This window comes from Megascapheus bottae, chromosome 25 (assembly GCF_031878675.1).
Source record: "Megascapheus bottae isolate mThoBot1 chromosome 25, mThoBot2.hap1, whole genome shotgun sequence".
NCBI lineage: Eukaryota > Metazoa > Chordata > Mammalia > Rodentia > Geomyidae > Megascapheus > Megascapheus bottae.
The window spans coordinates 5,949,663-6,020,931 of NC_143533.1; the positions used below are offsets into that span (position 1 = coordinate 5,949,663).

At 48.0% G+C, this 71,269-nt stretch overlaps 1 protein-coding gene across 1 annotated transcript; it reads left to right on the forward strand.

Moving 5' to 3' along the window:
• Nucleotides 1-17,537: 17,537 nt before the first annotated feature.
• On the forward strand, nucleotides 17,538-57,634 carry Syt17 (synaptotagmin 17). The gene is made up of 8 exons (XM_090358108.1): nucleotides 17,538-17,691; nucleotides 22,087-22,104; nucleotides 22,702-22,850; nucleotides 29,111-29,259; nucleotides 29,725-30,353; nucleotides 38,226-38,346; nucleotides 38,754-38,909; nucleotides 56,171-57,634. The coding sequence occupies exons 1-8, from the start codon at nucleotides 17,677-17,679 to the stop codon at nucleotides 56,365-56,367; spliced, it is 1,434 nt and encodes a 477-aa protein (XP_090214234.1). The 5' UTR covers nucleotides 17,538-17,676; the 3' UTR covers nucleotides 56,368-57,634.
• Nucleotides 57,635-71,269: the final 13,635 nt, after the last annotated feature.

Below are 71,269 nucleotides of genomic sequence, written 5' to 3' on the forward strand. Positions count from 1 at the left end.
GCTTTTTGGTGGTTAGTTGGGACTCAGAGTCTCACAGGCTGACTTCAAACCTTGATCCTCAGCTCTTAGCCTGAGTAGATGGGATATAACTTGGCATAAATTTTGGTATAGACCCTTTTTCCTGTCACACCATGTGGCTTTGACCTGGATGAAGATATTTTCTGCTCTTTATCCAGGCACAGGAAGCTTTCTTCCCATGGGGAAAGCAAGTTCACCTACAGGGTCCCCAAAAAGGACAACAGATTTAGTGTTATCCTTGTGGTGGTATGTTAGTTTTTGGTTTTTCTTTTTAAACAATCGCATGTCCGTAACCGAAACGCATCAGTGTATTTTTCATGCCTGTAAAGTATGTGATGGGGTTGGGAAAGACTAGAAGCATAGGTTGGAAGATGATGATTTACATGGGGGGGGGAACAAAAAACTAAAGATATATAACCTGGGTTGTGGAGTATCAGATAGTCAGGAATATTTTCAGCACCTTTAGCTTAAAAACAAAACAAAGTGCCTTGACTTAATCACCTGACTTAAAACATTCCTCCTATTTTATTGAGATTTTTAAAAAAGTGACTCCTGTGATCCCACAATAAGTGTGATGATGCAGTGTGATGGGACTGTCTTAACGTGAATTTTCTTCAAAAAAAATTAAAATAAATAAATGAAAGACCAAAGAGTGAATCCATAGGATTCAGCTGCTATGTAACTGTAAGATTAAAGGCAATTTGTGTGTGTGCCGGTACTGGAACTTGAACCCAGGGCCTTGTGCTGTCCCTTGGCTTTTTTGCTCAAGGATTGGTGCTCTACCACTTGACCAAACAGCTCTACTTCCAGCTTTTTGATGACTGATTGGAGATTTTTTTAAAGTCTCTCGATGTATTTATCTGCCTGGACTGGCTTTGAACCTTGATTCTCAGATCTCAGTCTCCTGAGTAGCTGGGATTACAGGTATGAGCCACTTTGCCCAAATGATTGTAGGCATTTTTTAATCACACCAAATTTCCATGGTCCTGGCGGTCTAGGCCAGCCACCTCTCTTCTATTTGGAGTTGGAATAAATGTGCACTTTGAATCCTCTGGTTGCTTGGGAACCTTGTTCTTATTCATTTTGCTGTTTCAATAAAGGAACTTGTACACACCATTGCCTCAAGTGAAGCCTAATCTGTGGGGAGAGCTCGCTCACCTTGGTTCGGTGGCAATCTTTCCCAGTCAGGCTGGAGGAATCCCTGGTAACACAGACCTGGCACCGGGTGAGAGGCATGCCAAGTGTATGTCAGCATGACACGGCCAAGCCTTCTGGAACCAGAAGCTTTCTACCTTTCCTCTCTCTTTCCTCCTCCCCCTCTTCCTAAACACACTGCAAGCCTTGGCCTGTGGCTAATTTATAGCTCAAGAACTTTGCCCACAAATCTTCCCCAGATGCCTTGGGGCCCATTTTGAATTGTAAACAGTCAGGCTTAGTCTGAGATGCAATCTTGGAGACAGACTAGGAGGAGTGATAGCTCTGCCAGGTGAATTGGAAAACCTGTAGCCACAGGTTGATTAACCACGGGTTAATCCATCTATCTTCCGTCCCCCCCACCCCCCACTCCCTGGAGGTATGGGAAAGTTGTTGGGTGTGTTTTATTTAGTTTTCAAGAAGTAGGACTGTTCTAAAGCATAAAGCACAAGGAATCCACTCTCTCATGAGTTCACAAAGAGAGAAACAAAGGGGGTTACAGAAGCTGTTAACATGCACTCTGTGTGTGTGTGTGTGTGTGTGCGCGCGCACGCGTGCATGCACGTGGGGCCGTATGTGTGCATGCCAAACCTGGGACTTGAACTCAGGTCCTGGGTTCTGTCCTTGAGCTTTTTTTTTTATTTTTTATTCTTTGCTCCACCACTTGAGCCAATTTGTGTTTGGTAGCTAGTTGAAGATAAGAGTCTCACAGAGCCGGGGCATGGTGACTCATGACTGTAATCCTAACTATTCAGGAGGCTGAGATCTGAGGGTCAAGGTTCAAAGCCAGCCCAGGCACAAAAGGACCTGAGACTCTTTATCTCCAATTAACCTCTAGAAAATGGGAAGTGGGGCTTGGCTCAAGGGTAGGGCAGTAGCCTTGAGCTGAAGAGCCCAGGGACATCGACCAGACTGAGGTCAAGCCCCATGACCCAAACAAAAACAAAACCAAGAGTCTAACAGGCTTTCCTGTCCAAACTGGCTTTGGACTGGGATCCTCAGATCTCAGCCTCCCGAGTAGCTAGGATTACAGCACAGGCATGAGTCACAGGCACCTGGTTTCTCCAAGTGTTGTTTTTGTTGTTGTTGTTGTTTTTTATCTTCCTGGTTTATTTAATCTTTGGTCTTCTTGAGTTAGAAGCTATTCCTCTGCTGAGCTTCTGTCCATCAAAAATGGAACCTTCAAAGCACGTATCAGCCATGATGTATTTGGAGTTGAGAAGCCTTAAGGATAGTGCATGGTAAGAAATTGCGGTTTTTCTTTTTGTTTTAGTTAACTTAGGGTGTTATACTTGCCAGGCAGGTGCTCTACTGCTTTAGCAGCACCCCCCCACACACCCAGCCCTTTTTGCTTTAGTTATTTTTCAGGTTGGTTCTCTAAGTTTTTCCTCAGGGATTAGCCTTGAACTAAATTCCTGGCATTGCAGGTGTGGTCTGCCACGACTGATTTGTCTGTTGAGATGGAGTTTTACTACTTTTTCCTTTTTCCTGTCTAGCCTCAACCTGCAATCCTCCCAGTCTCTCCCATTCCATTCAGACTAGCTGGGATTACAAGCATGAGCCACTGCACCCAACCCATTGTTCCATATTCTAAGCAGAAGACGTGTGCTGATTAGTCTTATTGTTTTCCTCTGATAAATACTGCCAACTCTCCGTTATCTGTGGATTCTTCATCTGTGCATTCAACCAACTGCAGATGGAAAATAATCTTTAAAAACTGCATTTGTGCTGAACATGTGCAGATTTCTTGCTCGTCATTAGCCTCTAAAACAGTATAACAATCATTCCAATAGCTTTGCACCACAGTAGTTATTGTAAGTCATGTTTATTGTAAGTCATGTTGAGATGACAAAGTATAGGAGAGGCTACCCATAACCCACACCAACACTGTCATGCTATGTAAGGGACTTGAGCATGCACAGTTTTACATTCCTGAGGGTTCAAGCTAATCCCCTCAGAATCTCTGAGGTATGGTTATTAGGCCTAATTTTCTTTTTTTTTTTTTTTTTTTTGCCAGTCTTGGGCTTGAGCTCAGGGCCTGAGCACTGTCCTTGGACTTTCTCAAGGCTAGAGCTCTACCACTTGAGCCACAGTGCCACTTCTAGCTTTTTGCTATGTGTGTGGTACTGAGGAATCGAACCCGGGTCTTTGTGCATGCTAGGCAAGCACTCTACCACTAGGCCACACTCCCAGCCCTAGGCCTAATTTTCAAAAGCATATTTTTTTTTTGCCAGTCCTGGGGCTTGAACTCAGGGCTTAGGCACAGTCCCTGAGCTTCTTTTGCTCAAAGCCAGCACCCTACCACTGGAGCCCCAGGGATACTTCCCGCTTTTTCTATGCTTGTGGGACTGAGGAATGGAACCCAGGGCTTCATGCATGCAAGGTCCCCTGGTTTATACTAGAGTTTGCATGAGAAGTCCACCTTCTCCACTTTAGGCCTCAGAAGCTGCATGGAAGGTGGAGTTCTTTGTTTTTGAGGCAGAACTTAACCTAACCAGTGCACCAGCCCCTGACCAGGGCTCCTGATTTATCCAGAACTAGTACGCAACCACTAGGTGCCATCAACTACGAGCTGGAAGTGGGGCTGGCTAACTGGACAGTGTGCTTGGGGAACTGGAACTGTCTGGTTTCTTTGAAGTACACATGTGAATGAGAGCCCAATAACTAACAGAGGGAGCTTGCTCTGAGGCAAAGAACCCAGTTTGTATGAGGCTGCAGAACCTAGGGGGCAGGGGCAGGGGTGGTAAGGGTGGGATGGGGAGGGTGAGCCTAAAACCTTAAATCCCAGCATTATCCACACTAAGTTTCATACTGCCACAAAACTCTCCCAAACCCTGAACTCATCTTCCCCCCTCCCCCCATACACACACCATTCTCACTGCCACAGGCCCAGAAGGGGACTGTTTTGATCAGCCCCCTTTTACTTTATGAGGAAGTAGAGGGGGCGCGGAATGAGCTCATCCCTGCCGAAGGATGTGAAAACAGAAATGAGAAAGTACATCTGCTGCTTCTGCAGAACCCACAGCAGCCTTGGTGGTGCTCTGGCCCTTTAAGTCCAGGCCAGGAGTCCAGGCAGGCCGGAAACAGCCCCTCAGAAGTCCCAGAGGGAGGGTCAAAATGTTTACCAGTTGCCTGGAAATGCCAACCACAATGGGGAGGGGGCAAAGCTCCCCCCCCATTCTCATCCTTCCATTAGAAGCTAATTCTCCCTCCCCACACCCCCACACCCTGCCCCAGAGGGTGACTTCATGCCATCCCAGCAGAGGAGAAGGCCCAGCCACCCACCCTGGCTTCTTGCCAAACTTAAACCAGCTGCGAATGACAAGGACTCACCAGCTCCTTCTTCTCTTGATTTGTTCCCAGACTTCCCTTTTCTTCCCAGAATAGAGAACAGGAAGTCCCAGGATGGCTGTGTTGAAATTGTCTGGAATAAACTTGTAGCTAACTGAGGGCCCATGACGGAGGATGCATTTGAGACAGGCATCACATGGAGACGTGTGTGTGTGTTCACATGTGTGTGCTTGCATGTGCACCCACTCATGAACTCTGCACATCCCCTGGTAGCTAGCACAGTACCCTAGGTCAGAATCTATGGGCCGGATCCAGCCTGTCATGTGTTTGCATACATGAAGTTGTACTGGAAACACAGGGCCACTCATTCCTTCATGTATTATCTGTGGCTGTTACTGAGATCCTGCGATCAGAGTGAGTTGTGTGAGTCCAAGAAAAAAAGATCACGCCTATAATCCTAGCTCCTCTTTTTTTTTTTTTTTTTGCCAGTCGTGGGCTTAAGCTCAGGGCCTGAGCACTGTCATTGGACTTTCTCAAGGCTAGAGCTCTACCACTTGAGCCTCAGCACCATTTCTGGCTTTTTTCTATGTATGTGGTACCGAGGAATTGAACCCGGGTTTTCATGCATGCTAGGCAAGCACTTTAACCACTAGGCCAAACTCCCAGCCCAATCCTAGCTCCTCTTATCTCCAGTTAGCCACTCTATGGTTTAAAGTGGTTACAGGGCTAATCTTGAACCAAAACACTCAGTGAAACTGAAGGAGAAGTGATGCATCCTCTTAAAATTAGGCAGAAAAAGTGTAGTCAGGCAGGGTCGGAAGGAAGGGGTGGCTGGTGAGATGGAAAGGAGGGGAAAAGGAGGGAAGGGGAGGAGGGAAGGGATGGAGAGATGGAAGCTGGGGCATTTTCTTTTAGCAGCAAGATGACGACACTTAGGGAGATACCTTGCTTCCTGAGCCCAGGCTTTGGTCAAGGGACTGATTGAGGTTGTTTTAAAGGAGCACTTAACTTGAACCTTGCTGGGTCTCTGCAGACTCTACCTAGGAAGATGACTGGGTGGGGGGTGGGGGGAGTTGCAGAGCAAGAGGTGAAGGTTGTCTGTTGCCAAGTTCAAAAGGGGTAGGTCGGGCTGTGCAGCACTGACCTGCTTGCTCATGGATTGCAGTGGAGCTGGAGGCCCAAGCCTGCGTTGGATTTTGCTTGCAGTGCAGACTGGCTTTGGCCAAGATGTCCTCCACGTCTCAGTCCATCATCCAGAACATTCTACCTTATAGCACTGAGCTCCTTATGGCCCCGAGAGGCCCTGAGTTCCAGGCAAGCTGGGCATCTGGTCACCATGATTGGGCCTTCCTGTAAGAAAGTGATGTCAGGCTCACAGCGGCAAAGAGTTCTGGCAAGGTGAAGTGGCAGGTGTGTGTGGGGGTGGGTGGGCAAAGTTGGGTGGCAGCAGACAATTCTGGAGAGGACACAGGCCAGGGGGAAGAGGACTTCAGAACGTTAGGGAAGTCCTTTGACTTTCTCAGCCTCTGTTTCCTCATCTGTGGAATGAAACCTTTCCTTCAAGCCATTCTGTGGTTAAATAACATACAGCCTGCAGGGCATCTGGCAAAGCAGAACATAATTAGCACTCATTAATAATACTATTAAGCTATTTGTGGAGGCTCTTTCTGTAGGAGGCTCTGCTGCAGAGTAATGGGCCTCTGAGGTTGTCTGGATCTCCGAGGGGCTGGCATTGTGATTTTCAGAGTATTTGGGGGAGGGGGAGTTTTTCAGGGTTCCTTAGAAGTTTTGCAGAGGGTTGGGCAAGGCAAAGGTAATTTAGATAGGTCAGGAGCTGAGCTCATCAGCAGGAATCTAGAAGTCTCTGAACCTGCCCTGAATGGGTTTTTGTTTTTCTCTTATAATGGAAATAGCTTGTGTATTATGTGAAATGTAAACTCACTAAAATCAGCGTAAAAAGGAAAAAAAAAAAGAGAGGAAATAAAGATCTTTATACACCCCCTTAAAAGTTCAGTCAAAACTTTCTCCATTTGGTATCCCCAAGTGACTAGAAGGGATGCCCTGAGAACCCACCCCCACACTCCCTCACCATCCCCTCAAAATAAGCTCTTCAGTCTCCACCACATGACATCATTGCTGGCTTAGGGATGGTGTGTGTGTGTGTGACAATGGCAGGATGTGGACTTCCGGCCTAGCCCTCTGACACCAGCCTCCTTGGATAGGATTTGGCCTGGAGCCAAGAGGTCTTGGTTAGACTCTCAGGAAGGAGCCACGAGGCCTGGGCCTGCCCAGTACTAGTCCTGTGGGCCAAGTTTCCAGCCATACACCCATCATTCAGCATCTCTCCAAGGGTGAACTCCTCAGAATGCCCCTGATGCTGTAGGCACTTATCTGGATCTGGCGCGCCCCCCAAAGGCTCAGACTGGAACTACTGGAAGTGAAAGCGCTTTCAGGAGGCAGGGCCTAGTGGAAGGTCTTCAGGTCATTGTGGGTGTGCGCCTTTCTGCTTCCTCTCTTTTCAAGTTCCGGCTATGAAAGTAGTTTGGCCCCACTCACATATCCACCATGATAGGCTGCCTCACCACAGGTCCAAAGACAAAGGCCCACTCACCTTGGACTGTGACATCCAAAACAAAGAGAAAAACATTTCTTGTTAATAAGTTGGTGTTAACAGCCCTAGAAGGCTGATGGGCCATCCTGATCCCCTTACAGAAGAGGAAGCAGGCGTGGAGAGGGAAAGTAACTTGCCTGAGGTCACACAGCTGGTGAGCAGCAGAGCTGGGGCAAGAGCCTGAGAGAATGGGATACCAGAGCCATGTGGCTGGCAGGATGCTCAGAACAGCCTATGAGCTGTTATATTTAAGGCCCGTGGAGGGGTTGGCAAAACAAAGGGCTGGTGGGAAAAGTAAAATGGAGGAGGGACCCGGCTGTGCTGAACTATCCCTGGATTTGGCATTGCTGAAGTCTAGCTGGAGGGGTCTTTGAGATGTCACCTGCAGCTCCTGGCTACATTATTTCTGCCTGTGTCACTCCTCCTCCCTATCCACATAGCCATTTGTGCCAGAGGTATTGGCAGTACAGAGCTGAGGCTCTGGATTTCAGTGGACTTGGGGTTATTTGTCATCTCAGGATGACAGACCTATGTCCCTTTGCCCATCTTCTGGTCTCATGAGATGAGGGTCTCATGAATTTTTATACCCCAGCTGGCTTCTACCTGCAGTCCTCTTGATCTTTTCCTGGGACTACAGGTGTGAGCCTTCCTCTGGCTACCATATCAATGACAAATGAGAATGCTTGGGAGAAGATGCTATCGAAACAGAATGTTGTGATCTGGCTATGAGCACACAAACAGTTAAAGTGCCTGGAGACACCAGACAATGGGAATGTGATGGAAATTGAATTTAAATGTCAGTTTGCTCCACTCCCTGCACCACTTAGCATGGGATTGTTTCACAGAAATAATTCTTGTCTGCTGGCAATCTCATCCTGTACATGTGGATATGAAGCTGGATGAACAAACAGGAAGTCCCTCCCAGCTTGGGAAGATGGACAGATCTCTGGCCCTTGCAAAGCTGGGATTCAAAAGCCCATTGTTGGCCTTAGAGGGATCCAAAGACCTGGGGCTGGACACCCTTGCTGGAAGACCTGACTGGCCAGCTTAAGGGAGGCATTATAGGGTAGTACTCCCCACCCCCCCCACACACACATGTGGACTAATTCTACTTGGAAATTAACCCAGTAATCTCTATGCCTTTGGTCTTTGTGTAAAGTTCAAGTTCAGCTAATGCTTGACTCTCTACATACAGCTTTAAATAGTCACTACAGGTTATGGAATCGTCATTTTTATGACGAATACTCTGGAATGAGCATTCCTACAGCAGTACTCACTCAACATCAGGCTTGATCTGGATTTCCCACCATCCTCCACCAATGAACGTCGTGGTTTGGTTCCAGAATCCAATCCAGGGTGCCACATTACATGGGGTAATTTGATTATCTTTTTCTTTTTAAATGCTAGTCCTGAGTTGGTGCCAGTAGGTCATACCTCTAATCCTAGCTACCCAGTAGGCTGAGATCTGAGGATCATGGTTTAAACCAGCCTGGGAAAGAAAGAAAATCCATGAGACTCTTATCTCCAATGAACCAATAGTAAACCAGAAGTGGCACTGTGGCTCAAAGTGGTAGAACACTAGCCTTGAGCAAAAAAAAAGCTCAGAGACAGTGCCCTCTGAGTTCAATCCTCACAACTGAAAAATGATGAAGGAAAGAAAGAAAGAGAAAGGAAGGAAGGAAGGAAAGAAGGAAGGAAGGAAAAAAGAAAGAAAGGAAGGAAGGGAGGCCAGTACGGGGGTTTGAACTCAGGGTGCTGTCCCCTTAGCCTTTTCATTCAAGAGTCTGTCCACTTGAATCACACTTCCATGGGTTTTATTATTTTTTCCAATCCTGGGCTTGAACTCAGGGCCTGAGCACTGTCCTTGGGATTTCCTCAAGACTAGAGCTCTACCACTTGAGCCACAGCACCACTTCTGGCTTTTTCTGTGTATGTGGTACATAGGAATCTAACCCGGGTCTTCATGTATGCTAGACAAGCATTCTATCACTAGGCCAAATTCCCTGCCCCATGTGTGGCTTTTTTTTTAACTGATTACATGGAAATAAGAGTCTCACAGAATTTCTTTCCTGGGGTTGGCTTTGAACCTGGATCCTCAGATCTCAGCCTACTTAGTAGTTAGGATTACAAGTGTGAACCATTGGCACCTGGCGGAATTCTGATGCTTAAATACAGTGCTCCTTGACACTATATCCCCTCAGTTAGAACCAGTCATATGGCCCCAGTACCTGCCAGGAAGCTGTGAAATCGTTTTCCTTTGACCCTTCTAAAAAAAGAGGAAAATGAAAGACAGCGTATGGATGTGGCTGTGGCGCTTCTTACAGGGGAACCCGGTCTGGGAATGTGGGGTATGTGATCTAACCTTGGAGACAGATCTTCCATTGTTTTGCATGACATCACCTTCCAGCGGAGGCTGTCACCAGAAGGACACATTGCTGGGACTTGTGGATGAGATGAGTAAATGCATAAATCAACAGATGATCACCTCGCATTTGCCTGGCTTTGGGCAGCTCCCGCTCTGACTCACGGTTTTAATTCCCTTGCTCCCAGGCTGAACTCTTGAAAAGATCCTAATTAGATTCTTAGAAGAAATAAGACCTATCTGACAAACAAATGACAGGAGGGTGGCTATGGAGCTAAACCCCAGGCTGGGAAAATGTAATAAGGGTCTGTGTCTCTCCAGGGATGAGACAGACAGGGGGAAAGGTCATAGTCACTCAATGGAGAAGTGGGGGGGGGTAGACAGTGTCCTTAAAAAATGTCCTTCAAGAACCAATGCCATGCTTGTGGAAAACGAGGAGAATACTTCTTTACTTTGTTCTTTATAACTGCAAGATTGGAATGTTCTAGATGGTTGAAAAGGCTGCTTTACAACCACCAACTACCACCGGAATTGATTATGCTTTTGGTTACTTCTTCATGAAGACATGTGGTCTCTCATAACAGAGGGTCTGGGAAAGAACTCAATGATTCTAGAATAATCGGCTTGATGTTCCCATGCGAAAAATCAAGGGCCAGGCAGATTAAACATAATATGGATGATAGGGACAGCTCAGCAGGTTGTATACTGAATAACGTTTGGAAATGTTTATGATAAAGAACCATGTAAATCGGGCTTCAGGAACATTCTACAACTCATTGCCCCATAAGCTTTCATTGTCAAAGAAAGGAAATGATGTCACACTGTTACATTAAATTTGTTGTTATTTGAAATGAGAAATGTATATAAATCTAGAGTTGCATTCAACAGAGATGATGTAGAGAGTATGATTTCACTTTGTTAGTTTCATTAGGTTTGGATTTTTGTTTTTGTTATTTTTAATCCTGAAGATCAAATCCACAGAGCTACACTCCCAACACCAACCATCCTTGAATAGTTCCAAAGTTGTATTTTTTTCTCCCTAGAAGTTTCCCATGGAGGCAAAAGCTTTGACCCTGGAAATCAGGCAGAAAAGTCATCTGCTCCAACTGCAGTGGACAGAGAATTCATTTACCAAGCTTCAAGTCAAGATACCAGAAATTTAGTTGTCACTCAAGTGGTGCCAGCGGTGTTGATGTGTGACCCCTGGGCTAGTCACCTTTCCTTTGCGGATGCTCAATTTTCTCCTCTGTACAGACAAGGGTGTTGGGACTGGGCTTGGTGGTACAGATCCGTAATCACAGCTCCTGAGGAGATGGAAATAGTAGAATCACAATTTGAAGCCAGCCTGAGCAAATTCAGTAAGACCTCTACCTCAAAAAGAAAGCCAGGCACAGTGGCTCACTCCTGTGATCCCTGCTACTTGGAAGCTAGAAACAGGATGAGCATTATCTGAGGCAAGCTCAGGCCAAAGCTCAAGACGCCAGGTTGAAAATGGAGTGGAATGGCCGAATCTAGGAAAAGGAGCTTTCCCCCATGGAGTCACCATTAGTATGGGGGGAGGGGCACTCTGGAGATAAAGTCACAAACTGAAGATGGGAATTTGGGTACAATTCCCATCTACAATATGGGTAGAATTCCAGGGCTTTAGAACTTCAAATTCTCTTTCACCTACATGGTCCAAGATGGTGTTTCTGGAGCTGGGCACCAATGGCTCACAGATGTGATTGATTATATCCAGGCACAGTTCCTTCTCTATTTAAACCTAAAGTTCATGTGATACCCTGGAGATGGGTTAAAACGGTTACTCTTCCACTGTCCCTGTGTTGTCTGAGTTAAACACATCTCCTTTCTTGGCCCTTCACCGTTACTGGGATATTGAGGTAAGCAGCCAGACCTGACTTGTTGGAAATCACCCCCCCACCACCACACACACACAAGCACACAACAACAACAACAGAATTGGGCTTCTAGACTAGGACTCTGGTTACAGCTTTCTTCCCCCGCTCCCAGTATGATACACACTTAGGGGATAAAATTCCTGAAAGTATGACTCCTTTTCTCCTTGAAGAGCTCTCTGGCACTAGCATTAGATTTGAACTGCAGAGGGAGTTAGAAGTGTTTGTTTCTTTGGCATTTCAGTGTTCAATATCATTAAGAAGAGACTGAGAAAGACAATAGAGAGCCCAGGAATTGAGGAAAAGGATCTTGTACTTGCTTTAATCAATCGCTGTTACTATCTGAAGAAAAATAAAAGTGTGTGTGTGTGTGTGTGTGTGTGTGTGTGTGTGTGTGTGTGTGTATTCTGGGACTTGAACTCAGTGCCTTATGCTCTTACTATGACTTTTTCACTATAGACGTCACTCTACCACTTGAAACACATTTCTACTTCTGGCTTTTTGATGGTTAATTACAGGTAAAAATCTCATAGACTTTCCTGCCAGGGCTCTCTTTGAACCTCTATCCTCAGATCTTAGCCTCCTGAGTAGCTAAGATTTACAGGCATGAGCCACCACAACCAGCTTGAAGATTCTTTTTTTTTTAATTAAAATATTTTATTAACACTGATTTTTTACATTATATTTCAAATGCTATGTTTAACAAACAAATATTCAATAAAGGACTCTCTATATACAATCACTGGCACATAAATTTTAGGACACAATTAAAATTAAGCTGAGATTTTGTATGTCATAGACGCATATCGATCTATATAACATTATGTCAATAGAGTATATAGCCCATAATAGATTTTCATTTCTATGTACTTAAATTTATATCTCCAGACTGTGGCAATAACCTTGGGTACCCAAATATTGAGTCATCACTCTGGTACTGTTTGGATAGATTCTTAATAGTGAATGAAGGACCCTATATTTTGTATTTTATAGGGACTGTCAATTTGGGGTAGCTAGTTCTGTTTGAGCACAAAGGTTAGAAGCAGAAGGCATTTTGTGCAAAGACTATTGTCTATGTGGATCAGAGAGTGACCAGGATTCTTAGTACTTGTAAATCTTGAATAGACAGCGGACCTAGGTGTGTACAGAAATGACTTCCAGAAGAAATCAAAATCTAAGCCATAAGTAGATTTTCTTTTCTTTTTAGCCAGTCCTGGGGCTTGAACTCAGGGCCTTGGCACTGCCCTTGAGCTTTTCTTTTCTTTTTTGCTTGAGGCTAGTGCACTACCACTTGGGCCACAGCACCACTTTTCTGTGTATGTGGTACTGAGGAATTGAACCCAAGGCTTCTTGCATGCTGGGCAAACACCGTACCACTAGGCCAAACTCCCAGCCAAGTAGATATTTTTTTCCACAAGCACCTGAGATACTTCTGGTTATGATGCAAACTTCTCCTAACTATAAGATATAAACTCCTTATTGTTATTTTTTTTCCCCTGTACGTGGGAATAATTAATGCCACCTGGTAACTGTCTTCTCATCTTATTTCCCTGTAGGAACTGTCCTTGTCTTCTCCCATATGTTTCCAGCCAGACTGTCAATCGTGATGCACTGTCTCCACTCCACCCATGGGCACGTGACTCTGGCTGGGCCAATCAGAGTGCTCCATTTCCCTCCACCCTGACACTGGCAGCTGGTCCAGGTGGAGCTTTAGGGCCTACCACACTTGAATCTTCTTCCATCCTGCGTTGATTGCATTGAAATAGAAATTGCAGAGCTCCAGAAGACTGGCTAATCAGTTTCTTTCACTCTAGCTCTCTCCCCTGTGCTTTTCCTGTGCTGCTCCATGAAGGGGGCATTTGTCCATTGCTGTGGCAGGCAGGGGCCCCTGGAGCTGGTCAGGGACAAAGTCCCACAACAGAGGTTCTGTGAATACGGCCAGAAAACCACCTCAGAAGGTCAGAACACCCTGACCCTCTTATTGCTTTAATAAGGGGAAAATAAAAAGCAGGCCAGTTTAATGCACTAATTTATTGAGCACACACTTGGTATTATTTTGGATGCGGATGGGAGATTTTCATTGACCTTTCACAAAACTGTTTCCAACAAGAGAGGAAGTAGAATTCTCTGGCAAAATTTGACAAGGGGCCTTTGACACATGGAGCTAAACGTACTTTTAGCAAAAATCTTTGTGTGTGTGTGTGTGTGTGTGTGTGTGTGTGTGTATGTGGGTGGGGGGACGAGGGAGGGCAGTTGCTGGGATTTGAGTTTAGGATCTTGCACTTGTTAGGCTGCCCTCTTCTTATTTTTTTTTTGTGCCAGTCCTGGGGCTTGAACTCGGCCTGCTTACTGCCTCTGAGCTTTTTTTTCCCCCTCTCAATGCTAGCACTTTTCCACTTGAGCCACAGCTCCACTCCTGGTGTGTGTGTGTGTGTGTGTGTGCTTAGTTGGATATAGGAATCTTAGGGGCTTTCCTACTCAGGCTGGCTTTGGACTTCTGTCCTCAGATCGCAGCTTTCTGAGTAGCTAGGATTACAAGTATGAGCCCCCTCTCTGCACTTCAGCCACTACTTTTTATGTTTTTTAAAGCAGCTTTATTGGGTAAAATATGCATACCATTTAAAATGTACAATGGAATGATTGCCTGATATTTCAGAGTCATGACAACACTGCAACACAATTTTAGGACATTTTCATCACCTACCTACCTATGCCAAATCTTTTTTTGTCTATACATTATCTTCCATCCTGAACCCTCAGCTCAGGAAACTAGTCAGTTCCCATATCCAACTCTGTAGCGTTTCTACTTCTGATTCTTCACACGAATGAAGGTCTTCTTTGTCTTGTTTCTTTCCCATAGTACAATGCGTTTGAGGTCACTCGTGTTCGAGCATATTAATAGTTTTGTAGAAAAGTGTTCCATTCTTAGTCATGCCAAACTTTGTTTAACCTTCATCTGCCCGTGGACATTCGGGTTATTTCCATTTGGCTGTCAACATCTGCAAAGAAGTCAAACCGTGAGTCACTGGGTCTTTAGACACTGTGGCCTTCTTCCTCAGCCCAGAGAAGCAAGATCTTTCCTGGAAACACTCATAGTTCTCAGCGAACCTGGCTCGAAAGCAGTGGCTTGAGAGGGGATTAGCAATTATCATCTTCTGAGAAGGTAAAGTCCTCACAGGAGTGACAGAGAGCTAGGATCCCCATAGATTTCCCACAATGCCCTGAATGAGAAAGGCCAGAAAGTGACCCAGTGGCCCTTCCTTGGCTGGATATAGAAGGGTGTATAAGGTAAAGCTGACATCCATGAGGGACGCTTGACCACATGTGTGGAGGGAGACTTTCAGCAGCATACATTTGTTTTTAATATGTTCATTCATTTGTCCATTCACTTATTCATTCATTCAGTAATATGATGGAGTCCTCTTTCTTCATTCTGGGCACTGGCCTAGGTTTTGAGGACCCACTTCTTCCCATGTTCCTGAGCGTTACTCCTAGTTAGGGAACTAGACCACCAATCAGGACAATGAAAAATGTAGGAGACAAATTAAGCCCAGAGTGGACAGTGGACAGTGGAATTCCCGGGAGAGGACAGAGAACAGCACCACTTACCACTTGCTTAAAATGCAGAATTTCAGGCCCTGTTGCAACTGGCATCGATCTGAAAGTTGTTAAATGCACTGTGAAATGTGTGTGTGTGGGTACCTCAACAGTTCTAACATTTTAGCTGGATCAGAATCTTCTAGAAGGTTTATTAAAGCACATTGGCCCTCCCCTGCCAGTACTCTGGTTCAGTGTCTGTCTGGAATGGGACCTGGGACTCTGCATTTCCAGTAAGGTCTCAGACACTGCAGAAGCTGCTGTCCAGAGCCCATGCTTTGAAAACTGCCAGGATTCAGGGCAGAGCAAGAAGAATTCCCTGTCTTTGCTCATAGCTTCAGGTCTTTCTCCCTGCCTCTGGTAGGTTGGGGTAGGGGTGGGAGGGGGGATATGGGAAACTGAGGCTCACTGGCAATGATGGATTAGAAATCTGGATCTCAGGCCATGAAGCCATTACTGCACCCAAATAAGCAGGATGGAGAGGAGAGAGTCTGATACCTGGGCCCTGGGATCACAGAAAGAGCCTGCCACTCTGACTTCCAACCAGCTTGTTCATTAGCCTGACATTCAGACTGAGAGCCCAGGGTTCTACCAATGAGACCCAGACAGCACCCATGGGTAGGGTAGATAATTACAAGTGACTTAGAGGAGAGTCCACTCAGCCAGAATGGCACAGTCACCTTCGAGAGAGTGTGCTGTTCATAGAGGAGACGGTGAGTGGTTTTTGCCATCCTGGCACTTTTTAATTACAATTGGGATTCTGAGGCTTAATTGGCATTCTGGGTTTCCATTTCCACCTCAAACTGCTGTCTGAAGACCCTTATTATATGCCCGTGTCTGCCACCCAGGGCTGCAGGGCAGATGGCTGATTCTTTTCCGAAGAAAACCATCAAAGGAAGGACCCCCACCCACACCCACACACAACATTCTTTCCTAGGAGAGACAGAATTCCAGACCATCCATCTTTACCAAGATTTATCATAGTCACCTACTGTGTACTGTGTATGTTGTTGGCTCCCCGCCCCCCCCCCCCCCCCCCCCCCCCCCCCCCCCCGCCTCATTGCTTGTGTGGTCCCTTCCCCCTCCCCTAACCATGAGTGTGGGCTCATGAGGCCCACACATCCAGATACCTGTCCATGCCAACCCAGGCAGGGGGCTGTGCTCTCCAGATATGGCCCACATGTGTCATAAGCAGGATCAGAAGTCTCTGTAAGGCTAAACATGAAGTCCTTTGGTGCACCAACTATAAAACAATGCATAATCCTAGCTGCTCAGAAGTCTGAGATATGAGGATGGAGGTTCAAAGCCAGCTAAGGAAAACAAATCTGCGCAAGTCCTATCTGCAAATAACCAAGCCAAAAGTCAGAAATGGAGCTCTGGCTTAAGTGAAAAAGCTAAGGGACTGTGCCCAGGCCCTGAGTTCTAGGTCCAGTACTGGTGTATGTGTGTGTGCGCGCACACACACACACACACACACACACTGTATGATCACATTCTTTTTTCCACATTCGTTTTCTCTCTTCCCACCCCCCCCCCAAATAAAAAACGCTGAAGGATAGGCAAGGCAGAGATCTGATCTTGTCTTTAGAGAGAAAAAAAGGAACTGTTTGGGGCTCTCATCATCAGCCTGGTAAACTGGCCACCAAGCAACCAAGAGACGCTGAGCATGTATTTAGAAAACACCAGGGGCCACCAGGCTCTGTAGCTTTGGGCTGGATACCTTGGATTGGGCAATGGAGTCCCCCAGATGCGGACACGCCCCTCGGACACGCCCCCGGGTGGACACGCCCCCTCGGACACGCCCCAGGGCGCACGCTCCGGGGCAGGCGCGCACTCTCCGCGCACGACGCTGGGTGGCGCTGCCGGGTCGCCCCGCGCTGGACCTGTTGCATCCAGGGCGCAACTCCGGCAGGTGCAGAATGAACAGGGGCGTTGCGTGGCACGCGCCCCTGTGGCCCCCGCGACCGCACCCCGCTCTGAGTGCCACCTTAACTCGGCGCCACCCCCTCTTTCCAGCCTCAGTACACTTGGTCGCCACCGTCTTAGGCGCATTGGATGGGGGGGTGTGGCAGGAATAAAGTTTTTTCCAAGGCGTTTTGGGGCGAGGACTGAATGGACAGGACCCTCCCAGCTCCAGTCCTCCCCCCCTCCCCACCTCCATCACTACGACGGGCGGGGCGGGCCCCCGCTGGGCGGCACGGGCGGCTCCCAGGGCTCTGCTGCCGGCCGGTGCCCGCCCCGGTGCCAGCCGGCTGGGCTGACCCGAGCGCCGCCCCCGCCCACCCCCGCTTCCCCGGCCCCGTCCCCCTCCCCGCCCGCCGCGCGCCCGGGCCCCAGCGTCGCCGCCCGCCGTCCCTGCGGCTGCCCCGGGCGATCTGCCCAGGCGCCCCGGCCTTCTTCCAGCCTGGGGAGCGCCCCGGGGCTGGGGCGCGACACCGAGGGAGAAGCCGAGGCGGGGACCCCGGGTGACCCAGCTGTGCGATCGGGGGACGCAGCCCCGTTCCCGCAGCGGGCGCGCAGGGCCAGGCCGGGACGGGGCGGCCGGCACAGGGGCGCGCGCCGCTCATTCCGCCACGCCGGTCACGTCTGGGGCCGCCCGGCTGCCCTCGGCTTCCAGCCCCCGCGCCGGCTGCCCCCTCCCAGGCCGGCGAGGGCAAAGTGGCCGCGGCGGGCGCCATGCCCGGGCCGGAGTGAGTGCGCGGGCGAAGATGGCGTACATCCAGGTAGGGCTGGGGCTGGGGGGGGGGACGAGGTCAGGGTGGGGGGGGCACGCGCCCCTGCGCCGGGAGCGCGCACGAGAGGGGCGCGCGCGGCCCGGCTCCCACTAACTTGTCGGGCGGATGAGGGTGCTGGGGGCAGGCAGGCTCGGGGTGCGCCCCGGGAGGAGGCAGGCAGGGGACCCCCCTCCCCCGAAGCCCGGGCTGGAGGGGGCCCGCGGTGGGCTCCGTGGGCGCCCTCTTCCCAGGGCAGGGTGGGGTGGATGGGGTGGGGTGGGCGGGCTCCCCCAACCTCGGCCCCCCTCACCCCGCACCCCACCCCGGGGAGGGGCCGCGGGGCGCGCCAGCTGCGGTTGCCGTGGTGACGGCTCGGCCGGTGGAGCGAGCCTGAGGCCTGGGTTCCCGCCGGCCGGGAGGGACAAGGACGGGGCGCCTCGGTGGGGCACTGGGCGTGGAAGGTGTGGGTGTGGGGGGGGACACCGAGGCCTGAGCGCACTGGATGGCTGGCTGGTTACTTATGCCTTTGAGTTGGGGGTCTGGAAGTTGGGGACACTCCCCTCATCGGTGCTTCAAGCTGGAATCTTCATTAATCTGAATTCACTTCCCAGTACCCCCGATTTGTTTTTTTGGGGGGGTGGTGGTGGGGAAGGAGGGTGGCTGAGCCGCTTGGGAAAGGACGTTGTCTGCTGGGAGGAGGTCAACACCAAGGTCACGGAGTGAGCCCCGCAGACACGCCCGTGGAGCTGGCCTGCTCTGGAGGGGGCTGCTGGGCAGGGAAGCCCGCAGGCTCTCCGCCGGGGGGCCCGGGACTCCCCGCCCGTCCCCCTCCGCCACAGCTGGGGGCTGCTGCGCCCCCCCTCGCCCCGTCCTCTCCGCTCGCAGCAGCCGCCGGGAACTCTGTGGTCTGTCGCTGGCACAGCCTCCCCCACCTCTCGGGGATTAGATTTTCTGGCTTGGCTTCCCTTTCATGGACTCCCCAGGACCTCCTTTCAAGTTCAGTGAAGGTCACGTTTACTGTGCATCTATGAGGATTGTTGCCTGTGTGTGTGGTGGTGTGTGTGTGTGGGGGGGGATTGTTTTTAAATAGTCCCCAATAAACAACAGTTAGTGGCCACTGTTTGTGTGACACCACTGGGAATTCCTGCCCCTCTGACCACACACACACACATCTGCTAAGCAAGGAACATTACAAGAGGATTCACTTTCTTTCTTTCTTTCTTTTTTCCCCTGATTCTGGGGTTTGAACTCAGGACCCTTGTGATCTTGCTAGGATTTTCCCCATAAGACTGGCATTCTACTACCTGAGCCACACCTCGACTTCTAGCTTTTTGCTGGTTAATCGGAGATGAGAATCTCTTGGACTTTTTTTTTTTTTGCCCAGGTTGTCTTCAAATCTCAGCCTCACGAGTAGCTAGGTTTGCGGTGCCTGACTCCTTCTATGGTTCTTCGAGACTGTTTTTCAGCACAGAGACATTGAATGATTTGCCCAGGGCAACACAGCTTGGAGAGGTGGGATCTTGAACACAGAATGGAGGGTATATGGGTACATCATTAAACATCTCATAGGTGAATGGCTTGGTATCTAACTTTCTTTTTTTTTTTTTTTTTTTTTTTTGCCAGTCCTGGGGTTTGAACTCAGGGCCTGAGCACTGTCCTTGGGCTTTCCCAAATCAAGAGCTGTATCACTTGAGCCACAGCACCACTTCCAGCCTTTTCTATGTATGTGATACAGAGGAATCAATCCTGAGTCTTCGTGAATGCTAGGCAAGCACTCTGCCACTAGGCCAAACTCCCGGCCCCTGATATCCTTTCTTGAACAAGTGGTTGAACTTTCTCAGGAACGTTCCAGATCATATATAGCTACATACACGCGCATGCGCACACACACACACACACACACACACACACACACACACACACATGTATCCTCTCGGTCACAACTCATTTAGCTCTGATTGTCTAAGACAGCCATAGGTGGTGGTGAAGAAGTATGGCTGTGTTCTAATAAAACTTTATTTGTTGTAAACAAGAAGTTTGACTTTTGCAATCTACACATTGTGTTTCCAGAGCATGTCAATGACCCTTCGTGATGCTGTGGAGGAACTAACTAACCCTTTGATTTCTTCTTGTCAGCCATGTAAAAGTATTCCAGTCACTCCTAGCCGGAGGTCTGTGTAGGAACCAGCTCAGGGCTGGGTTTGGCCAGAGAGCCTTAGAATTGGCACCTTGCCTTCTAGCTTACAGGTGTCAAACCTGTAAACACAGAGTGTCTGGTGCCAGGAAGGGGTCTGCAAGCCAGGGTCTTCAGAGCATCTTCCTGACCCATGGTTTCTGGTTCTCCTTCTCCCACAACTAGGAGTGGGAAAGCTAGGTTTCTTCAGCAGGGTATATTCACCATGAACCTTGTAAATGGTTCTCTTTGGCCACCCCATGTCCAGGGAATACCTTACCCCTTAAACTGAGAAGATGGGCCCAGATTCCTGTAGGGAGAACCACTATATATCGAACTTTTTCCCCCTTTAGTAGATCTTGGATTTGAACTCAGGACCTCGGTACTTACTTGGTTCTATCACTGGAGCCACACCACCAGTCCTTTTTGCTTTTGGTTGCTTTTTCAGCTAAGGCCTCTTCACTTTTGCCCAGCTTAACCTTGGATCCTAGTCCTCCTATCTCTGTCTCCCAAGCAACCAGAACTACAAGCATGAACCATCACACCCAACCTATGCCAAACATTTTTTTTTTTGCCAGCTTTCAGCAGTCAGAGCACAGCTGCATCTGCCAAGCAGGGTCTACTGGATCTTTACCACCCTGGCACCCCCATTCTGACCTGTGTGTGGACTGGCTTTTGATTTTGGAGCTGTTTGTGATTCATCCCTTTTTCTGTTTCCCAGGCTGCAATTAATCTTCATCACTACAAGGATTTTGAATTTTAATGGTAGTACGGCTTGTACTGTTATTAACTTTTTTTTTCTTTTATTCACTGGTGATTTGGTGGTCTAATCTCAGAGCCTTTCACTTGAGCTCTGCCACGTGAGTCATGCCTCTAGTCCTTTTTGACTTTATGTTATTATTATTATTATTACTATTATTATTTTTAGAGCCTTTTATTTTTGCCCAAGGCTGCCCTGGATTGAAATCCTACAGATTCCAGCACATCCAACACTCTGAAGACTTACCACCATGACCAGCTTATTAGTTGAGTGAGAGTCTTGTCTGGACTGGCCTTGAACCTTGCTCTTCTTCCCCCTTGCCTCCTAGCGGCTAGGATTACAGGTGTGAGCCACTCCACCTACTAACTGACTTCTTTTTCACATAATAGATTCATTTATTATTTTTGTTAAAGAAGTCATAAGAAAAGTTAACATGTGTGTCACGGCTCTAAGAGACAACCAGGGCCACGTGACCCACGCAGAAGGCAGCTGGAAAGATAAACAGAAGGAGAGTAATGCCACATTATTAAATTCCAGCTGGACTGGGCTATCTGCAGGGTTCTGAGCTGGCCTCTGCTTCCTTTGTCTTGCAAGCAAGGAAGAGGAATGGACAAGTGTTAGGAAGACATTGACATCCTTATAAAAGATCTGGGAGAGAAAACATTTGTGTGCTTGTGTGTGGACACATGCGCGCGCGCACACACACACACACACACACACACACACTCAGTGCATCTCTGGGCTGCAGGACTCCCAAACCTGTTTGGTTTACTTGGCTGTTTGGAAGAACCATCTGGAAAAGAAGGAGAGAATGTAGGGCTTGGGAACCTAGGAGAGAAAAAAAAAATGGGGTGGGACCAAAAGAAAAAGGAAACTCCCTCTCCTGTTGAGACTCATGCTTTCTTTCCAGAACCCCCCCTCCATTAGTGGGTGGCCATAGGAAACTCCCCCCAACTCCCTGGTGCTGGATTGGAAGCTGGGCCCTGGCGAAGGCGGGAGCCTGCCTGCGTGGTAGCTGATGTGTCCTTTGGGTTGGTTTCCTGGTTATTTCTGCATGGAAAGGGTTTGATTCCTTCTGTGTGGCGTGGCTGTGTTAGATAGCATGACTCTTTCTACCTGCTCTGATTCATCGTAGCAGACACAGTGCAAATCGAATCGAAATGCTCGAGTTTCCCCTGCATTCCCTGTTAGCTAAGGCAGAGGCTCCTAGCAGACCTGAGAATAGCCATAGCAGGTTAGCCAAGTTCGTTCCTGGTCGCTCAGGATGGTGAGTGCAAAGGGGATGCCATGCTTGTGTTTTGTGTTTGTTTGTTTGTTTTCCTTTGAGTTGCTGGAATATTGCTAAACTGGTTCTCCTTCTCTCTCTCTCCCTCTCTCTCTCTCTCTCTCTCTCTCTCTCTGTCTCTCTCTCTCTGTCTCTCATCTCTGGCCCCCCCCCCTTGGCTTTCTTCGTGGATATATCAAAGGGCAGTTGGAACCATTAAACGAGGTGGGTTGCTATGCTAATGCCTTGGGTTCAAATTCTTTTATTTTGGAGCATAGCTCGTGGAGTCTATGGGACTGGGGGACTGAAACAGGTTGGCAAGACAACATTTCTAGTCCTTTCTCCTGAAAGGAGAGCCGGGTAAAAGGGACACTGGTAACGCCCTTGGTTTTCCCCCACCCCCTCCACCAAGGGCCAATGTAGTTTCACGTCCTCCCCCCCCAAACCCCCTCCCCATGACTGGATTTCGGGAAATATCTCTTCTCTGCTTGCAAGAGGAGAGTCCCAGGCATTCTGCTTGGAAAACATATTGTCTAGCTCTCCTGATGTTGTGTAGACCCAACCACGTGGTGAGAAAAGGAGTAGTTCGTGAGAGAGAGAGAGAGAGAGAGAGAGAGAGAGAGAGAGAGAGAGAGAGAGAGAGAGAGAGAGAGATATCTGCAAATAGTTTTGCTAGGTGCTCTTTTTTGCCAACCTGGTTTTGTCCTGAATGCTCCCTGGCAGGGAACAGAACTCTGAATGACTGTGTCCTGTTCGGGTTGGACTGACTGTAATTTAGGATGTTTCCTACTCTTCCTCCACCCTCTGCCCCCATGGCCTTAGGGTTTTCTTTCTAGAATCTCTGATGTGCTGCTGTGCAGATGGACCTGGCGGCTTTGCTGTCAGAAATGTTATGAATCCAGCTGTTGCCAATCCAATGAGGATGAAGTTGAAATTCTGGGGCCGTTCCCTGCCCAGACGCCTCCCTGGCTGTGAGTATCTGTTTGGAAATAGACCTCCAGACAAATGAGCCCTGTCTGTCTGTCTCTATTTCTGTCTCTCTGCCTCTGCGTGTGTGTGTGTGTGTGTGTGTGTGTGTGTGTGTGTGTCTTATCAGTCCTCTGCCCATGAGGGAGGCTGGAGATGGGGCAGAAGAAGGGGCTGAGTTTTCATGGGTATCATGGTTAAGGATGAAGGAGTGTGTGTGTGTGTGTGTGTGTGTGTGTGTGTGTGTGTTTGCACCCTTCATTTGATTTGGCAAGCTGCTGAGACCAGCTGGGCTATGGCTTTAATTTCAGTGAGTTTCCCATCAGGCTTCGGTCATGCCAGCCTGGCAATGTTAATCCTGTGGCACTTGGAGTCGCAGTGAATGACATCCCAAGTCGGGGCGGGGGGGGGGGGATGAGGGGTGCTCGGGCACTTTCCAGAGTGGCCAGATGCAGACAGATGCTGGAAGTTTCTGATCTGGCCTGGGTAGTGGGTTGGGGAGACAGGAGTTCAGCAAACACCATGGCTTTCTGCTACTTGGAGTGGGATCTGCAGAAAGGGAGGAGAGGAGGCGGAAAATGCTTCCAGCCCCACCCTGGCCTCCAACACGGTGTCTGCGAGCTCTGGCAGCTTTCGTTTGATTTCTAATTCTCTCCCCTCCCGCGCCTGCATCCAGCATCTCCATCTGCCAGTCCCTCGGATATTTTGGGAAGGCCGTTTTGAAGCTTCTTAGCCACGTGTCTGGTCTCCCTCTTGGTGACTCGGGAGAGGGACGTAGTCAGATTGTGGAGAGAGACTGGGAGGCCCCGGGCTGAGAAAGGTCTGGAAATGATCAAGTGTAATTCTCAAAGTTCAAGGAGGAAATGGAGCTAGGAGACAGCCCAGGGGTGTATGGTGGAGTACCCCCACTCCACCCTGGGGTTCCAGTTAAATCCTTGGACTGACATGGTCGTGACCTCCAGTGACCCGCCTTTCCTTCCAAGTTGGGGGTCAGGTGTTTTAGGCCAAGTTGAGCCACATAGTAAGACTCTGTCTTAAACAAACAAAGGTAGGTGGATTAGTGGCTCATAATCCTAGCTAGACCTGAGGATAGCAGTTGTAAACCAGATGGGGCAGAACTCTGTGAGCCTTTTATCTCCAATTAACCAGCAAAAAGCTAGAAGGGGAGGTATGACCCAAGTGGTAGAGGGCCAGTCTTGATTAGAAAAAGCTAAGGGAGCTGTGGTGCTGGTGTATCCTTGCAATCCTAGTTACTCAGGAGGCTGAGATCTGATGATCACAGTTCAAAGCCAGCCGAGGCAGGAAAGTTTTGTGAGACTCTCATCACCAGTTAACCACCTGAAAACAAACAGGGGAACTGTGACTCAAAATGGCAGACTGCTAGCCTTGGGCAAAATTGCTTAGGGAGAGCGCCTGTCCCAGACAGACAGACACACAGATACACACACACACACACACACACACACACACACACACACACACACACACCAAACACATGTAAATGACATTCACAGATCATGCTTAGCGCATTAGAAAGAGCTCTGAAAGTCACACCTGCTATCATTTGGCATTGATCTATGTGATGAGATGCTCAGGAATTCCTATTTCCCAGTTGGAGCTTGAATCCAGGAGGAGACGCAAATCGTTAACCAAGAACTGATTCCCATTGGTGCAGGACTGGTGAGCAGAGCCCCTCAGCCCATGGACACTGCAGAGGCAGGAATCCCTGTCTGATCTGATCATGCAAAAACAAAGCAACCTCTGATAGCTCACGCCTAGCATCCTAGCTACTCAGGAGTCTGAGATCTGAGGATCACAGTTCAAAGCCAGCCTGGGCAAGAAAGTCTGTGAGACTCCAGTGAAACATCAGAAAACTGGAAGTGGGACTGTGGCTTAAAGTAGCCAAGCACTAGCCTTGAGCAGAAGTCAGGACAGTGCCCCGGCTCTGGGTTCAAGTTCCACAACTGACAAAAAATAGAATTAAAACCCAGTTGTTAACTAAGCTACAGGTAGAAATTGAGTCTTTAACATACCACTCACACCACTGAAACATTGGTAGTTATTTCTTAAGGACATACTATATGCCAGGCACAGTTGTCCACTCTAGGCTGGTTACAGTCCCTTTATCATGTTCAGGGTTTTTAATTTTTGTGCAGAACCCAAGGCAGGGAAGGAAGTACAGTTGCCTCTCAAAGTTGTGGAATCCCACACATTATATGTGACAAAATGTTAGAGAACAACCAGGGATGACGGCTTCAGATGTGGTTGGACTTGGCAACTGGTGTGATGTGTGCCCCTTCTTTAATTCTTTTCTAAATTGGCCTCAGTTTATGCCTGCTTTCTTCATATGGAAGCCTGAGATTTACAGTCTGTCTTTGTAGAGAAAGAGAAACAACAATAACAAGGGGAGACTGTCACTAGCCTGTGCCAATCACTTGTCCCAGACACTTTCACCTGGAGGTGCAGCTCCAGGTCAGAATTCTGGATCACCTGTCCACCCTGGCGTAGAGGTCAATCCATTGGACTAAGTTCGTTGTTTACCTCTCCAGTCCTCTGTCAGCTGCACAAAGCAAGCAGGAATGGAGGGGCGTGTCTATGACCCAGCGATGTCACTCCCGTGCTCCAATGATGTTGCTCTAAAACCCAGTAGTGGGTATGGCTCTGTACCAGTGGGTATGGCTCTATAGCAGATAAGGAGGACTGGGCTTGGGGAAAGTGGGGAATGGGCCCCAGAAAAGCTTACAGGTCCTGTAAGGTCTTAAAGGTCTTGAAGGTCAGTTAAGGAATTTGGGGATTCTCCTTCTGCCAGACCCCCAGAAGCTGGTTGTCACAGCCAAGTCTAATGTAAGTTAAAGGTGCTCTGTTCTTTGCTTTGATTTTGTTGATCATGGGACTTGAACTCGGGGCCTGGGCGCTGTCCTTGACCTTTTTTGTGTGCTCAAAGCTAGCACTTTGACCCACAGTGCCACTTCCGATTTTCTGATGGTTCACTGGAGATAGGAGTCTCACAGACTTTCCTGCCTAGGTTGGCTCTGAACCACAGTGCTCAGATCTTGGCCTTCTGAGTAGTTAGGATTGCAGGTGTGAGCTACTAGCATCCAGCAGATTTAATCCTCTTGAGAAAATCTTCTTTGAGTTTTGCCACAAACTGAGAAATGGGCTGGAACTCTGCCATGTAGCTGGCATGCCACATAACCACAAATGGTGGTGGTTGCTGTGAGCGTGAATGGCACCCTGCAGAGTTGTATAGTATGAGCAACCGTGCAGGTCCTTCCTGCTTTCCCAGGATGAGCCAGGTCTTTCTGATCCCGAAGCAGCACCCATCTCGTTTTTTTTTTTTTTTTTTTTTTGGGGGGGGTGGCATTTGATACAATGCAAAATGGTTAAGAGAAGTCTGTAAAGGGGAGGCGGATTAAACTATTCAAAAGCAAGTTGTGTGTGTGTGTGTGTGTGTGTGTGTGTGTGTGTGTGTGTGTGTGTGTGCATGCTGGTACCTGAACTCACGATCTTGCACTTCCCTTAACATTTTCATTCAAAACTGGTGCTGTACCACTTGAGCCACAGGTCTACTTCCTGCTTTTTGCTGGAAGTAAAAGTCTCACAGACTTTTCTTGCCTACGAACCATGATGCTCAGATCTCCAGCCTCCTGAGTAGATGGGATGGAAGGCTGAAGACACCAGCGCCCAGTGCCTGGCTTCACCAAGCAGATATGTTACCAAGCGGGCAGTTGGGTGTTATCAAACAGGCAGGCAGTGGAAACGTCAAGTACATTGTGGAGCTAGCTGTTCCCGCCATGCTCCAGAGTACAGCGACCCTCTGGCTCATCTCTGCAGCGTGGTGGATGGACCATTCTTTGTGTGTGCTGTGTGTGTGATCTTGGGCGTGTGCATGATTACACATACTGTGTCACAAGGACCCCATGTACAGGGTATACAAGGACCTGGGGGATGGAGCTGGTGAATGCAGAGATGGTTGTACAATCTGATTGTCTCCTTTGGAGGTAGTGCTGGGAAAACTCATAAAAATGAATGGAAGTGGGGCTGGGAGTTTGGCCTAGGGGCAGAGTGCTTGCCTAGCATGCACGAAGACCTGGGTTTGATTCCTCGGTACCACATACATAGAAAAAAGCCGGAAGTGGTTCTGAGGCTCAAGTGGTAGAGCTCTAGCCTTGAGAAAGTCCAAGGACAGTGCTCAGGCCCTGAGCTCAAGCCCAGGACTGGCAAAAAAAAAATGAATCGAAGTGAAATGGTTCACTTTGTTCAGGCCATAAGCCAGTGCCCAGGGCTCTTACAAGCCCTGCAAGGGACACTCAGTCCAGCCAGCTGCAGGGGGCACCCAGGACTGGATGTGGCAGACAGCGGGGACTTGAGCACCCACCACCTGCTTCCTTTAATCTTTGTCAAGTACAGATCCCACTGCAGAGGGTCTGTCATGACAGGGGGCACAAGATGGGCACAAAATGGACCAATTAAGAACCACAAGAGCTGGGCAGGGTGGCTCACGCCTACAATCCTAGCTATTCAGGAGGCTGAGATCTGAGGATCTCAGTTCAAAGCCAGCCTAGACACTAAAGAACGTAAGACTCTCCAGTTCACCAGCAGAAAACTAGAAGAGGTGCTGTGGCTCAAGAAGCAGGGTGGTAGCCTTGAGCTGAAGAGCTCACGGACAGTGTCCAGGTCCAGAGTTCAAGCCCCATGAGACCGATCAAAAAAAACCCAGAACCACAAGAAGGGTACATCCTCCCTCCATTCCTCCTTCCCTTCTCCCTTCCTTCTTTCCTTCTTCCTTCTCCCCTTTTCCCTTCTTCCCACCCTCCTCCCTTCCTTCTCTCCCCCTTCCTTTCTTTCTCTTTCTCTGCCTTCCACCTTCGCTTTTTCCCTTCCTCCTTCTCTCTCTCCCTCCTCCCATCCCACATTTTTTTCCTTTTCCCTTACTTTCTTTTCTTCTTTCTTGTCTCCCTCCTTTCCTCCCTCCTCCCCCTTCTTGCTCTCCTTCTTCCTCCCCCTCCTTCCCTCCCTTCCTTCCTTCCTTCCTTCTTTCCTTCCTTGCTTGCTTGCTTCCCCCTCCATCCTTCTCTTCTTCTCTTTCTCCCTTCCTTTCCTTTTTCTCAATCTCCCTTTGTTCTTTCTTTCCTTCCTTGGAAAGTGACACAGCAGACTCCCCCATGCCAGGACTGAATTCCCAGAGCCAGCTGGGCAGTGTTCAGCTGGTGTGAGGAGTCCTCACTTAGGGTCAGCTAAGGGAGAGGACAGAGTCCCAGGGAGGAGTGACCAGCCAGGATGGGTTCTTGGCCCTCTGAGCAGGTGCCCTTGTAGCCAGATTGGCTTAGTGAGAGGCTGGGGGAGGGGAGGGAGACTTGAGGGCTACAGTGAGGGGCTGGGGTGTTCGCTTGGGCAGTTGAGTTTGAGACTACAGTGGTTGATAGTGAGGGAGCAGGGAGGCTGCTGGGAAGCAGGGCTATCCAGATGGACAGGTACCATTGTCATGGCATCTGGACTGTCTACTTTTGTCCAAGGGGCAAAGGAGAGAGACTCCAATGATTTGATCCTAAGCCAGTTCCCTCCAAGTTTTCTCCCCCTGCAGGCAGATGGGGATGGCAGTGAGTTTCTCCTGCCAGTGGCATCCTCTTGTTCTGATCCTTCAAGGCGCTGGGAAGCCTCTGACCCCCTCATTTTGTAAGATGATCTGAAGACCTGCTGGAACTCAAAGCTTGCCATTTTGAAGCTGAGTTTCCCCGCAGGCTTAAATGTCAAGTTGATGCCTGATGCATGCCGGGAGGGGGAAATCAGCAATGGTTAAGGATCAAGGCCTTACAGCACCATCTCCCACCCCTCCCCCAGCACCCCCGCCCCGTTGGAGGCATACTGTAGTCATCTGTGTGTCTATTGATTGATCTAGCTATAGATCATCAGTCCATTCATCCATCCGTCATCTATCTTGATCTATTTTATCATCCATTTAGGCATCTGGCATCTGTCTACCCATGTGCCCATCCATTCATCCATATCCATCAATCTGTCTGTCAGTCTGTCTACCTATCTATCTTTGTGTGTGTGTGTGTGTGTGTGTGTGTGTGTGTGTGTGTGTGTGTGTAGCCCAGGGCTAACCTCCATCTGAGATTCTCCTGCCTTAACCTCGAAGTCCTGGGATTACAGGCATACAGCACCACAGATAACAGATGAACTGGGGGCGGGGGTGAGGGGAGAGACAGGGGGACCCCTGAGGGTTCCTCAACAACCACTGGAATCCGGTCCTTTCCTGTAGGGTGGCCAGCCGGAGCAGTGACAAAGATGGTGACTCTGTTCACACAGCCAGTGATGTCCCACTGACCCCACGGACCAACTCCCCCGATGGGCGGCGTTCCTCATCTGACACGTCCAGATCCACGTATAGTTTGACTAGGAGAATTTCCAGTGAGTCCATCTTGGGGCCTGGGGAGGTGAGGGAGGTTAGGTGGTCTTGACTGGCTTTCCCAGACACCCCTCAGTGTCCTTGAGCCCAGATGTCAAGGGCAGGGCTGTGGAGGAGGCACAACGGTTTTCTAAGCTGAATGAATTGGATCAAATTACATGGTGGGGCTTTCTCATCTGGGTGACCTCAAGGGGTCCTTGGGCTGACAGAGTTCAAATCACTCTCTGTGAGCCCGGGGCCCTGTCCCTGAGCTTTTTCATTCAAGGCTGGTACTCTACCACTTGAACCACTCCTCCATTTTTGGCTTTTTGGTGGTTAACTGGAAATGAAAGTCTCCTGGACGTGTCCTGCCCAGGCTGGCTTCGTACCTGGATCCTCAGATGTCAGCAGCCTCCTGAGTAGTTAGGATGACAGGTGCGGGCCGCTGGGGCCCAGGGCCCTCATGGCTGTTTCTGATCACTGTGTAGATCTGGATTCCAGACGCCCCAGCTCCCCGCTCATCGACATCAAACCCATCGAGTTTGGAGTGCTCAGTGCCAAGAAGGAACCCATCCAACCCTCGGTGCTCCGCCGGACTTACACCCCAGATGATTACTTCCGCAAGTTCGAGCCCCGGCTGTACTCCTTGGACTCCAGCGGCGGTGGAGGTGATGACATGGACTCGCTCACGGATGAGGAGATCCTGTCTAAGTACCAGCTGGGGAAGCTGCACTTCAGCACTCAGTATGACCTTCTGCACAACCACCTGACGGTACGCGTGATCGAGGCCCGGGATCTGCCTCTCCCCATCTCCCATGACGGCTCCCGCCAGGACATGGCTCATTCCAACCCCTACGTCAAGATCTGCCTCCTGCCTGACCAGAAGAACTCTAAGCAGACGGGGGTCAAGCGCAAGACCCAGAACCCCGTGTTCGAGGAGCGGTACACCTTCGACATCCCCTTCCTGGAAGCCCAGCGGAGGACACTGCTCCTCACCGCCCTGGATTTTGACAAGTTTTCCCGCCACTGTGTCATCGGGAAAGTGTCTGTGCCTTTGTGTGACGTGGACCTGGTCAAGGGCGGGCACTGGTGGAAGGCACTCATCCCCAGCTCGCAGGTGAGGGGGCTTTGCACAACCTTCTCTTCATGACTTTGATATTTGAGGGCTGTTTCATTTCCGTGTGTGTGTGTGTGTGTATGTGTGTAAGATGGTGGTTAATTGGAGATAACGAGTCTCACGGACTTTTGTGCCTGGGCTGGCTTTGAACCGTGATCCTCAGATCTCAGCCTCCTGTTCAGCTAGGATTGCAGGTGTGAACCCCTGGTGCCTGGTTTGTAGGTGCTTTTTGAATGCCACAATAGTGTAAAGAACATTTGCTTTTCTTTTCTTTTCCTTTATTTCCAGTGCTGGGGATGGAACCAAGCGTTTTGCACATACTTGGCAAATTATTATTATTATTATTGTTGTCATCGTTATTGTTGTTATTTGGCAGTATTGGGCCTTGAACACCAGGCCTCATACTCTTATTCAGCTTGGCTGGTGATCTTCCTCTTGATCCACACCTCTCTAGTCCTGCTTTTTGCTGGTTAATTGGAGCCTCACAGATTTGATGAGTGTGTGTGTGTGTGTGTGTGTGTGTCCTATGGCTTGAACTCAGGGCCTGGGCACCATCCCTTAGTTTTTTTACTCAAAAAAGCCACAGCTCCATTTTCAGCTTTTTGGGTGTTTCATTGAAGCTAGGAATCTCACAGACTCTTGCCTGGCTGGCTTTAAACTCTTGATTCTATGCATGTGGTAACTGAGGAATCGAACTCGGGTGTTTGTGCATGCTAGGCAAGCACTCTACCACTAGGCCAAACTCCTGACCCCTCAAATCCTTTGCTTTAAAGTCTTACAAAAGAATCAAGAAGGTGTGTGCATACTTGAACATGCACACACACAGTACATCTGGCCAGTCCAGGCTGTTACCATTATTACCTAACACCCCAAGTTTATGGTGATGTTCATTGTGGATATAATCTATGGGTTGGAGTAAACGTTGAGTGTCATACACAGTTACCATCCTAGGGCTTGTTTCATTTTATATGCATTCTTTTTTTGTAGGTCATGGGACTTGAGCTCAGGGCCTGGGCACTGTCCCTGAGCTCTTTTGCTCAAAGTTAGCGTTCTACCACTTGAGCCACAGAGCTACTTCCGGTGTTTGAGTAGTTAATTGGAGATGAGTCTCGTGGAGACCTTTTTGTTGGGAACTGTGATCCTCAGATCTCAGCCTCCTGAGTAGCTAGGATTACAGGCATGAGCCACGAACTCCTGGCAAATTTTATTATTATTTTTGTTTGTTTATGTGATACTATTGAATAATCAAACCCGTGGTCTCATGCATGCTAGGCAAAGACTCTACCACGAAAGCCACCTTCCCAGCCCTTGGGGCTTATTTAAAAAGCTGCTGGCTTCGTGGTCTACTTGATAGCCCTCTGCAGTTCAGAATGGCCCCCAGGCTGCCTTCTCAGCTGGCCGTTAAATCCAGTCTGGTAAACAGAGACTCCTGGCCTTGGTTTAGCTGTTGAGCTCAATTGCTTCTTCATGATCATCACTGTCAGGTTTTAATGATGCCTCTGCTTTAACTTGCTCCCTATCTGCTGTCAACCTCTACCTCCTTCCAGTTTCCAAATTGTTCCCTGTTCAGCTTCTGTCAGCGAGCCAGACCTTAACACCAGTACAGGAGCCAGGCCAGAGCCTTCACAAAGCAGTCAGGAACCTGAAGTTTCTTTTCACAGGGTCTCCCTTGTTCCTCTCTTCCTTAAGTAAACATGGATTTCAGGCTTTAGACATCCACATGAGCTGTTAAATGGCAAGTTACAATGTGAATGTGAATGAGGAGAGGGACAGGAAACTACTTGGATCAACTTCTCTCTTGTATAGATTAAGAAACAAAAACAAAAGCAGCACAGGGCGATTGATTGGCTTGTTCATGTCACCCAGCTCTCAGTGGCATAATCAAGATTGCCTGACTTCCACGCAAGTCTTGGCATGGGCGCCACCCACAAGTGGCTGTGAGTTAGTGATGGCTGAGAACACAGACCTGTGTTCAAGGGCCAAGGTTCAAATCCTGGCTTTGCCACTCACTAGGTGTGGGCTGAGGTATTTCCTTTTCCTCTCCCAGCTTCATATCCCTGGCCTGTCCCAGGAGAACTGTGAACCAGCAAGCCCTGGCTCTCAGTACAAGGAATTTGGCAAAGCCCGTGAGATACTGGCTGATCCTGACACCCAAGTAGGTATAGTCAAGGGTGACACTTAATGGTGAACCTTACTGTCTCCAACTTAGAGAAACTGAGGCCTAGGGAGTTTGGGTCAGTTTCCCAAGGCCTTGTCTTTTCATTAGCTATAGGAAGAGAATGCATGTAAGTCCCAGAGCCAGTGATTTTGCCTTCAGCCTTCTGCACTTAACCAGACTCAGCTTCTTTCTTTGGAAAATGGCAGGAAAGCTCGATTTCAACAATCAAGGGTTGTCTTTCATGTTGGCTGACAATTCCTGAGGTGTGCCCACATCTCTGTTAGGGGCAAGGCCTGGCTCCACGTGGATTCACAGCTGTAATTTCACCATCAGTCATTCCCTGGAATCTTTCCTAGCCGTGAAATGGACACTCAGCTGAGGAAAATGGAAGGGGGTGCAGGGAATGAACCAGTGGTGTTACTTTGAGTCACACCTGACTTGAGCACGACTCTGGATTTCTCTCCAGAACAGCAGTGGGTAAGAAAAATTCAGAGTTTTGGAGCATCTGCATTAAAAGACTCAAAGAAACTGAGCACCTGAGGCTCAGCCTATAATCTTAGCTACTCAAGGAGGCTGAGATCTGAGGATCATGGTTCAAAACCAGCCTGGTCAGGGAAGTCTGTGAGACTCTAATCTCCAATGAGCCACCAGAAAACTGGAGGTGGTAGAACACTAGCCTTAAGCGAAAAGGCTCAGGGATGGCGCCCTGAGTTTGAGTTTGTGTGTATGTGCATGTACCTACATATGAAGTATGTGGTTCAGTTAAGCCCCAGCAGTGGCATTCAATAAATAAAGTGTGTTGCCATTCCATGTTGCAAATCTGTGTTGGCATATTGACAGAAAACAGGGGGGAAATACAAAAGGAAGGAAGGAAGGATGAATGAATCTGACAAATGTGGAAAACGCTGACTGAGATTGTGGTTGGGTTTTGCTTTATGTAAACATCCAGCCCCAGTTGTGTGCATGCAGTAAATGAAGAGACAAAAGGGTTTCCCCAGCGGGTGAGGACAGGGGCAGTGTTTCAGCACCAACAGCTGACTTTGGGCTCAGGTAAAAAGTTGTGAAGCCCCTCTGCTACTCAGCAGCCAGCCTTGGCCCAGGGAGCCTGCTGGCAGGAGAGCCAATCTCTTGTTTTCCCCAGAAAAACATCTTTTGTCCCCAGATAAGACTGAAGCTGTATTGAAAAACTGCAGGGGTGAGGGGCTTTGCCTGGGAGGAGTCAGAACAGTTTTGGAGCTGGCAGCCCAGTGGCTTGGGGATTCATTTGAGTAATTTACAGACAGTCTATTTTGGTTCTCCCGGGGTAGACCCACGTGGTTCCACCAAATTAAGCTCATCAGGCTCTTATAAAAAAGGAAACAGGGCTTATTTATTGGTGACACCGCCTCAGCGAGGAAAGGGGACTTGTGGTACCTGCCTCTGGTTCCTCCTGTCCTGTCAGTTCTTAGCCTCTTGTGGCTAGGTAAGAGTGGGAGGCAGAATGTCACGCAGAGTCCCCTCTGGCACTGGCGTGGTCAGGGTCACCTGGATTCAGATGCTATGAATACAGATGCAGGCTTGTTCTCAGAGATCTGAGATAAATGGAAAATGTCCTAAGGCAGAAGTGGATGTAATCTACCTGCTATGGCTGTGACATTCATGCTGCATCAGAACTCTATTTTGGGAGGTGGTAGTGTCTTTAAGCAGCAGGGCCTCCTGGGAGATGTTCAGATCCTCAGGACCACTCCTTTGAAGGAACCTTAGCTCCTTCTCCTTCTCTCTTTCACCTCTCAGCTGTAGCATAGGGACTATTTGTCACGGAAGGAAGACTCCCTAACCCTTTTCTCCTTGTGAGCTAACGACTGCAGTCATTTTATTACAGTCACAGAAAGCTGACTAGCATACCATATCACCTACCATGCCATACAACACACCATACAGTACTGGCAGTTTCTTTCCGGTGGTTGTAGTTTCCTGAGACCCGAGCTCACTGCTGCTGCCCAGAATTGCAAGAGAGGGCGGCGGCAGCCACATCACACTAGCCCAGGAAAAAAAGCAAAATTGTAAATGCAAAGAATGGTTTCTACCCTAAAGGTACTTTTTATTTGTCTGTCATGGGGCTTGAACTCAGGGCCTGGGCGCTGTCCCTGATCTCTTTGGCTCAAGGTTAGTGCTTTTCTCACTTGGAGCCACAGCACCAAAATTACAGATAAGTTTCATGGACTTTCCTGCCAGGACTGGCGTCAAACCAGGCTCCTCAGATCTCAGCCTCCCCAGTAGCTAGGATTATAGACTTAGTCTTTGGCACGGGGCTTTGTACATTGCTCTCGCACCATTGTAAAATTGGGGGGGAAATCATGTTGAGCCATAATAATTCAGGGTAGACAGGCAGATACTCTCCTGGCCTTTTTGAAGAGCAAGAAAATATCTAGTGAGGACCATATCCCACATGGAGTGTTTGTGAATGAAAAGGTGACATATGAGTTGTGATTTCTAGGAAACAGCAGGTGTCCTGTAGACTCCAAGTCTTGAAAACTACGGAGGAAGTTAAATAGCTGGGTAGATTAGTTAGAGCCCAGGGCCCTGAGAGAACACCTTGTAGTAGGAGACATTGTTAGCTTGGTCATGGTTAAAATAAACCACAGAAAATTCCAGATTGTTTGAAAAATCCAAGCTGCAGAGAATGGAATGTCCTACTGCCTCCATTTCTCCTAGTTCTACAGCATCTTAGGGATGCAGGACTCAGACCTAACTGAGAACTACAAATCTGGGTCTGAAGGGCCAGTGTGACTCAACCTTACCTGACTGGTCCGTTATCTTACACCTCATTTGCATAGGGATGACCAATCAGAGCAGAGTCCAGGATATAAAAGTCTTGAGCCTCAGTCACTCAGGGGCAGAGTTGAAACAGGTTTCCGCCTGAAAGCTTCTCTTTGAGTAAAGTTCTTTATGTTCACCCTTTGAGTTGAGTTCAAGAACCAAGAACCCAAGAAGGTAGCAGCGGCAGCAGCAGCCAACAGTGAAGCCCACTGGCAGATAAAAATGGTACAAACACTTCTGACATTATTCTCATGATTACTCCAAGCTCCTCAATGACTTTTCCATTTTGTTCTGCTTGTTTTTGAGGCAGAGTTTTACTATGTAATCCAGGTTGTTCTTAAAGTTCAGACCTTCCTCCCTCAACCTCCTCAATGCTGAGATTACAGGCGTGCATGCCGCCACACCGTTTCGTCCACTATTAAATGGTTCCAGCAATATTTCTCCACTGAAGAAAGGACTAATTAGGTGAATCATGTTAAAGCATGGTGATCAGATTTTCATCAGAGCATTGTGAAGGCATGAAGACTAATGCAGTGGGATTTTGCCAGGAAGAGGGATGGGCTCCACTCCAAATGTGGCCTGGGGAAGCCAGAGTCCAGACCAAGGAGCAAGTAGGGTTCAGTGGAGAGTAAATGACTAAGAGGAAACAGGAGGGGCAGAGGGGGAAGAGATTCTGGCTAGACTGAGCTCGTGGGATTCTTCTGTGAAGCCAGGCCAGGATGAGCAGGTATCACTGGGGGATGGGAAGAAGGGAGAAGAAGGAGAAACCTGCCTCAGTTACTCAGGATGAGCAGATATCATGGGTAAGGGTTCTTACTAAGCTGACTGAGAAGAGTTCTTACTAAAACTGGATTGCACAGGAAAGTGCGCAGGTGGGCTTAGAAGAAGGTTCAACACCTGACTAAAGTTTTAGCCAAGCAATGAATCTTTGTCATTGTCAGGTGGGAATATAAACTCCAACGCTGCCTTCCCGGTTTTCAAACAAGGCAAGAAATCCAGATTGTTTTCAAAATGTGAAACATCTTGACTCTTGAATTACATATTAATTAAGGGTAATTATCTGTTGAAGCATGATGCAGGCCACACAAAGCACATCTGTAGGTTGCCAATGTGCAACCTTGAGTGAACGTGGGATGTTGTTTCTTGTTTGGGGACTGACTTGTTCCCTTACCGGTTATCTCTTTGTTTGACTGCTCATCCAGTTAACAAATGTTTATTATTTACTTTGTGCTAAGAATTATTCCAGAATTACCATTTGGTATTCATTTGCTGATGTGATAGAAGAGGTGGGTGGGTGCATGCAGATGTGTGTTCATGGATTCGCGGATGGATGGTGAGTGAGCAGGACAGATGGATAGGCAGATGGGTGGATGGATAGATGGATGAATGAATAGATAAATGGGTGAATAGGTCAATGGGTAGGGAGAGATGGGCAGGTGGATGTATAGATAGTTTGGGTGGATGGATGGATGGACTGAGGATGGATGGATAGATGGACAGTTGGAGGGGATGGATGATCTTATTCTTTAGAAATTTGTACACTGAGAGATTGCAGAGAAAATAGTATGTCTAATAATAAAAACTGCATTTCTCAAAAAATATAGTATGTCTAAGGAAATAGTGTATGGGATTGAATGAAGGTGCAGGTGAGTGGAGACTGGCCATGAAATGTTTTTTGAAGCAGAGGGAAGGTATTGGGGTGAGTGGTTCTGTGTACTTTTCCACCTTCTGATATGACAGAACTTTCCAGATGTTTTTCTTATTAGCATATATTAGTAGCACAAAAAAGATTTCGTGGTGATATTTCCATAAATGTGTATAATGAATTTTGGTCAATTTACCTCCTCTGTTTTAAAGCAATTTTAAGAGGCTTCATTATTCTGTCTTCATACATACATACAAAGTGCTTTGATCGTAATTACTCCCTACCATTGAACGTTAGATTTAATGTCCTGATCCTGAAGAAACATCATTTGGCAGGCTGTTGATACTGTTGTAATTGAGTCATGAGGGGGTGGAGACTGGTTATGCCAATCTATTTATTTGAAATGGTGGTATTTTCTACAATGGCGTTTAACAAAGGGACACAGAAGCCAAGTGCTGGTGGCTCATGCCTGGAATCCTAGCTACTTAAATCGGAGGATTGTGGTTTGAAGCCAACCCCAGCAGGAAAATCCATGAGACTCTTAATTATCCACCAGAAAACTGGAAATGGAGTTGTAGCTCAAAGTGGTATAGTACTCTCAGGCCCTCAGTTCAAGCCCCACCACCACCACCAACAACAAAAAATACAGAAAAGTAAGGACCCCTGGGTTCTAGCACTTTGACAGTTTGTTATCAGTACTTGACAACGGAGGCTCTTTCCTGGTATACAGCATTAGCATTCAGTCAAATACTACTGTTCTATAGGAAAGTCACTTGCCACGTATTCCTGTGATAATGCTGGAAGCATGGATCCTGTTGTGCATCCGATCTGAAGGATAGCTCTGCAACTTCTTAGCAATGTGGCCTTGTATGTGTTATTTAACCCCTCCAGACCTCAGTCTCCTCATCTGTTACCTGGAAGTCATACTGATATACCCCAGACTCATTCTAGGGGATACAGCAGTTATTACATGTAAAGTAATTAACATACATACAGCACATTACATTTACTTTCCGTGATCCACGCTTTTGTTTAAAGGCTGGTTCTTTCACATCTTCTAGAAGCAGAGGGGGAAGAATAAAAACTTCCCTGAGATAGAATGAAGAAAACAATTGGGAAACTGAAAGAAACTTAAAAAAAGAAGAAGAAGAAGCCCTGTCCCCACTGGGAGCAGCCTGTGTGTGAGCTGCTGGATTCAGTGTCCTGTCTGGTGGATGCGAGAGGGATAAAAGCTAAGCGGCAACTTTCTGACCATTTTCATTCTTTGCAGAATGAAGTGGAGCTGGGAGAGCTGCTTCTGTCTCTGAATTATCTCCCGAGTGCTGGGAGACTGAATGTTGACATCATTCGAGCCAAGCAACTTCTTCAGACTGATGTGAGCCAAGGTTCAGGTACGATTTGCTTCCTTCCTGCCCTCCACCTCTTCCTCCATAACAACACATCTCTGTATTAGTGAGTGTTTGGGGGAGGCAGCTTTTTCTACACCCTGATTCTACCCCCCACCCCTCTGCCTTTCCAAACTCGCTAGAAGAATAGATGATAAATGTGGGCCAGTAACTTTGACAGGTGGATGGGTCATGGGTAGATGGAGGGATGAAGAGATAGACTGTAAGGAAGACTGAAGGACTGGATGGAGAGAAGACTGGTTGAGAGAAAGGAGGGAGGGGTAAGGAGCTGAAGGGAGGAATGGCCGGGTGGAGAGAAGGATGGAGGGATGGATGGGAAGTTGAAGGAACGAATGGTGGGTCAGGTATCACACAATCTCCAACTCTCAGCATCCCTGTGTTCATTTTCTTAGACCCATTTGTGAAAGTCCAGCTGGTGCATGGACTGAAGCTTGTGAAAACCAAGAAGACTTCCTTCTTACGAGGCACTATCGATCCCTTCTACAATGAATCCTTCAGCTTCAAGGTTCCCCAAGAAGAACTGGAAAATGCCAGCCTGGTATTCACAGGTAGGCAGTGTTTCTAGTCCCTCATCGCCCCAGGTGAAGTGGGTACATCCCACGGCCCTAGAGATGAGAAGCTTCTAGAGAGCTGAGAACCTCACGTCTGATGTCCAGCTACCTGGGTGTGAGTCCATTCGCCACCTGTGAACTTGTGCAAGGCTCACAGAGTCATAGAACAAAGTGGCCACAAGTCTATCTCTTGAGCTAGATTTCCTGCAGTTACTCCGTAGTGACTGAGACCTTTGCCAAGTTAACTCCTTCCGAGCCTCAGTTTCCTACATTTATAAAATATGAACAATAATAGTTTTGGGTCATGATGATATGTGACTATGAAATAGTCCCTGCTAAGTCACAAGAACGCCCTCTCTGGTCTGCTATGATGATGCTGGTAATAATGGTGGTGGTGATAAGGATAGTTGCAGTTGCTTAGAGAAAACAGGGTCACCTAACTCAGAAAAGAGGACATAACGTTTAAGTAGAGCTACTTTGTGCCACTGTCTGGTAGAGGGAAATCTACCTTTCCAGGTGGTTCTTGTAGTCCTTTGTTTCTAGGATGCTTTCGTTGTCTATTGCTAGTATAACACCTTGCCCTAAAATGCAGTCGCTTAAATCAACACATATTTTTACTCTCGCCTACTCCCTGTGGCTTAGGAGCCTAAGCATAGCTTTGCTTTGTGGTTCTGGCTGTGTTAGCTAGGGGCTGCGCCCTCATCTGAAGCCTCATGTTGGGAGGAGCTCTTGTGTAGTTATTGGTAGGATTTTGTTCCCTGGAGGCTGTGGACCACGAAAGGAGTCGTCTCGGTTCTTCTGGATTGGTGTCTCAATGACCTTTCTTGATTCCTTGGCCTCCCCCCAATCCCCAACTTCTTCATGGTAGCTTCCATCTGCTTGGTCAAGCATGGGAGCAAGTGGGGTCTTTTTGCAATCTAGTATCAGAAATGACCTTCTATCATCCCCCCCCCCCATTCTGTTCATTGGAAGCAGCTTATGCAGCGTTGTAGTTTGGGTATGAAGTGTATGCCAACTGGTGGCACTAGCTTGGAAGGCTGTGAAAACTGCCAGAAGTGGGCCCAGCTGGGTACCATGGCTTCCCCCCCCTCTCTCTCTCTTTCCCTCCCCCCTCTTTCTCCCTCCCCCCTCTCTGTCTCTTTCTCTCCCTGGATGCTGCCCCCCCCACCCTGCTCCTCACTCTTCCTTTCCCTCTCTCCTTCCTATCCACCATGAGGCACACAGCCTCCACTCCATACCACTCCCAATGCCTTGTTGTTCTGCCTGCATACATGCGTTCAGGCAAGCATCAGTCCTTCCTCTGTGAAGTTATTTCTCTCAGGTGTTTTGTGGCTCACAGCAGTGTGAAAAGCCAGCCGATCCCTCTGTCCAGCCAGTGCTCAGGAGGAAGGGACCCGCGAAGGGCGTGGGTAGTGGGAGGTGAGGATGGAGGGAGCCATCTTAGAAACTGGACCCACGGTAGAAGTTAATGGCTATTCTGAAAATTGTTGATCCTACCCTGTCCACTCAATGTCACCATCCTGGCTTTCGTATCCAGCATGATGACTATCTGGGCAGTCCTGTGTCAGGGCACCTGGAACTGTCCTCTGTAAACAGGATCTAAACTCCTTGTCCCAGGCCTGCCACCAGCCCAGCCCAGGCCTGTACTGTCAAAGGACTCCTGTCCCGTTCTGGGCATAGTGACAGCTTCTGACAGCTGCTCTTCCCATCCTGTTACACGCAGCCCTGGGCCATGCTCCATGTTTCCAGGACAAGAGCAGGAGTGCAGGCAGGCAGCGGGACTGAATGGAACCAATACAGATCACAGTGTGAATGGTCTATCACTCAGTGTTGCTGGCACAAAGGACTTCCGGTTATGTCTGAGAGCAGGAGGGCATCGAGAGCCCATTTGGAATGGTCTGACACTTGCATACATCTCCCCCTAAATGTGAGGACCTCTGTGGCTCATGTTGGGTAACCCTGAGTGGCACACAGCAAGGTGCACAGGGCCAGAGCAGAGGTGTAAGTGCATGGGGCTGGGAGCCAGCCTGGGTCCTGACTGAGCCTCATCTGCCTTGATGGCTCTGGGCAAGATCTGGGTGCCAGGAAGTGGGAATAATAAACAAGAGCCACTTGCTTAAGCAGATTAAATGAGAGCAACACCAAGGCCATGCTGAGAGTTCACCTGGTACATTAAAAGGAAGGAAGGAAGGAAGGAAGGAAGGAAGGAAGGAAGGAAGGAAGGAAGGAAGGAAGGAAGAAAGAAAAGAATACGGCTGGGCACTGTGGTGTCCCGAGCCAATGGCACAGGCAGGTACAAATATGGAGGACTGCAGTCCAGGCCTGCCTGAGTATAGAGTGCTTAGCTTGAAAATAACCAAAGCCAAAAAAAAAAAAGAAGGCTGGAGGCCATGGTTCAAGTGGTAGAGCGTCTGCTTAGCAACTGGGAGGACCTAAGTTCAATCCTCAGTATGGAAGAGCTAAGGCAGCCTGGAAGCTGGATTTTCAGAGCTCCAAGGAGGCTCTGCAGCACGGCCTGGGCTGGCCAGCCTTTTCCTTCCCCACTGTGATCACCTGCTCACCCACTGTAGCTTAGGACTTCTCCCAGGCCACGAGCGCCAAGGCACCTGCTCTGTTTTCCATAATTGCTCGGCTTTCTGTGGTTGGAACATCAACTCTGTTCATTGACTGAGATGGGGGAGATGGTACTGCAGGGTAGACAAGCAGCCACCTGCTCCCCTGGAAAGTCCCCCAGCTCTGGGGGCACCAAGGGACCTGCCAGAAATGTACGGGGGCCTGGGAAGTGGGCAGAGGACATGGTGGGTTTTTCCAGGAGACAGAAAGGAGGGAACCCAGCATGAGGGGCATTGCCAGAAAGAGAGAGGCTCTGGGATGCTCTGTGGCCTAGCTGGCGGTCTCCCCAAATCCCTGCTGTAGTCCCCCTGTCACTGCTCCTCTCTGGGGATCACCTACTCGCCTATTATCCATTCCTCCCTGTCCAGCCTGGCTTAGTGGATACCAGCCTCAGTTCTGCCTCCCAGCAGTCACGTAGACCGTGGATTGCGGGGCGTGAGCTACAGTGCGTCTCCAGTGGTGCCTTGTCCACTCCCAGGTAAATGACATTGGGTGAACAGTTCCTCTTCTGCTGTGAGCTTCTCATCCCAGTTCTGCATCTTCCAATGACCACAGTCATTGAAAGGTGATGCAGTGATGCTGATACCAATGACGACGATGACGATAGATGGACTCCATCCCTACAGGAGCAAAGCCAGCAACTACATCAACTTAGGTTTCCCTCTTGCCACCCCCCACACACCCCATCACCATTAATCAGCTGTGTGGACTTAAGCAAAAAAACTCCAGCTCTCTGAACTATCTACATACCCTCTTGAGTAAACGTTTGCAGGCATGGTGGGAATTAAAAGGTACAGCAGCATGTAGCCCTATCCAGCCACAAATGACCAGTGGCAGTCCTAGCTGTTTGTTTGACTCCTATCAAGGTGGTGAGAGAGGGATGGAGGGCTGACATGACGGCTCAGCCCGGCTGCCTGTGGTTTTTTTTTTTTTTTTTCTGCTGCCAGCCTCTCTCCCTCACCTAATCACCATCACCACAGAGCTCTCTCAGCTGGCACAGTGCCCGGGGAAGCTGGAATTGACACATGACACATGCCAACCCAGCTGGAGAGCCAGGCGGCTTTGGGCTCCTGTGGTCCTTGGGTTTGGCAGCATAAGAGATGGGGCCAAGCCAGAGCTACCAGAGGCCCGGGCTCTGGCTTAGCCCCTCATGGGAAATAAATGGCCAACTGAGGAACATGAGCCTCCCCCTCAATATGACCACCCAGAAGACTGTGAAGTATGCCCCCCTAACACCACAGCATAAAGAAGAGGGGAGAGAGGATATGCTGTAGGCCCCCTCAGCCTATTGTAGACCCCTGGCCTCAACTTCTAGCTGCCCCTGAGTGCCTGGGACTGCACACAGAGTAAGAAGACTAGGAGAACAGAGTCATAGGAGAGATTGTCACCCAGGTCCAGAATTCACCCCCTCAGGGAGCCGGGGATATGGTGGGGGAGGAGGACACAGCACATGCGTTAACCCAATGGGCTTCAAATGACAGCCACAGAGAGCAATTGCTCCAACACTGAGGTAGGATATTTGAGCCTCATAGAACATGGATTTCAGGTATCCAGGTACAATCCAAAAAGAAACTGGATTTCTGAAGAACCAGAAAGCGGGGAAAGTGAGGGCCCAGTGTTTGATCATGAACACCAAAGATGTACAGTCAACAGTGCATAACAAGTGAAGTAAAATCCTTACTGGATGGGCTCAGCAACTGAATAGTAATGGCAGAAGAAGAGCTGGACAGCCTTGACCATGGATGGAAGAGGTCTGGAGTCAAAGCATGTCTTGTCACTCTCTACAGAGAAGAGAAGAGAAGAGAAGAGAAGAGAAGAGAAGAGAAGAGAAGAGAAGAGACAGCAGGACGTGTGGGAATGGAGTGGGGAGCTGACCTCAGAACACCCATGTCTTGGGGCCAGGAGTTTGGCCTAGTGGTTAAAGTGCTTGCCTAGCATGCACGAAGACCTGGGTTCAATTCTTCGGTACCACATACATAGAAAAAAGCCGGAAGTGGTGCTGAGGCTCAAGTGGTAGAGCTCTAGCCTTGAGAAAGTCCAAGGACAGGGCTCAGGCCCTGAGCTCAAGCCCAGGACTGACAAAAAAAAAAAAGCATACCATGTCTTTCATCAGAGCACTGAGACACCAACCTCCAGGCTTCCTCTCTTCCCAGAAAAATATTAGTGACACAGGAGGACATTGGCCCTGGTTAGCCAGACGTGGCTCCTGGGTGACTGAGCACAAGTTGCTTTGCCTCTCTGAGCCCATCACCTTTGTCTAAACAGTGAGGACAGGAAGGGCAGGGGACAAGGATGACGTGTTTATTTCAATCTCCTGGGCATTTTCGTTGGATGGATAAGTGTAGAAGGGATGTTCTACTTGATAGTTGTTTGTTTGTTTCAGCTGGAGAAATGGGAACTCAGAGAAGGGCAATGTAATGGGGTCTAACCAACTGCAGAGTCAGTTAGCCAACTGCCTAAGATTGGCGTTCTTCCAGACACCAGCTGCAAGTTCAAGTCCCCAGGTCTGCCCCACTCCAACGAATTAGCTACAAACTCAAGGATCCTATGATCACCTTCAGATTCGTAATGTGGTAGAACAAGGCCAGGTGTCACTTGGGAAAGTGCTGAAGTTGTTACGTTTGTGATTGTTGTTTTTCCAGTCCCGGGGCTTGAACTTTGGACCTGCGCACTGTCCCTGAGTCGATTTGTGCTCAAAGCTAGCACTCTACCACTTGAGCCACAGCACCATGTCTGACTTTTTCTGTGTATGTGGTACCAAGGAATTGAATCCAGGGCTTCGTGTATGCTAGGCAAGCACTCTGCCACCAGGCCACAATCCCAGTCTCCCCCTGCCTTTTTTTGTGAGAGAGACTTTCCCGCACAGGCTGGCTTCAAACTACAGTCCTCAGATTTCAGCCTCCTATGAAGCTAGGATTCCAGGTATGAGCCACTAGCACCTGGCTAGTGCTGAAGTTTTATTATATTGAAAGGATAATAAAATGAAAGTCTTGCTGGGCACAGGTGGCTCTTGCTTAGTTTCTCAGGAGGCTGAGCTACAAACTGTGAGACATGGCTTAAATGGTAAAGCACCAGCCCAGCCAAACAAATATGAGGCTCCAATACTGGAGGGGTGGGTAGGGAGGAATAAAATCCATCAAGGGAAGGTGATGATCTTAAATTGGGTACTATAAGCTGAGAAAGAGCCACCTATGCAAAAGGGGAGAGTAATAGTCTAGGAAGAGGAAAAGACAGCTGTCAAGACCCTGGGGCAGAAAGAGCTTGTTCAGATCAGAGAGACAGCAGGCGAGTGTCCAGATGCAAGTTAACAAAGGGAGTAAGTTACGCAGGGAGGTCAGAGCAATGAGCTGGGGGAGACGTTGTTGGAAGTGTAGATGATACGTATTCATCAGACACCTAGTGGATACCCAAGGCTGTTTGGCATTGAGAAACAGATGTGGCTCCTGGCACCATGAAGAACTGGAAGAGATGACGTGCGTGCAGGGACTTAGCACATAGCAGATGCTCTGTGGGTGGAATTTTCTCTCTTTTCCAGTTTGTAAGTTGACATGAAAACTGCTTCTCTGGTCCCTGCCTGGGAACAGCACAGAATGTCATTGGCTCCTCATGGAAATACTTTTTTTTTTGAAGGAATTATGGGCAAGGTCTTTATTCACAGGTGGGGGAATGCGCACGGCTTCCCTGGGTCTGGCCCTGCGCTGACCAGGGAGTGGAATCACTCTCCCCCTCAGTCTCCTCTGTTTCATAAACGAGGCCCACCCAGGAGCCATCCACTGAACTGTCTGCCAAAGGGCCCTGAGGTGTCTGCTGTGCATGTTTCTTCTGCTGCATAGATTGGAGCCAGAAATCCAGAGGCGAAGCTGCTGTCGGGGGGGATTTGTGGTGGATTTCTCTTTGATCCTTAATAAGGAGAAGTGGGATTGCAGTCTAGTAGGGTGAGAGCCCCCAGCCTCATTACAAGGAGCGAGCCTGAAGCCCAGTGCATCCAGGAAGCAAGGAGCAAGTAATAACTGTTCCCGTTATTGAGCATGGCTAGCTCATTGTCCCTCGAATAGTAGTAGCCAACCTCCCTCACCTGTGTCCTTCAGGGGCCACACGCTTGGTGAATGATGTCTCTCCCTAACTTTGCCATGCCAGCAGGTGCAACCCGAAGACCTCTTATCCAAAATTTGTGGGATCAGATTAGCCTCCTGTTTCAGACAGTCCAGAGTGTTTTTTGTTTTTTGTTTTTTTTGCCAGTCCTGGGCTTGAGCTCAGGGCCTGAGCACTGTCCTTGGACTTTCTCAAGGCTAGAGCTCTACCACTTGAGCCTCAGCACTACTTCCGGCTTTTTTCTATGTATGTGGTACCAAGGAATCAAACCCGGGTCTTCATGCATGCTAGGTAAGCACTTTAACTACTAGGCCAAACTCCCGGCCCAAGTCCAGAGTGTTTGTGTGTGCATAATGAGTTCTTGAAAAAGATATAACCATACAGTTGTGTGAGTGTGTGTGTGTGTGTGTGTGTGTGTGTGTGTGTGTGTGTATGTGTGTGTGGCAGTTAGGGGGCTTGAACTCAGGACCTGGGTGATGTCCCTGAACTCTTTTGCTCAAGGCTAACACTTTACCATTTTGAGCCACAGCTCCACTTCTGGTCTCTTGGTGATGAACTGGAGATAAGAGTCTCATGGACTTTCCTGCCCAGGCTGGCTTTGAACCATGATCCTCAGATCTCAACCTCCTAACTAGCTGGGGTTATAGATATGCGCCACCAACACCCAGAGTCCTTTATGTTTTATATAGACTTTATACACACAGAGCTTGAGGGTAAATCCATACAATATTGTAAATCTTTTCTTTAAAAATATTTTTTTGTATAAAACCAATTTTCCCCTGTGGCATCATCTCCATGCTCAAAATGTTTTGTTTCCGATTTTAGAGCAATTTGGATTTGGGATGCTTGGTTAGTCTGTTCTGTTTTTATGCAGTTGTGAAGAAGACGAGAAAACAAATCTGAGGAATTCAAATGGCTCTCTGCAAAGCTCAGAGTCATATTTGTTAAGGAAAGGCTAGCCGCTGGATAAGCTTAGCCATTGAGGTTTTGTAGTTTCACCCAAGAGAAGCTTCTTTCTGTCCAATATTCTTTCGTGGATTGTTTCATGTATGTCCTTTCCATGGGTAATCCAGGCATCTTCTGTCCTGTGGCTCTGCCATCTTCTCAGTCTCTGCGGAGTTTTGCCTCTACATGGTGGATGGAAGGGAGAAAGAGAGACAGAAAAAGCTGGAGAAGGATGGAGATCACAGTGCTGAGGTGGTCTCTGGAGAATCTCAGGGGCCAGGCCTGGAAGCAACAGGGAATGATCACAGGGAATGCTTGGAAATGTAGTCTAGCTGTGTTTCCAGGGAGAACAGAGAATGGACTCTGTGGTCACACAGCCACTCCTGCTACTTGAGTCCAAGCAAGCAAACAGCAGAGCCAGCCAGGCCTCAGACAAGCCTATCCCCACTGTCTTCCTGAACCACCCTTGGGCTCTAAGTTCAAGGTCAAGTCCTACAGGGGAATCTCATCACTCCAGACTGCAGCCCACAGGAGCTAGGAGGGGTGTGGCTGGCACCATGAGGGGCTGCTGGTCTCTAGTCTTGGTTAGACCAGCAGTTCCTTGCTGGGGTGATTTTTTTTTTTTTTTTGCCTCCAAGAGAAATTTGCAGTGTCTGGAGAATTTGGGGTTGGTCAGGACTCTAGGAATGCTGCTACTGTTTAGTGAGGAGAGCTCAGGAATGCCAGGAGACCCCCCCCCCCAACTCCCTGCAGTGCCTAGCCCATAGCATAGCACACAAGTGGCCCTGAGCCACTGGGGAGATATAGTCTCCAACCCCAGGGGAGAAGGGCAGGTGTGTGTGGGGCCCTCCCTGGCCTGTCTGAGTCTGCTCTCTGAGGGCCCCATACCCTGATGTTTCTCCATAGTAGCTGCCTGAAGAAGCAGGGCAAGGGAGGAGCGTGGCACTGAGCTGGGCAGGTCTCTGTGGATTTCCTTCCCTCACTCATAGTATGCAAACAGAGACACCTGCTCTGTGAACAAGCCCCCCATCCCAGCATGGATCCAGAGAGAGAAGGGGAGGGGAGGGGGTGGCCCTCACCAAGGGGAGCAGGGCTTTCCAAACTCAGCTCCCTACCCCACCCTACCTTACCACTCAGGCAGGGGTCATGTCACAGGTGTGATGGCATGAAGGGGTCCTCATGGCTTTTTAATATTGTTATGAAGTATGTGCGTGTCTATGTGTACATATCCACATATTACTTAGATGTAACTTGTGCATTTTATATCTGTGTGTTATTAGCGTGTTTCCGTATATGCACTAATAATCATTGCAATAAATGTAGGTAATAATTCATAATAAATACTTACACATTATGGATGTCTACATAACATTAACTATCATTTACATATCATATATACATGCACAACTGCAAAAGGGCAGGAGTAACACAAAAGCTACAAATCCCAAATTTCCTCTACTACTAGGTAACTATTGGACTGATTATATGCCTATAATTCCAGCCACTAGGAGGGAAAGTTAGGAGAGTCACATCTCAAGCCTAGCCTGGACAAAAGCATGAGATGTTAACTAGCAATTGAACAAAAAGAAAAAGGGCTGGGATGAGGCTGAAGCAGAAAAGCATTTGCCTAGCAAGCAGAGGGCCCTGGATCCAGTGCGTGCCAGTGTGTGTGGGTGAGTCTGTGTGCTCGGAGTGTGTACATGTATGTGTGAATGTGTGTATGAACCTGTGTTCATGTGATACATGTGAAGTGTATGAGCGAATGCGTACTATGTGAGTGTGTAAGAGTATTTGAGTACGTGTGAACATCTGTGTGTGTGCGTGTGTGTGTGTGTGTGTGTGTGTATTTGTGTCCTCTGGTTAACATGTAAAGTATGTCACCTCACTAAACTAGATCTTTTTTTGTTTGTTTTTAATTGTCAGTGATGGGGCTTTCACTGAGGCTTGGGTACTGTCACTGAGCTCTTTTTGCTCAAGCCTAGCGCTCTACCACTTTGAGCCACAGTGTCGCTTCCAGTTTTCTAGTGGTGAATTGGAGATAAGAGTCTCGTAAATTTTCCTGCCCACACTGACTTCAAACCGCAGTCCTCAGATCCCAGCCCCTGAGTAGCTAGGATTACGGGCAAGAGCCTGCACACCCAACTGAGATTTTGATTTTGCCTCAAACCTGAGCGGACACAGGACAACACCAGAGAAACAAATGCTGTTTCAAATGCTGTGCCCCCTCCTCCTCACCCTCAGCACCAGACAACAGAACCTCCCTGGGGTAACGCTGGGTCCAGCTGAGGGGGAAGGCGTGACTCACGTCTCCTCTTAGCTTCAACAGGTATCTTGTGACTAGCACCAGAGACATTTACTAGTGAACATTTTCTCCCAAAGCTATGCCAACATCTCCAAAACAAATGTGCAAAGACCATCTTCCTCTCAATGTATACATTTTACTGGCTGGAGGACAAACAAGCACATTGCTTTACAGTCACACCTTTAAATGCTTCCTCCGAGATGGCATGACTCATGCCTAGATCTGAAAGGAGCTCTTTCAACTCGCATGCCACCTTGATGAGCAAGGCAGCACATGGCTCAGGTTCCACTAAGAGGCAGGATGGAAGTGGTCCTACTGCTTCTAGGGAATTTCAAGAGCTCCTCCTCCTCCTCCTCCTCCTCCTCCTTCTCCTCCTCCTCCTCCTCCTCCTCCTCCATCTCCTTCTCCTCCTCTTCCTCCTTCTCCCCTCCTTTCCCCCCCCCCGTCTCCCCACTTCCCTCCCTCCCCTGGTCCTGAGGCTTGAATTCAGTACCTGTTCCTTAGCTTTTTCATTCAAGCCTGGTGTTTTACCATTTGAGCCACAGCTCACTTCCTGCCAATCTTTGCTTTATTTCTTTTCTTTTTTGTTGCCTGTGGGGCTGGATATCTGGGCCTGGATGGCATCCCTGAGCTCTTGCTCAAGGCTAGTGCTCTACCACTTTGAGCCACAGTAGCACTTCTGGTTTTCTGGTGGTTAATTAGAGATAAGAGTTTCATGGACTTTTAGCCTGGCTGTGAACCATAACCCTCAGCTCTCAGCCTCATGAGTAGCTAAGATTACAGGTGTGAGGCACTCGTGCCCAGCTGTCTCTGATCTTTGATTCTAATACAGCCACCTAACTTGTCATTATGGCTGTTGGAAGGGCAGTCATGGAAGAAGGAATTCCATCTGGGCAGCTGCTTTGGTTCGCAAAAGGAGCTGGAGAAGCAGGGGAAAGATAATCTTCAATCAGAGGGGAAACTTCCTAGAACCAGAGAAATAGCCGAGCTGGAAGGGGTGTGAAGTCTGTCTAGGCCTGTTAGTTGTCTAAATGGGGAAACTGAGGCCCAAGGGGGAGATAATCCAGGAATAGGGTTAATCTGAATTTCAGAAAGAAGAGGGAGAAAAGGAGAAAGAAGGGGATGAGGAGGAGGAGGGGGAGAAGAAGAGGAGGAGGAAGAGAGGAAGAGAAGGAAAAGAAAGAGGAGGAGGAGGAGGAGGAGGAGGAGGAGGAAGGGGGAAGCTCTGGTTGGAGGATGATGTGGATACCGGGGTTGTATAGAGAGCTGGTCTGTGTGTGGTCCCCCCAGCCACAGATGAGCATGCTGATTGGGTGAGGGGACCCCTTCCCCACAATGGGGAGACAGAAAGGACTATGCAGCAGCCTGAGACGATTTAATGCATTTCTTTTCTAGAAATCAGGGAACAACTTGCCCCAGCACCCAAGAGTTGACTCTTGGGGTACGGTGGGGAAGTGTTAGGGATCTGGGTATCATCTAGAAGTTTCTATGCTCTACTGTCAGGCTGAAAGTTGCGGGGGGGGGGGGGGGTCCAGTGGAGCCAGGAGCACAGATCAGAGTCTATTATTACCTTGTGAACCAAACATGCGAAAAATAAAAAATAAAAAAGGAGCTGTTGAGTCTGCTCCTGTTTTTTTTTTTTCTTTTTAATTTGTGATGTTTATCACACCCACATTCAAAGTCATCCAGCTTGTCTTCTAGAACCGTCTGCCTTGGCAAACGAAATTAGCAGCCTAAAGAGTTGAGCTCCTAAAGGGAAGAGGAAGAACAAATTCCTTTTTTTTTTTTTAAGCAGCAAATATCAACACAGGAAAGTTTTGCAGTACCCCAGTGTCTTTAGGGCTTTCAGATGTGCGGTCACCTCTCTGGAACTCAGTCTTCCTAGCTGTAGCATGAGCAGGTCCAAGACCCTGAGTTCATGTTCCAGGAATGGCACAAAAATAAAAACTCAACCTAGACTCCGAAAAGTGGAATGGGTAGAATGCGGGCTCTGGGTTTCCCTGTACTTACCTCTGCATGGATAATGAGTCCCTGAGACTGGTGCCCCCTGGCAACCCAAGAGCCATTCTTCTTCGAAAGGAAAAGCAGTGTGATTGGGCAGCAGAGGAACTTCTCTGGAAGGGGGGTTATTTTAAAATCGCTAAGAGAGAGAGCATAACATTTCTCCCCCTACCAAAAAAAAGAAAAGGCTTAAAATGTTAACTGTGTTGGAGATAAAGCTTGTCAGACCTGCTTTGGCCTTCTCAATGGAAGACCTATCTTTCCTTTTTTTTTCATATATTTTTATTGTAATTAATAGAAGGGTTACATTATATTCACCAGATAGACGGTGCAGTACTTCACATACATTGGTACCCTTTGTCGTGTCTTGGTGAAGACCAATCTTTCTTATGGGTCAAGAGTAATAATTCTCAAAGCAAATGATTATGGGATAAACATCTTTCCGTTCAATGAAGGAATAAAGGATTATTAGGGCCTTGTACTGCACTTCTTTGAGTTTGTATATCGCAGTCCACTGTGTTTATTTATTCCAGATGGGGAAAGCAGGTGATCAAATTGAATAATCCATTTCCATCACTATCACAAAATATCTGGCGACTGGGAGTTGTATAAAGAAGAGAGGTATTTAGCTCTCAGCTAAGATGTCTGACATTCAGTGGCTGCCTTTAGAGAGCTGTGTGGTGGATGAGAACACAACAGGAAGGCCTACAAGAATTCCCCGGTGGGACAAGAAGCCAGAGAGGTTGAGGTTTAGGGATCAGCCTCATTCTTCACTCCTTTGTTTGTTTGTTTGTTTTGTCAGTCATAGGACTTGAACTCAGGGCCTGGGTACTGTCCCTGAGCTTTTTTCACTCTGCCGTATGTATGACTTCTGGCATCTGTGTGTTTATTTTTCTACCATCTAGGTTTTATACAGATTGTTGGAAATTTTATTTCAGATGACTAAGGAGTATAGTTACGAGTATACATCCTATCCTATCACATATAAATGTCCTCTTCCCATTGCATTCCCCCAGAGCAAGCAGTAAGAATATTAAGCAGGCAGAGGATTTCTACACTAAAATTTGTCAGTTGTGAATTTTTAAAGGAAAAGGGGAGATAGAGAAAAGAATAAAGGGGGCGGTAAGGGAAGGATGCAATCAAGAACTCATGGTATATACCACAAAATTAAGAAAAATAAGGGAAGAGGTGTGTTGAAGGGGGAGTGAGATTGTTGAAGGGGTATGACCTCAGGATGCCACCGTATTCATAAACTGCTCTGTTCAATGGCGCCTCCTTTGTGCAAGTACTTAAAGATAACAAAAATGAGTTGAAGAAAAGAAAAAAGAAAGAAAGAGAAGGAACTCAGGAATAGAGTATCAGCAATCTGGCTGCTTTTTCAGAATCTGTGCTTCTAATGCTGCGAGTTTTTAAATCACACACTAGCCAGGTGACATGGTTAATATTATCAAGTGATTTGCAGGCTCTGGTGTCTGCCAGTTACTTCACTGGCTTCCCATCAGAATGGTTGAATCATTCAAGAGCTCTCGCCTCCTCAGGGCTCGGTGATTCAACCAGCCAAGTTACTTCGCAAATTGAGAACACAGACACAGAATATGAGACTTCCTCTTCATTTTCTTCCCTTCTGGTGACTTAGATCTAAGTTCTCTAATAGTGATTGAATTTTTTTTTCCTTTTCCAAACTAACATGTGTTTGTTAGGAGTTCAAACTGCACACATTCCTGTCATACAGAAACTGGAAATTTCCCGGCAGAGAAAGCTACAGGGAGGCGAATGGATCGTTTCTCCAGATAGTGTTTTCACTGCATAGGATACTATTTCTTTCGGCAAAAGAGATCATGCTTACATTAGACTCTTTCACAAGTTTCTTTTGTCTCCTAGCAATAGGTCTTAGAGACTTTTTTCTCTCCCTCATGTTGCATTTGTAGTTTTGACTCATTTCTAACAGTGAGGTTAGATTCCCATGGTGTAACTACATCAAGAATAATGCCATTAGCTGGGTGCTAGTGTAATCCTGTAATCCCTGGCTACTCAGGAGGCTGAGAGCTGAGGATCGTGATTCAAAGCCAGCCCAGGAAGGGAAGTCCATGAGGCTCTTATCTCCAATTAACCAACAAAAGGTTAGAAGTATAGCTGTGGCTCAAATGGCAGCGCACTTGCCTTTAGTGAAAAGAGCCAAGTAAGAACAAGAGCGAAAACCCCTCTTACCCCCGCCCCTCCCCAAAATAGATGTAATGAGTCCTTTCCGGTCTTGTAGGTGTCTCCCATTACCTACTAGGGAAGGAGCTGGAAATGGGAAGAAAAGGAAGGCAGGCTGAGCAAAGGCCTTGCTGAGTGGAGTCTGCTGCAAAGGAGGCTCTGTATTCTACCCTCAGGGTCAGTTCCAACAGGGTCTGGGAACTGCTGTCCTGGCACTAGCAGCCTATTGCACCAACTCAGCCCACTGAGAGGTGGCTGCACATTTTGCCTAAGAGAATGAACCCAAATGGAGCCTGAAATAGTGCCATACTGTTTTAATTTAAGGCCTATCGGTCTCTGGTCACTTGTTCCCTACTTGTTAAGATCAGACCATACGTTACGCATTAGGCGTGGCTCAAACGACTCTTTGAGTGTTACCTACTCAAAAAAGAACTTGATTCAGATGTGCCCGAGGGTGGCTCAGTAATTTCCTTGATTAGGCAAAAATTCCATGATTAGTATTTCCCTTTATTGTAAGAGATCTTGTGGTCCACAAGGCCTACCTATGCCTGATAAGCAGAGAACTGAACATCCAAAAAAATACACACAGTCCAATTTCTCCCTTCCATGAAGTTGACACATTCCCACACACCCTTGAGAGAGATGACATTGTGTTTTCTTTGCCTTAGGTCTGTTTTGATTTTTGACATTGGAATGGGGTCTTGCATTTCTTCTTCCATTTTTCTTTCTGTCCCCTCTTTTTATCATTTGGAATTCTTGGTGTGAGCCCCCCACCGGGGAGAGTCGAGTCTCGTTAGTGTTCAAGCTCTGTTTGGCGCTACATATTTTTGCTGTTTTATTTGATAATCGGCCTCCCTCCTGGGATCCGGCCTGCCTTTGCTCAGCTCATGCTGGGTGAATCTGTGATGTTTCCCATTCTGTAGTCCTTCATTTATAACAGACGCAGCCTGCATCCCCTTTAGTGAGATGGCACGCCTGGACTGCCCACGCATAGATAACGAATGAGGCCGCACTTACCCAGGAAGATAAATCAAGCTAACGATCTCATTAGGCTTGAAAGACAGAAATGAAGTTTGCATTGGAGTGAACAGAAGAAACCTTCTGAAGAGATACACACCACAAACCACACCACCAGAGGCAGAGATCATGCAGCCTTTCCCTCAGCAGGCTTGCCTCTGCTGTGTGGAACGGAGGAAGGATGAAATTCCTTTGTATAAAAGAGCAACAGACAGAAATTTGGTATCAAGGCTGGGTACCAGTGGCCCTTGCCTGTAACACTAAACTACTCAGGAGACTGAGATCTGAAGGCTTGTGGTTCAAAGCCTGCCTAGGCTGGAAGTGTGAGACTCTTATCTCTAATTAATCGCAGAAAATAAAAGCTGCAAGTGGTTCTGTGGCTCATGTGGTAGAGTGCTAGGCTTGAGCAAAAAGGAGCTCAGGAACTGTCCAGGCCGAGAGTTCAAACCTCAACACTGGCAAAAAATAAAATAGAATAGGAATGGGAGTATTTCTTGAGCACTCACTGTTCACCAGGCTCTGTTTCCTAAGAGCTGTACACACATTCTCTTGCCCAAATTCTGCATTGATTATGAGATAAGTACTAGTAAGAATCCTCTTTTTTGTTCATAGTTTTTATGGATATGTATTAATTGTACGACGAGGGTCTCATTGCATTAGCTTTATAATACACACAATGTAACCCATCACCCTCACCCCTTTTACCACTCTTCCTTTCCCCTACCTCTTAGGAAACCAGTTTCAACAGTTTTCATTGTTCTATTCCCATATATTCATATAAAGTACTTTAGTTCACTCTCCCTCTCCATTCTTCTCCCCTTCCAACCGTCTTTTATGTTCCTGACATTTAAAAAGAAATTTTAGGTGCATGCAAGTTGTACCAAGGGGGTTTAACCATAGTATTTGACATTTACATCTATTATACGCTAGTCAAAATAATCCCCTGGGTTGTATTTTCCCTTCCCCTCTCCCTTCTGTCCAGTAGCTTCCTTGGAGACTCTTAGGTCATCTTCAGTGTTCACTCTCCATCGTTAAGAATCTTAAGTTGGGCACCAGTGGCTCAACTCCTGTAATCCTAGCTACTCGAGAGGCTGAGATCTGACAATCATGGTTCGAAGCCACCCTAAGCAAGAGAGTCTGGGAGACTCGTATCTCCAGTTAACTACCAAAAACCCAATGTGGCCCAACGTGGTAGAGCATTAGCCTTAAGCATACAAGCCCAGGTCCTCAGGACCAGCAATATAATACTAATACTAATAATAATTTCTTTAACCAATGAGGAAACTGAGGCACAGAGAGTTTACCTTGTTTGCATGAGAATGCCAGGCTGGACTTCAGGGTAGCTGTCCCCATAGCTTAAACCTAGTAGATCTCATGAGGCCATATTGTCCTCCTTCCAGGAGACAGCCTTGTTAGAAGACTTTTGGGTTGTCACTACCTGACAGGAAGGGAAGACCCACTATTCATATCTAGTGGGTAGAGCCCAGAGATGAGGCTAAACCTCCTCCAGTGCACAGCAAAGGCATCCACCCTGGAGAGCCCCTCCAGGCTGGTCCACTGAGCTGGACTACAGTGACATCTCCTTGTTCTACCAGAATAGTCTGTGTGTTACGTGGGAGGCAGTGAGACCCATGCCGTGGATGCCTGTGGCAGGAAGCAGTGTAGAGGCTGCCAGGGCATGTGGCCGGTATGATACGGGTAGCAGAAGGCCAGGTATCAGTGGCTCTGGCCTGTCATCCGAGCTCCTCTGGAGACTGAGATCTGCCACCTCTGTTTGAAGCCAGCTCCAAAATCCAGAAGTAGAGCTGTGGCTCAAGCGGTAGAGAGCCAGCCTTGAGCAAGAAATTGTTCAGGAAAAGTGCCCAGGCCCTGAGTTCGAGCTCTAGAACTGGCACAAAAGTTGGAGGGGAGGAGGGAGGTACAGCAGGAGCCCCACATAGCTGTTGCAACGTCTCATGGAGACAGAGCCGAGGGAATTGGGTGGTTCTCATTCTCACCATGAAAAGAAACACTAAAAGCTTCTGTGTTGCCCCTGCTTCCCTCTCTGGCCCCCTCCTTGCTCCGGCCTCCTGTCCACCTGCCTCCCCAGTGTTTGGGCACAATGTGAAGAGCAGCAACGACTTCATCGGGAGGATCGTCATTGGCCAGTACTCATCCGGGCCCTCGGAATCCAACCACTGGCGGCGGATGCTGAATACCCACCGCACAGCCGTGGAGCAGTGGCACAGCCTGCGGTCCCGTGCTGAGTGTGACCGCGTGTCCCCCGCCTCCCTGGAGGTGACCTGAGGCCACAGTGAGGGCGGCTTCCCTTGTCAACGGAGACATGCCATTACAGACACTGCTGTGTGCACACTCGTGTAGTCCACTGCAAACACTCCTGTGTACACACACTCACAATCATACGAACACACACACCAGGCTCCCTTGTATACACAGAATCATATAAACACACACACACACACACACACACACATTGCACCTTCTCAACTGAGAGAAAGCTGCTGACCACAGGATGGCTGTCCTCACTGAGGAAACTATTGACTACAAAATGGCTACCCTCACTGAAGGAAGCCTGAGAACATTCTGGAAGCTCTATTCATCTGTCCTGGAGCTGAGTGGGCTCTGCTGTGGGATGTTTTTGCAGTGTCTACTCATGCTCAGGACCCCTGTTCTAAAATTCATGTTCAACCCTCAGACTACAGAAAGGGGCCTCCCAAAATGAACCGTCCTCCAGGAAGACTAAATTTACCAAGGGTTTGGCCAGTCTGTGGGAGGCTTGAGCCCCCATTCCCCCAGACACACCCCCAACCAGACAACTTCTGAACAGGAGGTCTTCACACCTGAAACCTTTCCCCAAAGGTGTAAGTATCTTTGTCTTCTCCTTAGTACCGGTGTTAAATAGATTAGACTATGTGGAGAAACAAAATGGTGACCCCCCCCCAAAAAAAATTTATCCAGTGTAAGTAACTTCTGGCTTAACTGAATGTGTCTTTGTAGTAGCTTATTCCAATCCAGGGGCTCCCTGTGGGGATGTATGGGTATGTCCTCGTGTGTGTGTGTGTGTGTGTGTGTGTGTGTGTGTGTGTGTCCCTCACAGGTGAACACATGTGTCTTCTTGGGGACTCAGGACCTCCATCTTGGGCCCCGTCTTCTCTTTGTCTCTCCTGTTCAGTGCCCTTTCGTCTGTCAGAATCCCCCCACCTTGGACAACAATAACATGTGTCTGTGTGTGTATCAATGTTAATAGGATATGATAGAACAACTGTAATAGTTAGTGACTGAATCATGGTGGCTATGACCCACCAAGAACCTTGCCACCCAGATTTAAGATGGTTACCACACCCCCTCTGTGGCAATTTCCTCCTTAATCACACACTGAGGCTCATTCTGTGTTAGTGTGTGAACTGGTCGTGTCTCATGTGCCAAGACCTTAGGATAGGTAGATTAGAGCTCTCTTTCCCCAGTGGATGATTCTGTATCTTTCTCCACAGCATATTGTCTGGTGTGATGGAGAGCTATTTATTGAAATTAAAGATTATTTATTTGTGCCACACATTTGTCTTATCTTCTTTTTCTTCCTGACATAAAGATGGGGGAGACTTTGCTGGTTGCCACTGCTGGCTAAGAAGCAACTCAAAGCAGAGCAGGCATGTTTATTGTACTCATGGGTTTTGTGAGTCAATAATTTAGGCCAGATTCAGTTGGAATGTTTCAGCTGTGCCCCACAATACCTAAGGCCTCACCTGGAGCACTTGAGGGCTGGCATGAGGGGCCCTCTGAAGGATTGTTCCTTCTCACATGCGTTGGTTGCAGCTGGCTGCCAGTTTGGGCTTCCTCAGCACAGTGGCAGGATTCCAAGGACAAGTACCCCAGAACAAGAGATCCATCATGGTTTCTGTGCTTTGTCTGTAGAAATTACACAGACTTATTTCTGTCATATCTCCTTGGTCAGGTCAATCATGACCCTCTGCTGAAATTTAGGGGAACATACAGAAGGAGAGACAATGACATTTTAAGAAGAGTTTGTAGGACAATTAGAATGTAGCACTGTCTTTGGAAAATGTAACCTGCTGTCGTAGTACAAATGGACAGCCAGCCAGGCTAGCCATTGCCGGTCATTTTTCTCTGTGGTCCTGGAAGAACAATAGGAAGAGAAGGCACAGGTTCGGATTATGTCTCTTCAGTTGTAAGCAACAGAAAACAGATGCAAACTTGTTTAAGCATTCAGTTTTGGCTTCAGGCATAGCTGAATCTAGGGGTCCAGAGAAATCATCAGGGCTTTATTTCTCTCTCCACTTTTTGGCAAGAGTATTACAGTTTCCAAATCTACCCTCCTCTCCCCCTTTTTTCCTTTCTTCTTTTCCTTCTCATTTAGTTTTTTTTTTCTTTTATGGAGAAGGCCTTACGCTTGCTAGACAGCAAGTCCTATTAAATCTCAATTTAACATGTCCAATTCTGATGTCGTTGTTGTCATTGTTTTGTCTTTTTTTGGAGACAGCCCAGCCTCAGACCAGCCTATACCTCACTATGTAGCCCAGGGTGACCTTGAACGTACAATTCTCCTACCTCAACCTCCAGCCAGCCAGCAAAGAAAGTCTGAGACTCTTGATCCCCAATGAACCAGCAAAAAAGCAAGAATTGGAGCTGGGGTTCAAGTGGCAGAGCACTACCTTTTAGTGAAAAAGCTCAAGGGAGGCTGGAGTCTGATCATACAGGCCCCTTCTTCCATGACTGGAAGGCTGTGGCTGGAGATGTGGAGAGTCTGCACGGAAGGATGACCCCACATGGGTTGAACAAACACCTAAACCAACAGTAATTCCCTAGGCAGAGAAAGAAGTGCATGGGCTTGGTAGGGTGGACTGTGTGCGTGCATGCCTGGCCCATGAGAGCCACAAATGAGCTCAGATGAATTGAGTGACAGGAGTGGGATGGGGAGAACCCCCAGTCTCCACTCCCCTCTTTAGTATTAACAAGTTGCTGGGTTAGCCCAAATCTCCCTTAAGCCCCACACAGCAACCTACAAGGGTGACACTGACAAACAAGGACATTGAGGTGGAATGTGAGTAAGCTACTAAGCTGGAAGGCCAGCCCAGGTCTGTCAAACTGCACTTAGCACACAGGCTGAATGAGGTCCCTCTTCCCTTCCAAGAAAGATTTGCTGTAGTTCTAACTCAGCACCTCAGAATATGACCTTATTTGGAGACAGGGTCCTGAAATAAAAACGATCAGGTGGAAGTGTGCTGCCAATCCAAGATGATCAGTGCCCTTTTTCAATGGGCAGTTCGAGCATCAAGGCAGAAATGCACCGGGGGGAGGGGGAGGGGAGGAAAGAGATGAGAAGGGACTGGAAGAGAAGCCACTGGCAGGTTAAGGAGACCTGCATAGCTCTGAACCTTCAGCAGGCCTCTGCCTACTGACTGGACATTCAGAACAAGGGCACAATGGCTTCCTGGCTAACTAGAGATAAGAGTCTACTCATAGATTTTCCTGCCTAGTCTGGCTTTGAACCTCATTCCTCAGATCTCAGCCTCCTGAGTAGTCAGGATGATGGGCCTGAGCCACCAGCACCCCGCCACGTACAGATTTTGTTCTTGGTGTTCTGCAAACAATGCAGAACAGCAGCTGTGCACACGTACACTTTATTGGTACATCCACTTGGTGGATGTGTCGGCTTCTATGCAGAGATCAGGGCATTTTCCCTAAAGGACTTCAGCATCCACAAATGTTGGTATCCATGTGAGACCTAGAAACAATTCTCCTCAGATTCCTGTAATTCAGAGTGGGCAAGGCTAACTTTCTCTCTGTGCTGCCTCCTCTGAAAATTGGTGACCCATGGGCTAAATTGACTCACTGCCTACTTTTTTTTTTTGCCAGTCCTGGGCTTGAGCTCAGGGCCTGAGCACTGTCCTTGGACTTTCTCAAGGCTAGAGCTCTACCACTTGAGCCTCAGCACCACTTCTGGCTTTATTTCTATGTATGTGGTACCGAGGAATCGAACCTGGGTCCTCATGCATGCTAGGCAAGCGCTTTAACCACTAGGCCAAACTCCCAGCCCCTCATTGCCTACTTTTATAAATAAAGTTTTATTGGAACAGAGACAGAAATGTATCTCTGGCAGAGCCCCACAAGATGGAAGTGAAGATTTGCTGGAATAAATCTTGGCATACAACCGTGCACGGCAGCTATTATTACCCAGCCAGGACGCATCAGGCAGTGCTTCCTGGGCGACCAGAGGGAGCTCTGGTGGCACAGATCAGATTCGACCAGGTCTCCAGGAATAGTTTGTTGGGACTCAGAGTTGTGTTGAAAGGTGAGAAGGACTAAGTTTCTATAGAAACCGGGGTGTGAAGTGTCTTGTGATGGGCTACCCATTTGTCATAATTAGCATCTTCCTCCCCCTCCTCCTCCTCCTCCTCCTCCTCCTCCTCCTCCTCCTCCTCCTCCTCCTCAGGGAGGAGGTGGGAAAGAGCCACACAGGTCATATAACCACCATCTTGATGGAGTGGGGACCCAAGTTCAAAGTGAAAGAATATGGGAACAGCAGTGACCTGTGTGTGGTGGGGTGGAGATGTTAAACCACTGTTGTTTTCACAAGTCTGCGCATCTCTTGGCATCTTCTCTCTTTTCAGCTGCAGTTCCAAACTTAGGCTGAGTCTGGAGACCCTGAGAACTTGACAGAAGCCATGAGTCCTCACCTGCCCTGTGCAGACAAGACAGTTCCTTGCCTCCAGGAACAGCTATCTGGGGCCACTGACATTTTTCTCCCAGCAAGCCAGGAATCACTACTGGAAAGCAGTAGTCCTTTCTGGACAGTCTTTCTGCTACTGCTAATGGGATAGCTACCCTTTTATGTTCAGAAATAGCAGAGGAAATGATTCCAAAATGGTTGTAGTGGAATACTAAAAAATGCATACCTAGGGGGAAAAAAAAACCATGGAACAATGCCCCTAGGTTAGGATCACTGACTCATTCAATAGCGTATCAGTCAACTTTGCATCCCTATAAGAAAATGCTTGAGGCAGCTGAGTGCTGGTTGGCTCATGCCAGTCAACCCAGCTACTCAGGAGGATGAGGTCTAAGGATTGTGGTTCAAAGCCAGCCCAGGCAGGAAAAGCTGTGAGACTCTGATCTCCAATAAACCACTCAGAAAAAGCCCAACGTGACACTGTGGCTCAAGTGGTAGAAAACCAACTGGCACCTGGCTAGAGCCAGTACTTTTAAAGGCTTCGTGATGCCTAGTGGTCACTACTGAGGTATTTCATTATTTCTAAGTCCTTGGAGATGGCAGTCCTGACTGTATGTGTGCGTGTGCATGTGTATGTCTGTGTGTGTATGTTACAGTATTACTTATAAATGGAGCATGTGGACATTTTATGGCCAGTAAGCTTGAGATGTATGGCAGGAGTTGGAAAACTATAACCCATGGGCCAAATTAACCCACTGCCTATTTTTATAAATAAAGTTTTATTGAAACACTGCCAGGCCCGTTTCTGTATCTCTGACCAAGCCCCCCAGCCCAACCCCCCCAGGAAATGATAGAGATCCTGTGGCCTGCAAAGCCTCGTACCGTGTGGCTCTTTACAGAGAATGTGTTGTAAATTTCAATGTGCATGCAACCCAAGGGGAATAAACCAAAACATAGTTCCTGATTCTATAACTCTGGATGAGGCCTGAGACTCTGCATTTCTGAGACTGAGTTCTCCAGGCCTGCAAATCTGCTGGTCTGTAAACTACACATAGATTGGAGCAGTAAATCATTGGTGTGCTTCCACGTAGAAAAGAAACATGAACTGACATACACAAGCCTTCAGCCACGGGGCCGGGAGTTTGGCTTAGTGATAGAGTGCCTGCCTAGCAAGCACACTCAGGTTTGATTCCTCAGCACCACATACATAAAAAAAGCCAGAATGGTGCTGTGGTTCAAGTACTAAAGCTCTAGCCTTGAGGAAAAAGTCCAAGGACAGCGCTCAGACCCTGAGCTCAAGCCCCTGGACTGGCAAACCCAAACCAAACCAAACAAACAAAAGAACCTTCAGCCATGACATGGAGACACAGGTAATGGATGAGGATTGTTTTGGTTCTCTTTCTTTGCACTAGCCACTGTCTCAAACCTAACTTGCTCACACCCTGGGTCACATTGCTATGTTTGAATGCTTTGTCCTCTTGGAAAGCCAAGGCAAAACGTAGTTGTCACTGTGATGATGTTGGGAGATCAGACCTTGAAGAGGTATTTATGTCTTTCATAATGAAGAGATTAATGCTGTCATCTCAGGAGTCTCTCTCTCTCTCTCTCTCTCTCTCTCTCTCTCTCTCTCTCTCTCTCTCTCTCTCTCTCTCTCTCTCTCCCCCCCTCTTGCTTTCCACACTGTGATGATACAGCAAGAAGATGCAGACACCTTGATTCTGACCTTTCCAACCTTCAAAGCTGTGAGGCCATAGATTCTGCTCACAATGAATTACCCTCAAGTATTCTGTAATAGCAGCCAAAAAAAAAATGCACTAAGATGAATAAGTCTGATTTCTAGGCCGTCCCAGGAACATGACCCAAGGGTCTTCCTAATTCATTGCCCAATGGGGAGAAAAATAGTAAACTTTCTCCTATGTAGTCTGGATGTTTGGGTCAACCTGGAACAATGTCTTTGAAGGTCTATTTATAGTAGACATATACTCAGTCATGCCTGTCTATCGCTTATAAATATATAACACAGGCATGGTATTTGTGAATAAATAAATGTGCATGTTTGGGGTGTGAGCCAGCACACATGCTGCAGGCCACAGCTTGTCCTGGTTCCTGAGTCAGGCCTTGGAAGATTTACAGCTCTGCCAATTGGTACCAACAGGGCAAAGTGTGCTGTGTGGGCACAGATTAAGTTAGTCCTCACAGTACAGCAGCAGGGGTTTCAGAGAGAGAATGAGTGGCTTGCAAGCCAAATGAACACATTCCTGTTCTCCTCATGAATGCCAGCTACATGAGTTTCTGGGGCACCTGGATGAGCATTTTGGGGGGAGGAAAAGGGGGGCTCAGGGGGTGGGAAGGATGTGGGTAATGCCAAAGGAAGTCCAGCCCTCACTCTCAACAGCAGTTCTAAGCAAAGCTTCTGTCATATATTGAGCACCTACTACTTGCAAGGATCTCCGTTTAATAACGTAAACAAAATTATTTCATTTAATGCCCATGAACTAGATATTCTTTGATCCCCTGTCTCCCTGTAGAATAAACTGGAGCTCAGATAGGCCAGGTGTCTTGCCTGAGGACACACAAGATGGAAGAGGGAACAATTCTGGATTTTTCAACATATTACTTCTCCATCAAAGCAATGAGATCCTAGAGGAGACACCTGGTGTTGTTTTAAAACATGTAAACATAAGCGAACCGCACCACACAGCTAGGCATAAATGATGGTAATTAAACCCCCTCTGTCCAACCTTCTATGGATACCTTCTTTAATCGTGGAGAAGCCTGGAGAGATCAGTAGAAGTCAGAGGAGCCCAGCTCATTGCACTGAGAGAGCCTTCCTTCCCAGTCTCCACACAATCACTCCACTCTGGAAATGAGGGCTATCTTGGGTTCATCTTCAGGTTTCCAACAGAAGGTTGAAAACTGGACTTAAACCTCACATCTCCTGGCTTTCTTTCCTGATGATTTCCAGTTATTTATTTATGTATGCATGTATTTATTTACTTATATTTGTCAATTATGGGACTTGAACTCGGAGCCTGGACTCCGTCCCTGAGCTTTTTCACTCAAAGCTAGCATTTTGAGTTGCAGCACCCCTTCTGGTTTTTCTGGGAGTTCATTGGAGGTAAGGGTCTCGTGGACTTTCCTGTCCTAGTTGGCTTTGAATTGTGATCCTCAGATAGCAGCCTCCTGAGTAGGTAGGATGACAAGGTGTGAGCCACTGGTGCCTGACTTTTATTCATTTTGAAGACACTGTGTAGACCAACCACGTCCTATCATTGCACCCAGCACTGACTTATAATCTTCCCTTTGGTGCGTGTGTGTGCTCTGAAGGGACTGAGAGGCTGTATAGTCTGGGATAAGCTGGAACTCCATCCTCTTGGTGATCTCATCTCACAAAGAAAACTGAGGTACAGAGGAGAGACTGCATGCCCAAGGCTAAGCAATGGGTTGGAGAAGGGTGGGAGCTCAGGAAGGCTCTAGAGGGAGGGAGGAAAAGAGAGAGGGTTTGGGGTTCACCCAACTATCTCAGCTCCCAGAAACCACCCCTCTGAACTGACAAAGACCATCTGGAACTCCACTTCCAACTGACACACCTTACTGTTCCCCTCCAGTCTGGCAGCAGCTTTCCCTGAGCTCAGGAATGGAGAGGTGGGAGCTGTGGACACCACAACCCTGCCCTCCTGCCACCCCACCCCCCACCCCTGCACCCAGAGGGCATCCTCCAAGGATTGGCTGCCTGGGCTATAGGCCTAAACTGGCTGAGGGAGTGTCGGGACATGGAATACTTCCCTACCCACCTCGAGGGTGCTGTCCTAGGTCCAGGCCCTTCAAATCTTGGATTTATATCCTCGTGTTTTACAATTTCCAAGCTGTGAGATCTTGGCCTATTCCTTAGTCTGGGTGACTCTCACTTTTTTTTTTCTAGGAGATCCTAAAGCATCTTAGGCAAGGGAGAGGGACATCCCAGAGAAAGGGCCCAGCCCAGTGCCAAATGTTGCAGGAAGGTCTGAAAACGGTGTTTATATCAGGAACGTGGCATCCGGACACCCACCCTCACCTTGGCTGTGGCAAGGGATCCCAAGTTGGGCCTGCAGTGAGGACACACAGTCCCTCCTAGCGGCCTCCCTGGCAGCCTGCCATTCGTGATATCCAGCCCTGTAGATTTTGAGGACCCATCAGCCTGAGCACGGATCCTCCTGATGGACCATACAGGCGATGCCAGGCACCAAATGAGCGTGCACTCAACTGCTTTGCCAAAGGGACAGCAGAAAGCTGGCACTTTGGACTCTGACTTTCAGGGCCCTGGTTGGACCTCTCTGTGGTTGGTCATCAGTGTCTTGGTCTGTGAAGTGGACGTGACAGTGCCTGTTCCCTGGGGAAGAGACAGCCTGGTGCACAGCAGGCATGCTGACAGACATTCGATATTATGATAGCCTGGACTCTGGAACCAAGCATGTAATAGCAGGTTTTAAGAGGAGAGAAGAAGCCCTAGAATCTGACCAGTTCCCCCACGGATGCCATCCCGAAGCCCTGAGCACAGGTCTGAGTTGCAAACATGCTTTGCTGTCAACATCCTTTGGCAGAGACCAAGCTCCTCAGCTGGAGCAGAGACTCAAGATAGCTAGATGTCCTTCCTCCTAGAGTAGACCTGATCCCAGAGTGTGCCTCTGACACTCTGGCCTACTTCTGTTCCTTCTCTATGGTCCCAGGCACTCACTCTAGGCTGACTTTACACTCTGTGGTGCATGATGTCTGTTGGCTTCCAGCTGTACAGGCATAAAGTTGCCTCAGGGAAGACTCATTACATTTGGAGCTTGATATTGGATCATCCTTTAGTATAAGGGATCAACCCACCTTCCTGGAACTGGGGAGTCTAATCCTTCTGACCCTCTGGGAATGACCAGGGCACACTTAGGGGACTGGGCAGACAATGCTCCCCTTCCCTACCTCCAGCCACCCCCCTCCTCCTGTCCTGGCTGGGTCCCAAGGCTGATCTTGACAGGAGGCAGCAGAGTGGCGCATTCGTGGGTGGCTGGGTGGGGGCCAGGAGAGCAAGCAGCCAGATTGAGTAGGAAAGTGACAATTTATTCTTTTAAAAAGAGAAGGTGGAGGGAGGGGGGTGGTGAGGGAAGGGAAGAGCCCTGAAATACACGGATGTATTTTCTTTCCAGAACAATCTCAGTGTTCCCAAAGACTTTAGCTCCCACCTCAGCTGGAAGACCTGAAGGTCTTTGAGGCTGAGAATGGAAGTGAAAGGCCACTTGGTCTCTTGGTTTCCAGGGTAACAAGCCTATTTGAGGGAATGATTGAACACGCTTTAGGAGTGGATTCTGGTCTAATAGGGAAGCCCACTGGGTCTGACAAGACCTGGGAAATATGGCCCAGGACCTACTTGCATTATTATTAATTTTTTTTTCTTTTGTGCTGGTACTAGGGCTCAAACTCAGGGCCGGCTTAGCTTTTTCACTCTCCCACTTGAGGGACAGCTCCATTTCCAAGCTTTTTGGTGATGAATTGGAGATAAGAGTCTCAGGGACTTTTCTTCCTTGGGCTGGCTTTGAACTGTGATACTCAGATCTCAGCCTCCTGAGTAGCTAGGGTTACAGGCATGAGCCACTGGCACCCAGGTTACAATGATAGTTTTGGATGCAATTGTGATTATATTGTAATATATATATATATATAGCAGGCTCTATTCATATTTCTAAAAAAAAAGATTATAAGCATTTCCCCATGTCAGGAGACATTTGTGCAAATGTTGTTTTAAATAGCTCTTGAATGCTCTCCTGTGTGGCTCTCCTTAAGCGTATTCAATCATTCCCTTACTTCTGGATAATTTGATTGTCTCTCTGTATTAAAACTATTTGCGAATAATGCTGAGGTGAATAGCTTTGTGCAGAAGTGTTCTTTTTTTTTCATTCCTGATGATCTTTAGAGAGAGATTTTGAAGGCTTGGATATAATTTACTAAATTGCCTCCTGAAAGTGATTTCTATTCCCTCAGTCATGTGTGAGGAGACACACGGCACTCTGTCCCTGCCAGCCTTGAGAATCATCACTTTCGTGGTAATCTCTACACATTTTATAGACAAGAAAAAGAAAAAGGCTGGGCCGGGAGTTTGGCCTAGTGGCTAAAGTGCTTGCCTAGCATGCATGAAGACCTGGGTTCGATTCCTCGGTACCACATACATAGAAAAAAGCCGGAAATGGTGCTGAGGCTCAAGTGGTAGAGCTCTAGCCTTGAGAAAGTCCAAGGACAGTGCTCAGGCCCTGAGCTCAAGCCCAGGACTGGAAAAAAAAAAAGAAAAAGAAAAAGAAAAAGGCATCTTGTTCCAACACACAATTCTGGTTTACCAGGAGAGAATACACGTTTTCACATGTTTACTGACACATCAAAGCTTTCACCAACATCCTACTAGAGCTTAGCATTTCTTACCATTTCTGAAAAGGATCACATCCATAAAGTGCATATGTGTGACCATAAAGCTCTTTCTAGTCTCAGTCCTTCTGGAAGCTTCTTAGCAGATTTTTTTTTAAATTTTCTTTCTTGAAAACCACGACTCACCACAATGGACAAGACTCTCCTTGCATCAGACTGGGGTCTTGTCCACGGGACATGGGGAGAATTGTGACAGTTTCGTGATTGGGTCTGGGAAGCCCAGAGTTCTCGCCCAGCTCTGTCCTGACCTGCTGTGACACACTGATAATTCCTTCCCAGTTGTCACCCTGATAGGCATCTGGGATCCCTATAATGTCCCTTCATCCCCCCACTGAGTTGACTGAGCCACTGACTTCATGGAGTCATAAAGTAGTACATAATGCTCACAGAGTGTTGATGATATAGCAGGGCATGTAGGGGAGACTGAGGCTTCAAGCTAAGGGACTTTCCCAAGGTGATCCTGCAAGGAAGTGGCAGAGCAGGGATTTGAACCCAGGACGTTCGACTTCAGAGACCACTACTTCACAGTGTGCTGGGCCATCAGGAGTGCTGAGAATCATTCTTGGTCTTCCTAGTACTTATTCATTAGGTTTTCTGGGCCAGTTAGATTCACCTTTCTATGTTTAGTGGCTGTATAATGTTACCCATGTTAATGTTTGGCTGTGGGTTTCATAACCAGGATTAATGGGCTTAAAGAGTATCCTGAATTGCCTGAAACTGAGTGAAAAACAAAAGAAGTGTGCCTGGGAGGAGGTACGCATATGAGCTTCTGTGCATTTGTCTGAGGACAGAATAGCATAACTATTTGAATCAAGACCTCTATGCTAGCAGGGCGCTGGTGGCTCATGCCTGTCATCCTAGCTACTCAGCAAGCTGAGCTCTGAGGATCACAGTTTGAAGCCAGATCAGGCAGGCTGTGAGACTCTGATCTCCAAAGGAATCACCAAAAAAGCTGGACATGGAGCTGTAGCTTGTGTGGAGGTATACTCCCAGGCCTGAGAACTGAGTTCTGAATCTGACTTTGGATTCTGTATCCCATACTCCACCTCCTCACCCCACCACACACACACACACATACACCAAACGCCTCCTTCCACCTTCTCTTCTGCTCCAAAACCCAAACAGCACTGGCCATTCTGATATGCTCTAATCTGGCCCAAGCACTTCGCTCCTCTGTACTTCTGCTCGCTCTGCTTCTCTGCAAGTAATTCCCATCCCTGTCTTCTCTCCAGGCAAAAATACCCTTGCAACCTCCCTGACACTTTAGGTAGCAGACATTTTAGTGTACATGGAACAGATAAACAGGAGTCTGCCCAAGGGAGTGCACTTCAGATAGAAGAATTGTCAGGGCCAAGGTAAGAAAGATGGTGGCACATGCAAGGATGTTAAGACAGGTGTGGCTTAGCATTCTGATGGGGCAGAGAAATGGCAAAGAATAAGGGTCTTTCTCCCTCTCTCTCTTTCTTCTCTCCTCCTTCTCTCCCTCCCTTTCTTCCTTTCTCTTCCTAGGTTTCCTTCTATTCTTCCTACATTTACCTTTTCCTCTCTCCACCCTCCCTCTCCTCCTCTCCTGTTCTCTCCTACCCTTTCTCCTTCCTCTCCCCTCTCTCATTTTTCTTCCTCCTCCCTCTCTCACCCTTCCATCTCTCTTTCTACTCTCTTGTTTCTCCTTTTCTCTTCCCCTTTAGTTCTGGGTAATCAAACCACCCATTTCTGGGTATGCTCAGTTGTAAGGTCATAAGTCCTGTCTCAAAGGGAATGTGTCTGAGCAATCTCAGTGCTGTACGGATCAGAGACCTTGGCTGGTTCCTCTTGTGTTTTTCAGAAGAGTTCTAAAATGCTGAAACAAGAAGGGACCACTTCAAGGATTACTGACAGTATTTTAAGGGGCCACAGCTTGCTCTCCCATTGGCAAAGAAACTTGCCCCTGAAGGTGTCTGCTACACTTAGTACCTAACACTGAAATGTGAACGTCGTAACATTTTCATATACCGTAACACCTGAAACTTCTGTATCATTTTCACATGCCATAAGACATGCACCACAAAACGTGTACTATGATTCTTTGTTGTTGTTTTTTATTCCCAGCTGTTAAAAAGGAAGTATTATAGCTGGGAGCACGGTGGCTTATGCCTGTAATCCTAGCTACTCAGGAAGCCAAGATCTAAGGACCAAGATTCAAAGCCAGCTGGAGCAGAAAAAGCACTCGAGGACTCTTATCTCCAATTATCTAGCAAAAAGCTGTGACTCAAGTGATCGAAGGCTAGCACTGAGTGAAAAACAAAACAAAAACAAAAGCTCGAGGATAGTGCCCAGGCTCTGAGTTCAAGTCCTAGTACACACACACACACACACACACACACACACACACACACACACACACACGAGAGGAGAGAGAGAGAGAGAGAGAGAGAGAGAGAGAGAGAGAGAGAGAGAGAGAGAGAGAGAGAGAGAGAAATAGATCTGTCCCTAAGAGAAATGCTGGTACATACCACTCTCCTTTCCTCTCTCTCCTGTCCCGTCCTGTCCTGTCCTGCCCTCCCCTCCCCCATTCTTCCTCTGGATGGGGGGTGCTGGCAGTGGGCTGACCTGCATGTGTGAGAGATAATGAATTAATGACACCAAACGTGGGTGATGGGAAGCAGAGCTCTCATCAAGGAGGAACGGGGACCTCAAGCTGCTGATGGCTCCCTGGAATCTCCATGGGGCTTCTCCATGCATCTGGGCTTGCAGCCCAGCTGGGGCCTTACCCCTGGGGATACACACTATCATTAATGCAGGCCAATGCACCCCAGAAGGTTGAACTTTGATGGGTCCCAGTTGCTGGCGCTTTCTTTCTATTGTAGAGCTAATGGCAGTGCCTCCGGTGGGTGGTGGGGAAAGAGCAGGTTCCTGCAGAGAGGGAAGTGCACTGGCTGCCTGGTTGTGGTTCGGTTCCTGAGAGGAGGAGGGAGGAAAGTACTCATTAAATGGTCCCTAAGCTGTGAGAGGTGGGCATTTCCCAGCCTAATTGCAAGTGGGAAAACCTACGCGTGTTTTCCTTGTGTGTGGGGGTGAAGGGTGGGGGAGATCATCTTGACGAGCTGTTTTTGCAAGTGGATTTTCAGCCCAAGGTCTAAGATACGTCGAGACTCTGTAAACACTGCAGCAGGCTCATGCAATGAATGAATGAATGCACTTTGTTTCTCAACTGGTGGTTTATGTTAGGGCAATGATTCATTTCATCTTTCTTCTTCCTCTTTCTCTTCCTCTGCCTCCTCCTCCTCTTCTTCCTCTTCCTCTCCTTCTTCTTCTTCTTCTTCTTCTTCTTCTTCTTCTTCTTCTTCTTCTTCTTCTTTTTCTCCTCCTCCTCCTCCTCCTCCCCCTCCTCCTTCTCCTCCTCTTCCTCCTTCTCTTCCTCCAACGTCATCTTCTTTTGTTGGTCATGAGGCTTGAACTCAGGGCCTTGATACTGTTCTACTCCTCCTCCTCCTCCTCCCCTTCCTCCTTCTCCTTCCTCTCCCCTCTCCCTCCTCCTCCCCTTCCTCTGCATCCTTCATCCTGGCACTTGAGCTCAGAGCATGGGAGCTGTTCCTGAGTTTTATTTTGGTCAAGGCTAGTTCTCTATCACTTGAGCCACAGCTCCATTTCTAGCTTTTTGGTGACTCACTGGAAATGAGAGTCTCACAGACTTTCCTGTCCAGGCTGGTTTTGAACCATAATCCTCAGATATCAGCCTCTTGACTAGCTAAGGGTACTGACATAAGCCACCAGCACCTGGCTAATTAGTGGGGCACCCTTGAGCTCACTCTTTTGTTGCTGTTGTTTAACTTATGCTGTCAGACTGTGCAGTTTAATTATCATATGAGTACCTATCTTTTTTTTTTTGTCAGTCATGGGGCTTGAGCTCTGGGTCTCATGAATTTTCCTGCCTGGGCTGGCTTTGAACTGTGATCCTCAGATTTCAGCCTCCTGAGCAGCTAAGATTACTGAGTACACATCTTGCACGTGGCTCTCAGCTGCTGTCTGTGTTTCTTTATCTCTGTTTGATTGAAGAGAAAGACAACGCTCTTTCCCCATCCTGACATT

What these genes read in the sequence shown, in the direction of transcription:
- Syt17 (XM_090358108.1), top strand. An exon ending in TTTGACTAGGAGAATTTCCA is followed by an intron (nt 29,260 to 29,724) that starts GTGAGTCCATCT and finishes ATCACTGTGTAG; the next exon opens with ATCTGGATTCCAGACGCCCC. An exon ending in TGCCAGCCTGGTATTCACAG is followed by an intron (nt 38,910 to 56,170) that starts GTAGGCAGTGTT and finishes CTGCCTCCCCAG; the next exon opens with TGTTTGGGCACAATGTGAAG.